Source organism: Rutidosis leptorrhynchoides, chromosome 10, assembly GCF_046630445.1.
Source record: "Rutidosis leptorrhynchoides isolate AG116_Rl617_1_P2 chromosome 10, CSIRO_AGI_Rlap_v1, whole genome shotgun sequence".
In the NCBI taxonomy this organism is placed as follows: domain Eukaryota; kingdom Viridiplantae; phylum Streptophyta; class Magnoliopsida; order Asterales; family Asteraceae; genus Rutidosis; species Rutidosis leptorrhynchoides.
In genome coordinates this window covers 353,713,553-353,785,641 of record NC_092342.1, presented here as the reverse complement: position 1 = coordinate 353,785,641, position 72,089 = coordinate 353,713,553, and the positions used below count along the sequence as shown (strand labels likewise).

General features: G+C 35.4%; 2 protein-coding genes and 1 pseudogene across 4 annotated transcripts; 1 reads left to right on the top strand and 2 right to left on the bottom strand.

Moving 5' to 3' along the window:
* Positions 1–23,826: 23,826 nt before the first annotated feature.
* On the top strand, positions 23,827–31,705 carry LOC139873257 (uncharacterized). 2 transcript variants are annotated; one of them, XM_071861193.1, is made up of 19 exons: positions 23,827–24,068; positions 24,604–24,708; positions 25,053–25,184; positions 25,299–25,928; positions 26,005–26,064; positions 26,199–26,279; positions 26,459–26,545; positions 27,055–27,138; positions 27,364–27,450; positions 27,548–27,607; positions 27,700–27,801; positions 27,910–28,248; positions 28,470–28,547; positions 28,625–28,690; positions 28,785–29,156; positions 29,300–29,584; positions 29,679–30,065; positions 30,408–30,651; positions 30,764–31,705. In XM_071861193.1, the coding sequence occupies exons 1-19, from the start codon at positions 23,987–23,989 to the stop codon at positions 31,425–31,427; spliced, it is 3,945 nt and encodes a 1,314-aa protein (XP_071717294.1). In that variant the 5' UTR covers positions 23,827–23,986; the 3' UTR covers positions 31,428–31,705. The 2 variants fall into 2 exon arrangements, with proteins under 2 accessions (XP_071717294.1, XP_071717292.1); XM_071861191.1 differs by having other exon boundaries at positions 23,828–24,068; positions 25,047–25,184.
* A 1,301-nt stretch (positions 31,706–33,006) lies between these two features.
* On the bottom strand, positions 33,007–41,104 carry LOC139873024 (protein transport protein SEC24 C-like). 2 transcript variants are annotated; one of them, XM_071860951.1, is made up of 23 exons: positions 41,016–41,104; positions 39,997–40,781; positions 39,204–39,437; positions 38,700–38,774; positions 38,490–38,588; positions 38,211–38,322; positions 37,755–38,002; positions 37,490–37,570; positions 37,317–37,394; positions 37,059–37,151; positions 36,649–36,703; positions 36,454–36,530; positions 36,241–36,312; positions 36,068–36,151; positions 35,854–35,973; positions 35,485–35,553; positions 35,170–35,386; positions 34,748–34,912; positions 34,503–34,648; positions 34,203–34,382; positions 33,702–33,790; positions 33,556–33,587; positions 33,007–33,253 (listed from the first exon to the last, which is right to left on the bottom strand). In XM_071860951.1, the coding sequence occupies exons 2-23, from the start codon at positions 40,768–40,770 to the stop codon at positions 33,147–33,149; spliced, it is 3,207 nt and encodes a 1,068-aa protein (XP_071717052.1). In that variant the 5' UTR covers positions 40,771–40,781; positions 41,016–41,104; the 3' UTR covers positions 33,007–33,146. The 2 variants fall into 2 exon arrangements, with proteins under 2 accessions (XP_071717052.1, XP_071717053.1); XM_071860952.1 differs by having other exon boundaries at positions 36,241–36,270.
* A 627-nt stretch (positions 41,105–41,731) lies between these two features.
* LOC139871502 (WAT1-related protein At1g68170-like) lies at positions 41,732–44,964 on the bottom strand (annotated as a pseudogene).
* Positions 44,965–72,089: the final 27,125 nt, after the last annotated feature.

Below are 72,089 nucleotides of genomic sequence, written 5' to 3'. Positions count from 1 at the left end.
CGCTGTGCAATAGCTCATATTAAGGACCTTACTTGGAGTCGATCATCGCAATGGGACCAACTGTTGAAGACGTCGTCCGGGAGGATTAGTTCGGGTTTCTACATCGGATACCCGACCCGACCCCGTCGACGTTGACTTTGACCAAGTTTGACTTTTATTCAAACTTAACCAAATACTTGTTTAAACCGTTCTAACCTTCTTGTATACTTGATTCTTGCATGGAACTTGCCAATTTGATTCACATGCTATATAATCGAGTCGTAACGAGCCATAGGACTAATTGAACACATTTCGCCCGACCTTGTGCCGTAACCGGTTAATTGATACAACTTACTTGTTTAGGTCAAGGCTAAGCAACTATCATGCACACGTTTACTTTGTGAAGTACCTTTATACTCGTGCACTCGAGGTGAGATCATAGTCCCACCTTTTCAACAACTTTTATACTTTTAAATCGTGGGCTGAGAAATATATACATTACATACTTATATACATTTCATATGTATATATACTTTTCATACTTTGATATTTGAACACGAATACAAAAGCAAAGATACATACGAGTTAGAACAAAAATCCTCAAGTCCAATTACCATTAGTTACACTTGTAGGATGTGAGCGAGAACTTATGTTGTGTGGCCATACGGGTTTGACGAACCCTCATCTGATGGATGAAACGTATTTTAGGGATATAGTGTAGGTTCTAACACTATTATGCAGAGGTAAGATTCAGTTAAGTTTTGGTAATTGGGTGCTCGTGATACATACAACATCCTTTGGGATGTATACGCTTGATATTCATTTTATACTAAATCTTGTGGTTCAAAAACAACATCTTTTGAGATGTATACGCTTGATACAAACACATCTTTTGAGATGTATATGCTTTGATACTAAACCTTGTGGTTCAAAAACATACTTTTACAAATACACTTATGATCTCACCAACGTTTTTCGTTGACAGTTTTCTATATGTTTCTCAGGTTCATACTTGGCTACTTGATACATGCTTCCGCACACTTTGATTACTTGCTTGGAGTCAAGCATACATGCATACGCTAGCGATAACACTTTTGGATTCAAACTTATAGCATACATACTTACGCTATTTATAGCAACCGTAATTTTCAACTTATTATGTCGCAAGTTATTTCATTTATACTTTATAACTTTTGTAAACTTAAACTTGTTGTCGATCCATTTTGTAAACTAAACTTTGCAAGTCTTACACGTTTCAAATAAATGCGACATAATTTTGGTCAAACGCGTCTCATATAGGGACTATGACCACGCAACGGGACCTAAGTTGTAACGACCCGTCAAATCGCTATTGACGCGGCACGTTAATCATTGATTCCACAGTGAGGTTTTGACCTCTATATGATACGTTTTGATAAAATATTGCATTCATTAAAATAAGTGACTTTCTAAACAAAGAAAGTTATAAATATGTGGGCGAGTGCTTAGGTATAAGCCAAACCCCAAAATACATAAGTCTTTAATTTACAGGTTGACATCACAGTCCAATTATTTATTACACAACGCAGTTTTATTTTGAATGCAATAAACTTTGTACAAAGCATGAGAGACTCCATGCAGGCAACAAGCACATCACAGCGGAAGCAGTCTAAGGACCTGAGAATAAAACATGCTAAAAAGTCAACACGAATGTTGGTGAGTTATAGGTTTAATTGCTCGAGTCATAAACATATATAAAGATAGACCACAAGATTTCATCAAAAGTTTATCAATAGATTCTACGTAACAGAGCACCATGGTAACTAAACTTAACGCTATAGTGATAATTACCCCATTCATTTTAATACAAGCAAACCAACGTATCTTAAACTCAAATAACATACGTCCGTTAAAAGGCTAGCGCTCTAGCTCGGACGGGGATGTCAAGCCCTATGGATCCATATAGTGTTTATTGTAGTAAATAGCGTGCTACTGTAGCAAATAGTGTTTACTGTAGCAAGTACGGTTTCACTGTAGCAAATAGTGTTTTACTGTAGCAAAGTCATTTTTACTGTAGTAAATAGTGTTTTACTGTAGGAAAGTCGTTTTTACTTGTACATATATATATATATATATATATATATATATATATATACATACATATAATTGTTCATGATTCGTCGAGAGTAGTCAAAGGTAATTGTATATATGAAACAGTTCTAAAATTTTGAGACTCAATCTAACAGACTTTGTTTAATGTGTCAAAATAATAAATCGTATAGAGAATTGGTTTAAATAAGTCAAAATTTTTCGGGTCATCACAGTACCTCCCCGTTAAAGAAAATTTCGTCCCGAAATTTTGAGTAGTACCTGTTTCATGAGCGGTATCAGTGAACAAATGTGGATACTTTTGCTTCATTTGATCTTCACGTTCCCAAGTAAACTCGGGTCCTCGTCTAGCGTTCCAACGAACCCTAACTATCGGTATTTTGCTTTGTTTTAATTGTTTGACCTCACGGTCCATGATTTCAATAGGTTCTTCGATAAAATGGAGTTTATCATTGATTCGTATTTCGTCAAGAGGAATTACGACATCCTCTTCAGCTAAACATTTCTTCAAATTTGACACGTGAAATGTGTCGTGAACACTACTAAGTTCTTGTGGTAGCTTTAATCGATAAGCAATTGCTCCAATTCTTTTGGTGATTTTAAAGGGTCCTACGTACCTAGGACTTAGCTTTCCTCGCTTACTGAATCGTACAACACCTTTCCAGGGTGACACTTTCAACATGACTTTGTCGCCCACTTGAAATTCTAGCGGTTTTCTTCTTACATCAGCATAACTCTTTTGGCGACTCATGGTCGTTTTCAATCGTTGTTGTTTTTGAATGATCTTGTCGGTGGTTTCATGAATAATTTCTGGTTCAGTAAGTTGTCTTTCTCCTACTTCACTCCAACAGATAGGAGATCTGCACTTTCTACCGTAAAATGCTTCAAATGGCGCTGCGTTGATGCTCGTATGATAGCTGTTATTGTATGAAAATTCTACCAACGGTAAGTGTCGATCCCAACTGGTTCCAAAGTCAATCACGCATGCCCGTAACATGTCTTCCAATTTTTGTATTGTTCTTTCACTTTGACCATATGTCTGTGGGTGATAAGCGGTGCTCATATCTAATCGAGTTCCTAATGCTTTTTGTAATGACTGCCAAAAACGTGATGTGAATCGGGTGTCGCGATCAGATATGATGGAGATGGGTACACCATGCCTGGAAACTACTTCCTTCAAATATAGGCGTGCTAATTTTTCCATACTGTCTGTCTCCTTTATTGGTAGGAAGTGAGCTGATTTAATTAGACGATCAACTATCACCCAAATAGTATCATGACTACTTGCAGTCCTTGGCAATTTCGTAATGAAATCCATGGTTATTCTTTCCCATTTCCACTGCGAAATTTCCGGTTGTTGCAGTAATCCTGACGGCTTTTGGTGCTCAGCTTTGACCTTTGCACACGTCAAACATTTGCTTACATAAGTAGCAATTTCTGTCTTCATATTAGGCCACCAATAGAACTTCTTGAGATCGTGGTACATTTTCTCGTTTCCTGGATGAATTGAGTACCTCGTTTTGTGTGCTTCATCCAGTACTAGTTGCCTTAGGTTACCATGTTTTGGTACCCATATCCTACCAGCAAAATACAGGGTTCCATCGGCTTTTACTTCAAGTTGTTTTTCTAATCCTTTGCTCATTTCACCTTTTTCATTTTCTTCTTTTAAAGCCTCTAACTGTGCTGCTTGAATTTGCTTTGTGAGATCAGTATGAATTGTAATATTCAAAGCTCGGACCCTAAGAGGTTTTACTCTTTCTTTCCGACTTAGGGCATCAGCTACAACATTAGCCTTTTCGGGGTGGTAACGGATTTCACAATCGTAATCGTTTAATGATAATGCTAAAAGCGAACATATATTTCATAGCATTATCCCTCAAGAAAGACAAGCTTTTAGTTGCAATTGTTCTATTTACAAGTGATATTCGTTTAAATAATAAAAGGTGAAGACAAAAGACAAATTCGACGAATTGAAGACGCAAACGACCAAAAAGCTCAAAAGTACAAATTACAATCAAAGTGGTTCCAATTATTGATAAGAAACGTCTAAAAATTACAAGAGTACAAGATTCAAAACGCAAAGTACAAGATATTAAATTGTACGCAAGGACGTTCGAAAAAATTCGGAACCGGGACCAGAGCCAACTCTCAACGCTCGACGCAACGGACTAAAAATTACAAGTTAAATATGTATATAAATATAATATAATATATAATTAATTATATAAATTATATATATATATTATATTTATATATTAAAACCGTCGGCAGACTAGGATCCAAACTTGTGTGAGCTGGATTTACGAACTCCGCGACTCGCGGAGTTTGTAGTGCAAAAAGGGCGCGACTCGCGGAGCAGCCAAATTCGAAAATGCCTATAAAAGGCAACGCATTTTGATCGTTTTAAATATCCTTTTATCAATCTCTCTATCAACGTATATATATATATATATATATATTTATATTTTAATTTTAATTTTAATTTTAATTTTAATTTCTAATTTCTAATAATAAGGGTATGTTAGCGAATGTTGTAAGGGTGTAAGTCGAAATTCTGTCCGTGTAACGCTACGCTATTTTTAATCATTGTAAGTTATGTTCAACCTTTTTACATTAATGTCTCGTAGCTAAATTATTATTATGCTTATTTAATCTGAAGTAATCATGATGTTGGGCTAAAAATATTAAAATTGGGTAATTGGGCTTTGTACCATAATTGGGGTTTGGACAAAAGAAAGACACTTGTGGAAATTAGACTATGGGCTATTAATGGGCTTTATATTTGTTTAATTAAATGATAGTTTGTTAATTTTAATATACAGATTTACAATTGGACGTCCCTATAAATAACCATATACACTCGATCGGACACGATGGGCGGGGTATTTATATGTACGAATAATCGTTCATTTAACCGGACACAGGAATGGATTAATAGTCTATGGAATTATTAAAACAGGGGTGAAATTATGTACAAGGACACTTGGCATAATTGATAACAAAATATTAAAACATTGGGTTACACGCAGTCGATAACCTGGTGTAATTATTAAACAAAGTATTAAAACCTTGTTACAGTTTAAGTCCCCAATTAGTTGGAATATTTGACTTCGGGTATAAGGATAATTTGACGAGGATACTCGCACTTTATATTTATGACTGATGGACTGTTATGGACAAAAATCAGACTGACATATTAAATAATCCAGGACAAAGGACAATTAACCCATGGGGATAAACTAAAAATCAACACGTCAAACATCATGATTACGGAAGTTTAAATAAGCATAATTCTTTTATTTCATATTTAATTTCCTTTATTTTATATTTAATTGCACTTTTAATTATCGCACTTTTATTTATTGTTATTGTATTTAATTGCACTTTTAATTATCGTACTTTTTAATTATTGCAATTTTATTTTATCGCACTTTTATTTATCGCAATTTCATTATCGTTATTTACTTTACGCTTTAAATTAAGTCTTTTATTTATTTAATATTTTACATTAGGTTTTAACTGCGACTAAAGTTTTAAAAATTGACAAACCGGTCATTAAACGGTAAAAACCCCCCTTTATAATAATAATATTACTTATATATTTTTGTATTTTTATAAATTAAAACTAATATAGCGTTAAGCTTTGCTTAAAAGATTTTCCCTGTGGAACGAACCGGACTTACTAAAAACTACACTACTTTACGATTAGGTACACTGCCTATAAGTGTTGTAGCAAGGTTTAAGTATATCCATTCTATAAATAAATAAATATCTTGTGTAAAATTTTATCGTATTTAATAGTTTTTCGTTGTAAAAATAAAGCTATTTCATATACACCTCGCATAACAATCATTTAACAACTCTACCCAGCGACGTTGCCTCATATTGAGTTGTTTTTGATCAAAAATATGCTGAAGACTCTTATGGTCAGTGTACACTGTACACTTGGTGCCATATAGATAGTGTCTCCATATTTTGAGTGCAAAAACTACTGCTCCAAGTTCCAAATCGTGCGTCGTATAGTTCTTTTCATGAATTTTTAGTTGTCGTGAGGCATATGCGATAACTTTTGTGCGTTGCATTAATACACATCCTAAACCTTGGCGCGAAGCATCACAATAGATCACGAAATCATCATTTCCTTCTGGTAATGACAAAATGGGTGCAGACGTTAAATTCTTCTTTAATAACTGGAATGAGGATTCCTGTTCCGTGGACCAATCATACTTCTTTCCCTTTTGAGTCAATGCAGTTAAGGGTTTAGAGATTCTAGAGAAATCTTGAATGAATCTTCGGTAGTAACCAGCAAGACCTAAGAATTGACGGATTTGTGTTGGAGTCTTCGGTGTTTCCCATTTACTAATGGCTTCGATCTTGGCAGGGTCAACTTTAATTCCATGTTTACTGACAACATGGCCCAAAAATTGTACTTCTTGTAACCAGAAATCACACTTCAAAAATTTTGCGTACAATTCTTCTTTCTTGAGTATCCCTAGTACCAGTCTTAAGTGTTGCTCATGTTCTTCCTTGTTCTTCGAGTAAATCAATATGTCGTCTATAAAAACAATGACAAATTTGTCTAAATACGGTTTACAGATGCGATTCATTAGATCCATGAATACTGCTGGAGCATTAGTTAATCCAAAAGGCATGACTAAAAATTCATAGTGACCGTAACGGGTTCTAAACGCGGTTTTAGGAACATCTTCTTCCTTCACTCTCAGCTGCTGATATCCGGAGCGTAGATCAATCTTGGAATAAACACTTGATCCTTGCAATTGATCAAACAAATCATCAATCCTCGGTAATGGGTACCGATTCTTGATCGTTAATTTGTTTAATTCTACGTAATCTATGCACATTCTCATAGATCCATCCTTCTTCTTGAAGAACAGAATAGGAGCACCCCAAGGTGAAAAACTGGGACGAATAAATCCACGGTCCGATAATTCTTGCAACTGGTTTTGTAATTCTTGCATTTCTGAAGGTGCAAGTCTATACGGAGATCGGGCTACAGGTGCAGCTCCTGGTATGAGATCAATCTGGAATTCTACACATCTGTGTGGAGGTAGCCCCGGTAATTCTTCTGGAAATACTCTGGGATATTCTCTTACAACCGACATGTCATCAATGCTTCTTTCTTCAGTATTGATCTTCTTTACGTGTGCCAGAATAGCATAACAACATTTTCTGATAAGTTTCTGAGCCTTCATACAACTGATAAGGTTTAGCTTCGAGTTGCTCTTCTCCCCATAAATCATTAATGACGTTTCATCCTTTCGAGGGATGTGGATCGCTTTCTCAGTGCAAACAACTTCTGCTCTTGTTTTGGACATCCAGTCCATGCCAACGATTACGTCAAAACTTCCTAATTCTACGGGTATCAAATCGATTTTGAAGGTTTCACCAGCGAGATTTATTTCGCAACCATGTCAAATTTTATCGGCTTTTATCAGTTTACCATTAGCTAATTCAATAGTATATTTATCATCTAGAGGTAATGATGCACATTTTAGTTTAGAACTAAAGTCTTTACACATATAACTTCTATCAGCACCCGTATCAAACATAATAGAAGCTAGTTGATTATTAACGGTAAACGTACCCTTGACAAGATTAGGATCCTCACGTGCTTTACTGGCACTAACATTAAATGCCCTCCCACGTGCGGGTTCTTTGTTCTTCTCCTTATCAGGGCATTGATTTATAAAGTGACCAGACTTCCCGCATCCAAAACATTTCTTGACATCGGTCGGTTTTGTCTTTACTTCAGAAACGGTGGCATAACAAAATTTCGCCACATGTCCTTTCTTGTTGCACTTATCACAGACCACTTAGCAATAACCTGCATGATGTGTGTAACATCTTTTGCAGAACGGATGGGGTCCCTTATAGTTTGGTCTTGCAGTTGCCCCATCTTGTTTACCTTTAAAAGTTTCTTGTTTCTTCAGGTGAGTACTTTTGCCCTTATAGTCTTCCTATTTCCTCTTTCCTTCAGTTGTCTTGACTTCGGTAATTGGTGCCTTAATCGAACTCTCTGTGATCTTGTCCATGAGTTGGTGTGCCATTTTCATGGCTTCCTGCATCGTATTCGATTTGGACGATGTAACATTTCCTTTGATATTGATCGATAAACCGTCAATATACATTTCTATCTTTCGTTTCTCGTTTGGCACCAATTCGATACACAACAAGGCTAGTTCCATGAAACGCTTTTCATAGTTATTGAGATTCGTGCCGAAAACCTTCAGATTACGTAACTCAGATTCCATTTTTCTGATCTCGTTTCGAGGACAGTACTCCTCGATTAGCATCTTTTTTAGTTCTTCCCAAGAGATATCATATGCCGTATCTACTCCTTCTGCTTTAGCATAATTGTTCCACCAAGTAAGTGCACCGTCTTGCAACGTGCACGAAGCATACTTTGACTTGTCTCTGTCCGCACAATTACTGATTTTGAAAACGGACTCCATCTTTTCAAACCATCGGGTTAGACCGACTGGTCCCTCGGTTCCACTAAACGTCTGTGGTTTGCATCTTTGAAAAGTTTTGTATGAGCATCCGTTTCGTGAGTTTGTGTTTACGGCTGCTGCTTTGGCTGCTGCTTCGGCTGTTACTTTTGCTGCCTCAGCTGCGGCAATTCTTTCATTCACACGTTTCTCGATTAGTTCCTCAAACTCAGCATCCGACATTTGAGACATGTTTCTTCAATAAACACAACAGAGATAATTTAATCATATAGAATATTATAGGTAAAATGAGTTGTCAATAGTTAATCGTAGCATATTAATAATATGAACCAATTATTATAAAAGCTTTTTCTTCTTATTAGCATTTTATAATTATTTCTAGGGTATTACCTACCCGTTAAGTTCATACATAATAGCTAGTACAAGGAATTAACTACTAAAATCCTAATAATATTCCACTATGAAAAATTATAGCGAGTTACTACGTTATCATGTAATAATAATAATAAGAAGTAGTAATAATACAAATAATCATTCCATGTATTTATTATTAATAAACCAAAATAATACAATACCATACAATACCGATATTTTACTGTAGCACTGTAGCAAAGTACGGGTTCACTGTAGCAAATAGTGTTTTACTGTAGGAAAGTCATTTTTACTGTAGAAAATAGTGTTTTACTGTAGGAAAGTCGTTTTTACTTGTATATATATATATATATATATATATATATATATATATATATATATGTATGTATGTATATGTATATATATGTATATGTATATATATATATATATATATATATATATATATATATATATATATATATAATTGTTCATGATTCGTCGAGAGTAGTCAAAGGTAATTGTATATATGAAACAGTTCTAAAATTTTGAGACTCAATCTAACAGACTTTGTTTAACGTGTCAAAATAATAAATCGTATAGAGAACTGGTATAAATAAGTCAAAATTTTTCGGGTCATCACATAAGTTAACGGCGCCGTCAATGACGATTTTTCCGGGTCGCTACAAAATGCGGGTCCGTGAGGAAGATATAGAGAAAACGGCTTTTCGAATGCTTTACGGGCATTTTGAATTCGTAGTTATGCCTTTTGGTCTTACGAATGCACCGGCGGTATTCATGGATCTTATGAACCGAGTGTGCCAACTTATGTTGGACAAGTCGGTAATTGTGTTCATTGACGACATACTTGTCTATTCCAGAAGTATGAAGGAGCATGAACATCATTTGTGTGGTGTGTTGAAGACGTTGCGGAAGGAGAAGTTGTATGCTAAATTCTCTAAATGTGAATTTTGGCTAAGGGAAGTTCAATTCCTTGGCCACATTGTGAACAAATATGGTATTCAAGTAGATCCGGGGAAGATAGAGACGGTGAAGAGTTGGGGACGACCGACTACGCCTACGGAAATCCGAAGTTTTCTCGGGTTGGCCGGTTATTATCGTCAGTTTATCCAAGACTTTTCCAAGATTTCTTCTCCATTGACGAAGTTGACGAGAAAGAACGCGAGATTTAATTGGGAGAACGAGCAAGAAATTGCTTTCCAATTGTTAAAAGAGAAATTGTGTCAAGCTCCGGTGTTAGTGTTGCCGGAAGGGGTAGAAGACATGACGGTTTATTGTGATGCTTCTTTAAATGGGCTCGGGTGTGTTCTAATGCAAAGGGGTAAAGTCATCGCTTATGCCTCTTGACAATTAAAGGAACACGAGACGAGATATCTGACTCATGATCTTGAGTTGGCGGCGGTGGTGCATGCATTGAAAATTTGGCGCCATTACTTGTATGGTGTCAAGTGTACGATTTATTCGGATCACAAGAGTTTGAAGCACCTTTTCGATCAACGAGATTTGAATTATCGTCAGCGTAGATGGATGGATGTGGTAAAAGATTATGATTGTGAAATACTTTACCATCCGGGTAAGGCGAATGTGGTCGCGGATGCGTTAAGTCGAAAGAGTCAACATCCGGCGTTACGATTGGGATTGTTACGTATGATTATTACTAACGATTTTCTTGAAAAACTTGGTGAGATTCAAATAGAAGCTTAAGTTCACAACAAACATGATGAACGGGTTGTGGGGCAAACGGAGTTCATTACTTCAGGCCCGCTTGGTTTGTTGTCCTTTCAAGGAAGAGTGTGGGTGCCTAAGATGGGGGATTATCGACGAGTGCTACTTGATGAAGCACATAAGTCAAAGTATTCCATTCATCCGGGCGCGACGAAAATGTATCTTGATTTAAGGAAGGAGTATTGGTGGCCGGGCATGAAACGTGATGTTGTTAAGTATGTTGAGCAATGCGTCACGTGTTTGTAAGTTAAAGCCGAGTACCAAAAGTCGTATGGTAAATTGCAACCGTTAGAAATCCCGAAATGGAAATGGGAGCACATTACTATGGAATTCTTCACGAAGTTACCAAAGACGGCGAAAACCCAATTTGATTCACTTTGGGTGATAGTTGATCGATTGACGAAGAGTGCTTTGTTCCTTCCCATTCGGGAAGCGATATCGTCGGAGATCTTGGCTAAGTTGTTTATCAAGGAAGTGATCTCAAGGCATGGGGTTCCCATATCTATTATTTCGGATCGAGATACTCGCTTCACATCTCGGTTTTGGGAAAAGTTTCATGAAGATATGGGTAGACAATTGAAATTGTACCATCCTCAAACGGACGGTCAAACCGAACTTACGAACCAAACATTGGAGGATATGTTATGGGCGTGTATTATTGATTTCGGTGGTAGTTGGGATGAGCACTTACCTTTGGTGGAATTCTCGTACAATAATAGTTATCATACTAGTATCGGGATGCCACCGTATGACATGCTTTATGGGCGAAGATGTCGAACTCAAATTTGTTGGGGTGAAGTGGGACAAAAGGAAATCGGGAGTACCGATTTGGTGTTAGAAACGAATAACAAAATTGATATGATTCAGGCTCACTTGAAAAAGGCTCAAGATTGACAAAAGTCATATGCCGACAAACGTAGGCGAACGATTGAGTTCCAAGAAGGTGACATGGTGATGCTTAAGGTTTCGCCATGGAAAGGTGTTATTCGATTTCAAAAACGGGGAAAGTTAGCTTCTCGATTTATTGGACCATTTAAAATTCTAGCTCGTGTTGGTGAAGTTGCGTATCATTTGGAGTTACCCGAAGAGCTTGCGGGGATCCATAATACATTTCATGTTTCTCATCTCCGTAAGTGTCTTGCGGACGATTCTTCATGGGTGCCTTTATACGAGATTAAACTAAACAATAAGTTAGAGTACATAGAGGAGCCGATTGTCATACTCGATGAGAAAGACAAAAGGTTGAGAAATAAAGAGGTGAGGACTTTTAAGGTCCAATGGCATCGTAGTAAAGGTTTTGAGTTTACGTGGGAACCCGAAGAATTTGTTTTGGTGTATCTTCCTGCTTGTCATGCAGCTTGGATTGCGAGGACGCAATTCGAATCAAGTGGGGGAGAGTTGTAAGACCCGAAACCGTTCCGTACATTATTTATATTTAAAAGCTGGCGACCAGGATTTTCTGTTTTGGGCCGCGCCGCATGCCTCCAGGCCGCGCCGCGGCTGGTATTTGATGGGCCAGCTTTTCATTTTTGAAGATATTTAAAAGGGGCTTTTTGGTAATTTCACTTGGGGACGAATTTAAAGCCCCAAGATCAGATCTAGATCCTCATTTACTCCATTTTCAACCACCACTTCATATCCACTTAAATTCTAGAGAGAGAGAGAGAGTGATTCTTGTGAGAGAAAGCTTGAATCAAGGAAGAAGAGTTGATTTCGGGCCAAAGTGCGTGTATCAAAGTTGTTCATCTCCTCACTAGCTACGTGTGGGTTGTAGTGGTATGTTCTAACCTTGTTTTTCCTTATTTTAATTTGTTTAAGTGTTAGGGTTTGGGTAAGTGAAGAACATAAAACCCATATTTGGTGATTTTGGGTGTTCTTGAGTAAGATTGAGTCATGAAGACTCAATAGCAACTAACCTAGGGTTTCAAAGTATTAATTGTTGTTATGAGCTTTAATTGGTTAGTTAATTACTAGCACACCTAGATATAAGTAAATGGGTATTATGTGGGTTAGTAGATGACCCGAAATGGGTGTGTTGACTTTTAAATGGTCAAATGGGAAATAATGGACCTAAGTTGGTTAATGTGTGTGAAAGATGCTTAACCTCGTGTTGAAAAGTGTTTTAAGACCCTATTTTGACTAGTGTTAGGGTTTTGGCGAAAGTTGACCCAATTTTAGGGTTAAGTGTGCAAATGAGTCGAAATTTGCACCATGGGTCAAAATGACCTAAGGATGGTGAGTGAGTTGGTTGACCAACTCGAATGAATGATTGATTATGTGTATAATGTAATAGGTACGTTACCTTGAAGTTGCGAGCTTGGTTTATCAATTCACCAAAGGCGTAAGGTGAGTGGAATAATTATGCGTGTACGTATATAATGTATTTATTTGTGTAGTATGAATGTGGTATTATCGCGGTGTTCAAGACACCACATTCTAAGTAACGAATAGTATTGTCGCGGTGTTCAAGACACTACTCATTGGTTGATAGGCATGTGGTATTGTCGCGGTGTTTAAGACACCACATTGTCATGGGAGTGGATGCCGCGGTGTTCAAGGCACTACTCATTGCGTGATTGACATGTGGAATCGTCGCGGTGTTCAAGACGCCACATTGTCATGGGGGTGAGTTAGTCGCGTTGTTCAAGACATCACCCGGGGGATTAGTGATTACACGGTGTTTAAGTAACACTAATGGATGTTATGAACTCCGACGGTCTTCTAAGTACCGTTCCCTTGATCGATTGGTTAACCATGGTTATTTTGTTGTAGTGTAAGCATATTATATTGTGCGAGTTATATATGCCTTTGTTGTGCTAGCTTGTGGTATTGGAGGTTAATGTCTTTGTAATTGAGATGATAAGCTATTCGTGTTGCTAGCGTGTATGCGGTATGTGTGTAAGTGGTTTGCAAGTAGGTATATTATATATGTATGTGTATAATTATTGCATTCACTAAGCGTTAGCTTACCCTCTCGTTGTTTACCTTTTTAGGCTCCGGCGCGGATAAGGGCAAGGGTATTCGGTTGGACTAGGGATACTCGGGAGATTTAGCTTTTGGAAGTTCGACCAAGTTATGGGTAGTTTAAACCCCAAACACCATGCTCTAAGTGTCGTTTGGAAGTTAAATGTGACGACCCGGAAATTTCTGACCAAATTTAAACTTTAATCTTTATATTATTCTGACACGATAAGCAAAGTTTGTTAAGTTAAATCTCAAGAATTTTAAACTGTGTTCATACATTCATTATAACCTCGACCAAATTCTGACGATTCACGAACCGTTATATATAAATAGATATGTATATGTATATATATATTATAACTTGAGAATATTAATAAAGTATTAAACGTATAATACTTTACACGAACGTATTTGTTTCAATATGATTTTCGACGAAATTAAAAATATATATTAAATGATTGAATTATCAGAAATATTGAATTATGATTACAAGTCTCTATTGAGAGGTCCACTATGATTTGAGAAAATCTATTCCTCTTAACGATATTCAGAATAATTTATAAATCTATTTATAAATAAAAACAAAAAGTGTCATTTATGAAAGTTAGACAAAAGTTAGTGGAGAATTGGTTTTCATAATATTCTATTAATTTATTTTCAAACGTACAAAGACGTTTTCAGTTTAAAAAGAACTTTATTATTAAAACGTATATAACTTTTATAAATATCTAGAATCACTTTTGACAACTCATTACTTAACCAGTATAATAAATATAACGATATTTATATTTTATTTCATTAAATATATATAACGATTTAAATTAATATTATATATATTTATATGCGTATTATACATACATAGTTTTTATACTTGTACTATACTTTAACTTTACCTTTACTTTACTTTAACTTTAATAATTCACTTTAATAATTCATACTTTAATAATTCATACTTTAATAATTCATACTTTAATAATTCACTTTAATAATTCATACTTTAATAATTCACTTTAATAATTCAAAAATCTATTATAAATAGAATTCAATAGGTTTCATTATTTCATAGAAACTTGAAAATATATTTCTCTAAACTCTCTCAATCGATTTATAAATATTTGTATTATTTCAAGATATTATTAGTATACATAAAATATTACGACGGAGTGCTGTCCGAGTGATTTCAAAATAGTTTTTTTGAATGAGTCGAAGCTAAGGAAATTATGGGTTATAGCTATGGAGGTGATGGGTATGTTCATGGGTATGCTCGTGAGGTCAATCTAGTGTTTATCATCTCCGTTGCGTCTACGTACTTTCCTGCAATATTGAATCTCAATATTGATACGTTCGTGAATCCGAGGCCAACCTTGCACTTGTTAAATGACGTTATATGTATTTTTACTACGAAATACAGTATTGTGAGTTTCATTTGCTCCCTTTTTAATTGCTTTTGAAATATAGATTTTTGGGCTGAGAATACATGCGCTGTTTTATAAATGTTTTACGAAATAGGCACAAGTACTAAAACTAATTCTACGTGGGTTTAAACCAGAAATATACCCTTAGCTTGGTAACATTAAACTACTTGTCTATGTACGGTAGGCGCGAATCCTAAAGATAGATCTATTGGGCCTGACAAACCCCATCCTGACTATGGGATGCTTTAGTACTTCGAGGTTATTTTAAACACACCTGATCTGGTGTACTTCAGAGGGTAAAACATGAACGTTAAGGCTTGTTACCGGGTGCCTACAACTTATAGAATACTTTTATACACTTGCGAGTGTACATATATTTATAAACGGAAATCTTGTGGTCTATTAATATATTGAAATTATTGTTATGATAAACCTATGAACTCACCAACCTTTTGGTTGACACTTTAAAGCATGTTTATTCTCAGGTATTAAAGAAATCTTCCGCTGTGCATTTGCTCATTTTAAGGATATTACTTGGAGTCATTCATGGCATATTTTGAAAGACGTTGCATTCGAGTCATTGAGTTCATCAAGATTATTATTAAGCCAATTATAGTTGGATGTATTATGAAATGGTGTGTATGCCGTCAACTTTCGTTGTAAAGAAAGTTTGTCTTTTAAAAACGAATGCAATGTTTGTAAAATGTATCATATAGAGGTCAAATACCTCGCGATGTAATCAACTATTGTGAATCGTTTATAATGTATATGAACGGGTCCTTTCAGTTGGTATCAGAGCGGTGGTCTTAGCGAACCAGGTCTGCATTAGTGTGTCTAACTGATAGTCTTTATGATGCATTAGTGAGTCTGGACTTCGACCGTGTCTGCATGTCAAAAGTTTTGCTCATCATTTTTGTCGGAAATTACCTGCTTATCATTCTTAGTCTAGACACATCTTATTGCATTGATTGCATGAATAGTGTATAGACAAAATTCATATCTTAGCGTATCTGCTAATTCATATCTTAGCGTATCTGTTACTGTAAACTTTGCCTGACATATTTCGTAAATTTCTCCGTAATCTATGAAACCTTTTGCTCTATATAATTAGAATACCACCCGATAGCTGGAAAATCATTTCATATAAAAAAAAATTCTTTATTCAATCGTACGAAATGGAATTCGTCATTAGTTCAAGTCCCTCGAATTCCGAAATGGAATCCCACTCAAGTTCCGAAAGCAGTGTGACTGGAATGGATCAACCAATTAGTCATCATCTATTCTGGATGAATTGGGGATGGGTTCGTAGCCTCCTAAATCATTGGAGACAAGAAGAAGGCGATCCCTTCCATCCACCACATTGCCCTCTTGGCGAAGAACCTGAAGCACTTACCGGCGAACCTATCCAAAACACCATTTTCTCTCTTATTTCTAGAGTATCTCGTCACGATTACATACTACACCAAATTCTAGATTTTATTTATCCGCTCGTCCGAACCGACAATCACCCCGGTGTAATAGAAGAAGTCAACGAGCTTCGCGCTTGGGTAGTGGCTTTGGAGAATATGGTGCAAAGGTTACAAACACCAGCAGCAGCACCAGCAGCATAAACAGTACCACCATCAGCAACACCAACAGTACCATCACCACCACCAACAACAACATCCACATCCCACACCGCAACATCACAATCTGTATCTCAAACATCAACGTCATACGCCCTGTAAATATCCAGGAATATCAACAACAACAAACGATGAAGTATTAATTCATAAACTTCATTGAAGAGATATCTCTGCGGCAGTAATGTAATCTCTAAAATCTTAGAGATTATTTAATTCTGACCGTAAATCGGATGAGTGAATGGAGATGGCAGAGTAGAAACTTTGATCGAAAATAGTGTACGATTTACAAGCTAGAATTGTTTTACCAACAGCATCAATAGGACCGTAGCATCATCAACACAGTCAGTGCCGTCAGTATCGTCAGAATCAACAGCACCTGTAACATCACAAACTCTGTCAGTTCAAGAATCATTGTGGACATCATTACGAATCAACAACAAATATATTATATCAACGAGTTATGAAGTATTAACTCATTTCCACTGAAGGATTTATATGTATATCTTATATATAAATTTTTAGAGCATAATAAATCTTTCCGTACTAAGCTATTATGTGTGAATCTTAACTACTCGGTTAATTCATGTTACTAATATGCGATAATGTACGTCCTTCGTCCACAACTTAACCATCATTAACTACAATCTCTGCCTCAATTCAATAAATCCCAATTCATAATAAATCAAATGAATTATTCAAATATAAGTTTGATTTTTCACTTTCATCGTCGATATACTCGAAACTTTTCAAATAACATCATTCGTACCTTGCGAAATTCACAAGAATTCCACAAACACCAACAAATAACGAAGTATTAATTCATAATTTCAATTTTATTGAATAAATACTCCGTAAAAGTTATGTAATTTCTAAAGTCTTTAGGGATTACTCAATTCTAGTTTCAACTGTAAATCAAATGAGTTTAATTTAATATTAACTCATTAAATCTATGTTACATCTGAAGAAAATATACATATATATATTTTCATAAAGACTGTAATAAAATTCTTTTGTACAAAATATTAATTGTGAATTTTTTATAACGGGTAGATAATACCCGAGAGATATATAAATTCACAATTAATATGTTACATTCTTCGAATCTGATTAAGCAAATTATCAACTATACTTCCTACTTTCACAATAATATACATTCATTCATAAAAATCAAAACAACCATACTCATTCAAATTCAATTACATATTCTGATTTTGAAATTGCAAAATTTAATTCAGGATATAAACAGTATCATCACTCTGAGATTCTTACATCTTTCAAAGCTATACTTTGACTTCAAAACTGTGTTAGAACATCATATGTATATTAACGATTACAAACTGTGTTCAAACTCTCCGAAGTTTCCGAAGACACTTCAAACAATGAACAATCGAGATGATGATCCAACCACATATTACCCACAGTTATGTACGTAAAAAGCTCTCGAAGCTAAAGTCATAGTTCGACGCGTATCCATGTCAGACCCTTTGGCATTTATTAGCAAAAATGACTTTTCAATTCCTTTTCAAAGTAACCAGTTTTATCACAGCTCCAACAAGTCAACTTCGACTTTTCAGTCGGACTAGTCTTATTATAACCTCGATAGATACGTTGCCCTTTCGTCATCGTTACTGGGGAACCTTTCATATCTCGTCACATTAGCAATAAACTTACCAACAACTTCAATTATCTTTGACTTTTCGAAAAATCATTATATTTTTTGAAATCACATCATTTACTCATTCGCATCTTGTAATGAGAATTGTCATACGAATCATCGGAAATCAGCAACCAGTATTTTGAAATCTCGCAGCATGTCTACGCCCACAGTTATATGTGTACGTAAAACGTCTATCTCCTGGACTTACATACTTTGAATATGAAGTTCTGAAAAATATTTTGAACTGCAAACTAGTTCTTAAAATGCTGACGAAGCATCAAAAACTGTAAACGATCTTAACAGTAAAAAGTTTGATGACAAAGAATAATAAGGTGGTAAAGCTGAGAAAAAGAGAAGGTTTGGAACTGGAAAACGGATTGAACAGACTATGAAGGAGGCTGTGGAAAAATTACAAAGACTAAATCTGCCTTCAAAGAATCCAAATGATTCAGTGCTGCTAAAGTCATTAACGAATACTTTAATCTTTATTCTAAACCTTTACAGACAAATCTTCATCATCATCCATCAATATTAGAAATTCTAAGATATTAACATATCTTTCATTATAAATATCTACGATATTTCTGAAGATATTTTCACAACTAATCTTATCTGAAGTCATTTATCTCTTTGCGCTATCAGTGTTACATCATATAAGAAACTATTAGTTTCTATATTCTATAAACTTTCGAGTATAAAATAGAAATATTTTTGAAGTAGTGTTGGGAACTGAAGCATGAATTAGTATAATATAATGACACTTGATCAACGTGATTATATTACGGTAAGTCATGTTGAGTTCTAAATGGAACGTGATGATTCACAGATCATAACGTCATCATGTGCCATGTTACACGACTCTTGTATTCTCTTCAACCTCTAAAATATCAAGAAAATATTTCTTGATGATTCGGTCTTTTCCAGAATATTCTGGTAATTTGACAAATCAAGATCGTGCCATTACAAATTTCCTTCTTAGAACGTTAACTATGTTCATTCTGAAATTCATATCTGCGAATACTGGACCATTATAAACGTTGCTTAATCGCAAGAAGAAGAAACGAAAGGACAAAGCTCCGAACTAGAAATGGGAGTATAAATCATAGCAAATAGAAGATAGCATTAACTGTGGATGACAATGATTATAGAAGAAGCAAGGACTTTGAAATATAAGGGAAGATATAAAACGCAATAACAACCCAGAAATCACAAACCGTATATATCAATGCATATAGCAATATAAAGACACGGGAGAACTAAAAACACTATAAAACCAAGAGTATAGTAGAAGTAAATAGATTCTTCTGGAGGTAGATGAAAAAGAAGAACGACATATATGAAAGTGAGGAGTATATCGAGAATTAGCACTGGATGAAGCATATTGACGAATAATTTTAAAGTAAGAATTGAGGGAGAAAGAATAGAAGGTGTGAATTAAAAGGAAACGAAGGAGGTGGATTTATAGTGAAATATCCGACAGAAAAATCGAGATGAATCATCGCATTAAATCGAAGAGGATCATAATTTCCTTAATCACCGAAGAATCAAATCCTATATAGATTACAAAGATTTTCTTTAATTCGGAGATCAACCGGGATGACGTCAAAAGAGAAGATGAATCCCTATTTTCTCATTTCATTCATTTACGATAACTTCACTCACACGCTTCGAGTAATCGAATTATTTTATCCATGCTTCTTGAACATGATAAAACTCTATAATCATTATAATAACATTCTTATTGTTATTCATGACGACCTCTATCAAATTTCGGGGACGAAATTTCTTTAACGGGTAGGTACTGTCACGACCCGGAAATTTCTGACCAAATTTAAACTTTAATCTTTATATTATTCTGACACGATAAGCAAAGTTTGTTAAGTTAAATCTCAAGAATTTTAAACTGTGTTCATACATTCATTATAACCTCGACCAAATTCTGACGATTCACGAACCGTTATATATAAATAGATATGTATATGTATATATATATATTATAACTTGAGAATATTAATAAAGTATTAAACGTATAATACTTTACACGAACGTATTTGTTTCAATATGATTTTCGACGAAATTAAAAAAAATATTAAATGATTGAATTATCAGAAATATTGAATTATGATTACAAGTCTTTGTTGAGAGGTCCACTATGATTTGAGAAAATCTATTCCTCTTAACGATATTCAGAATAATTTATAAATCTATTTATAAATAAAAACAAAAAGTGTCATTTATGAAAGTTAGACAAAAGTTAGTAGAGAATTGGTTTTCATAATATTCTATTAATCTATTTTCAAACGTACAAAGACGTTTTCAGTTTAAAAAGAACTTTATTATTAAAACGTATATAACTTTTATAAATATCTAGAATCACTTTTGACAACTCATTACTTAACCAGTTTAATAAATATAACGATATTTATATTTTATTTCATTAAATATATATAACGATTTAAATTAATATTATATATATTTATATGCGTATTATACATACATAGTTTTTATACTTGTACTATACTTTAACTTTACCTTTACTTTACTTTAACTTTAATAATTCACTTTAATAATTCATACTTTAATAATTCATACTTTAATAATTCATACTTTAATAATTCACTTTAATAATTCATACTTTAATAATTCACTTTAATAATTCAAAAATCTATTATAAATAGAATTCAATAGGTTTCATTATTTCATAGAAACTTGAAAATATATTTCTCTAAACTCTCTCAATCGATTTATAAATATTTGTATTATTTCAAGATATTATTAGTATACATAAAATATTACGACGGAGTGCTGTCCGAGTGATTTCAAAATAGTTTTTTTGAATGAGTCGAAGCTAAGGAAATTATGGGTTATAGCTATGGAGGTGATGGGTATGGTTCATGGGTATGCTCGTGAGGTCAATCTAGTGTTTATCATCTCCGTTGCGTCTACGTACTTTCCTGCAATATTGAATCTCAATATTGATACGTTCGTGAATCCGAGGCCAACCTTGCACTTGTTAAATGACGTTATATGTATTTTTACTACGAAATACAGTATTGTGAGTTTCATTTGCTCCCTTTTTAATTGCTTTTGCAATATATATTTTTGGGCTGAGAATACATGCGCTGTTTTATAAATGTTTTACGAAATAGGCACAAGTACTAAAACTAATTCTACGTGAGTTTAAACCAGAAATATACCCTTAGCTTGGTAACATTAAACTACTTGTCTATGTACGGTAGGCGCGAATCCTAAAGATAGATCTATTGGGCCTGACAAACCCCATCCTGACTATGGGATGCTTTAGTACTTCGAGGTTATTTTAAACACACCTGATCTGGTGTACTTCAGAGGGTAAAACATGAACGTTAAGGCTTGTTACCGGGTGCCTACAACTTATATAATACTTTTATACACTTGCGAGTGTACATATATTTATAAACGGAAATCTTGTGGTCTATTAATATATTGAAATGATTGTTATGATAAACCTATGAACTCACCAACCTTTTGGTTGACACTTTAAAGCATGTTTATTCTCAGGTATTAAAGAAATCTTCCGCTGTGCATTTGCTCATTTTAAGGATATTACTTGGAGTCATTCATGGCATATTTTGAAAGACGTTGCATTCGAGTCATTGAGTTCATCAAGATTATTATTAAGCCAATTATAGTTGGATGTATTATGAAATGGTGTGTATGCCGTCAACTTTCGTTGTAAAGAAAGTTTGTCTTTTAAAAACGAATGCAATGTTTGTAAAATGTATCATATAGAGGTCAAATACCTCGCGATGTAATCAACTATTGTGAATCGTTTATAATGTATATGAACGGGTCCTTTCATTAAACTTTTTGATGGTCGAAACTCATATTTTAATTGTAACGAGCAAATGATGCTCGGTGGTCAATTGTTTGAACGGATGTCTTAAAACATGTAAACTTTTGTTTAACGAAGTGGCGTGAAGCCCTTTTGAAACGTTGGATCTTATGTTCGCGAAAATTGGCACTTGTGTAGCTTTGTTAAGTTGGAATCTGCAACAGGGGCGAGCCGCGCCGCTGGCTAAAGCTGATTTTGAGGGTCGAGGGTCTTTATGATCATGAAACAGTGTTAAGCCGCGCCGCGGCTGGGCTGACCGCGCAGCGGGCTAAGCCTGGCAGGCCAGGTTGGCTCATATATAAAAAAAAATAAAAATATTTTCGTGTCGATTAAGAGTTGGGTTGTTACAAAAACCTTAACAAAATCCCAGACTCAAGCAATCAACAAACAGCAGCAAGCTTCCACCAGAAGCTGCCAACAGCCGCCAGCAACAACCGGGTATCGCCTGCGGCCTCAAACCACAACCAACATCGTTTTAGCCCAACGACAACCACCAGCTCCCATCAACAACATCATCAGCAACTAAGTTGCCATCAATGGTTGAGAGCCACAGGTAGCCACCAGACAATCACCAATGGCAGCAAACAACATTCGCTAACCCCTGTCCGCCGCTACCCGCATCCACCAAAAGTCGGCAACACCTGCTAGCAGCCACCGAGAGCCGCCAGCAGCCACCTAGAGCCGCCAGCAGCTGCCACCCACCATGATAGACGCTGGTAGCTATCAAACCACCGTAAACCGCATGATATCAACACAGATAACACACACAAAACCACAACAGGCATATCGAACCCCAAACCCTCACCAAAACCAAGATCCGCCAAAAGTGGGTTGTAGAGTTCCAGCGGAACTCGTCGCCTACAACCACAGAAGGGATGAAACCATCAGCCAGCGGCGGAGAAACGACTTAACAGGCCTCACCCAACCCAAACAAACAGAACAATCCCACCGCACACCTTAAAACACAAGGGGCTTCCAGATGCTGTGCCAAGAACACACAGATTCACCGTCTGGAAGTTGAAAATGATACCGGAGAAGCTAATCGGACCAATACCGTTGCCGGTAAAGGGAAGAGAAGAGTTTGTACCTTATTAAGACAAAAAGCACTAAATCCAAATCATCGACGAGATGTCGGTGGTCGGAGAGACTGACTACACAAGAGGCCGTAAGAATAATATAGTTTTTTTATTATTAAGTATGAAAAGAAAAGATAACGAGAGAGAAAGTCAAAAGAGGGTCAACTTTTTTTTTTTTCTTGTTCTTTTGAGAGTAATTAATAAAAAGTGTTTCATTAATAAAAAGTGTTTCATTAGTAAGATAATACCGTATTTAGTAGTATTATTGTAGTGTTTACTAATTAACTTAATTAATATTTAATATATACTCCAATATATTCTTGGAAACAAAAGAGTACAGTTGTTTGTAACTGTAACAGTAACGTGAGGCTGATAAGCTTTAAGAATCAGCTCTGCAAATTACAGAGCATTTTGTTATGCTTTGATGATTTAATTAATAATAAATAAATAAATAAATAAATAAATAAAAGAAAAATAGCAAAAAAATTTGAGAGTTTGAAGAAATTGCCTTTCTTTCTCTTCTTCATTGCTTGTCTCTCACTGTTTGTGGGTCTTCTTTCATCTACTGAACCCCTCTTTCTCTTTCTCTCTCTCTCTTCTTTTATTGTTGCTTCAAGTTTTTACATCTTCACTCCTGTATTTATTAATACAATTATCAATAATAAATAACATGAGTTATTGTTTTCAATATTTTGGTTTGATTTCTTTTGGGTCTGTTTAAGTTTTGAGTATCATCTTCATGGGATGAATTTAATGGTGAAATATGTTTTATTGGTGTTGCAACTTTATGCCATTGCTACTTCTGCTCTTCTTCAAGGATCTTCAGGTATTAGATTACCTTCTTACCCTTTCCTAAAGTTTTTTTTTCTTTTTTTTTTTTTTGGGTTACTACTAATCAAATCTATCCTTTTCCTTGACAACCTATCTGGGAAATATGTCAAGTTATTATGTGGGTATGATTATTTCAGGATTATTAATTCCTGTGCTTGTGTTTAAGCTACATTGATGCCAGAATAAGTTGTTGTTATTGAATTGTGATTACTAATTGTGGCAATATGCGGATAGAATGTTGATTGTAACAATTTATAAGCAGGTTTTGATGTAGTGAAGGATGATAATAATGATATGATTATTCCATTATTTTGCAATTTATATAGAAGAAACTATGCTTATATTTGATCATTAAATGTCCAGAAATCCATAAAATTGCGCACCTTTGAGAAATTTAAAACAGCAATTCTTGAATTCTTATTCAGATCCATCTAGATTACATTGTGCATATACACAGTGACATCCATTACAGTTTATTAGTATTTATTTAAAATTAAATGCACTACTTAAATTTACTAATTCTGTTTCAGCTTCTCCAAATTTTGAGCCTGCATCAGGACCTGAAGGGACTAAACATCTTGAACCTTCAATATCTCCAAAGACTCCTTTAAATGAACCACCATCAGATGCAGCAGGTATACTTTGACTTTTCAGGTCAAATGTGATATTCCTCAAAGTGAAAATATGTATGAGCTAGGTAGTAGTAGTAGTAGTAGTAGTAGTAGTAATAAACTTTTAAGATATGAGGCAAAAGCAGCACAAAGTTCCCCATCAGGGTGTGCCATAACAAATTTTATCAAGGCGATTCACTCGACTAGAGTTGCAACATTCGAACTTTTATACCATCTTTAAATTAAAAAACGTTGTAGAATTTTATAGGGTATTTTGGGTGCTATTTGATATGTTCATTGAGTCTTATGTTGAAAAGATAAAGAATTCATATCAAATTATATACTCCCTATTTTCTTTGAAGATGCAGCACCAATTATGTCAATTCCAGAAGGGTCACCACCAAGTCCACCAGTTACACAGCCAGTATTGGTGCCACCAATTCCTCAACCGGAAAAGGGACCCACTATAGCATCTCCTGTCAACTCGCCAACCGTATCAGGTAATTTACAAACTGATTCTTGTTTTTAATATAGGACCAGTTCCAAACAAGTTTAGTTTATGATTTTTAGTAACTTTCTTTATAACTCTGATAACACGACTACCTTCAATGCAGTACAAATAACACCACCGCCAAGTGATGCGCTTCAAAGTCCACCACCGGTGGTTCAAGCGGCACCACCAACTAACTCTCTAGTGCCACCATCCATGCCTCTGGCATCACCATCATCATCTACGTCCCAAGCACCGCCACCATCATCCATGTCCCAAGCACCACCACCATCATCTATGTCCCAAGCACCGCCCCCATCATCCATGTCCCAAGCACCACCACAACCCCCGTCCATGTCCCAAGCACCACCACCGTTGTCCATTTCCCAACCATCACCACCATCATCCATGTCCCAACCACCACCATCCATGCCCCAGGCATCATCACCATCCATGCCCCAAGCACCACCACCATCTATGTCCCAAGCACCACCATCCATGCCCAAAGCACCCCCACCATCTATGTCCCAACCACCACCATCCATGCCCCAAGCTCCACCACCATCCATGTCCCAAGTACCACCATCCATGCCTAAAGCACCCCCACCATCTATGACCCAAGTGCCACCCTCAATGCCACAAGCTCCCCCGCCATCTATGCCCCAAGTGCCACCATCAATGCCACAAACACCCCCGCCATCTATGCCCCAAGCGCCACCATTGATGCCACAAGCACCACCTTCCATTTTGCCAGGTGTGCTAATGTCTTCAATTGTGATTTTTTTTACAAAGAATTATACTTGTAACTAATATTCATATATAATTTGCAGAGCCTTCTGCATCGCCTCCAACTAAATTGCCGATGGCATCACCACCTCCTAACTTGCCAAGTAATTGAAAAATTAATTCTTTTATTTCTTCCTTATAAAATGTATATCATTGCTAATCACTATACCTCTCTGACCCAAATGATATTATATTTTTTAATATGATTTAAAACATAACATGTCGTTGGTTGATGCAGTTCCCGTTGAAGTACCGCCAAGCACATTACCAACTTCACCGCCTACACCCTCTTTAATTCCTGTACCTCCTAACTTGCCAGGTAATTATCACTTCATTATTGTGGGCATGTTAGATATTAAACTAATAATAAAAAACTTCAACTCTTCATTTTTCTTGGTACAAAATGTGTATAACGATAAGGTTTATATTTGATCTAACTAATCTAACTAATGATATATTTGATTTTAATTATTATTATTTTTTAAATATATTGAACAGCCCCTGTGGTGTCGCCTCCGAACACATTACCGATAAATTCACCTCCAAGTGCACCTACATCGACCGTACCGCCACCAAATTTGCCAGGTGGGTTCAAATTATTTGCTTATGCTAATGTTCTCTATATATTTGTATCACGTCTTATTCGAATCAAAAGGGTTTTTGGGAAAGTAATTATGTGATGTTTAATAACTAGGATAAATTAATAAACTGTAATCATAATTTGACGTAGGAGATACTTTTTAGTATCTACTTTACTGCTTTAAGTTGTAATAATCTCTTTTGATGGTGTTGAGTGTTTGATAGATTCTGATTATTTGAGAAAATGATAGATAAAATAATAAGGGTATACAAGTAGTTGCAGCTGGTGTGACACCGGCCATCTTCTAAATTATTTGATAATCGTAAGTGTATATATATTGCCTAAACACAAAAAAGGTTATAATTGAAGTTGCAATTGCATTAATCATATAATTACTTTGAAAACGTATCCAAGCACCCTATATGATATGTGTATTTCAGTAGATCTTTGATAACAAACTTTTTTTTTTTTAAATTAATTTTTCTAACTTGTTTCTATGAATTTTGCTAATCAGCACCTGTGGCATCACCTCCAAACACAGTTCCAAGAGATGCACCTCCAAGTCCTACATTGACCATGCCTCCACCAAATTCACCAGGTCAACAAAAATCATTTTTTCATACTATTCATTATTCATTCATTACATTAGTATTAGGGGTGACAATTTCCACCCATTTGAAAAAATGGGCTGGTTTAGGTTGTTGGTCAGATTTATAAAGTTCGCTAAAATAAAAACAGGGCTTCTAAATCACTTAAGTAAAGTCATCAGGTTAGAAAACGTTGATGTATGTTTAAATACTTGCAATAAATTTTGGTATCACAGTGCCTGTTGCATCATCACCGTCTGCACCCCAAAGAAATGCACCACCGCCTCGACCTACAGTTTCAAGACCGCCATCTAGTTTCCCAAGTAAACATAATATATGACTTTGACTTTATGCTCGTTATTCTCTAGCGAATGAATTAGTCATATAAAGTTAATGTTTTTCTTAATTTCATTAATGCAGATCCTGTTGCATTGCCTCCCAGTAACCATAACTTATCCATGCCACCTCCAATTTTACCAGGTCAGCTACTCATATAATATACAACTTGTTCTACTTTCGTTTGTCCTTAAGTAAGCATTATAAGATAATCACGGCATTGGTTTATTTTTCAGAACCTCACATATCTCCCGTATCAACTCCTAGTATTCCTTCATCTCCTAATCGAACAACCAATAACATCGCTCCAATTCAACGTTCTCCGCCTCCGGTGAAAGGTTTGCTTAAACTCCCATTATTTTCTTTCTGATTATTATGAAATATACTTGTACTTTATTATTATAAGGTACTAATAATCAAGAATTTGTTCATGCTTTCTCGTGTAGCTCCAACCTTGATAAAAGCTCCTCCTCCATATTCAAGTTCTAATAAGTCTCCACCTGCAAAATCCCATCCGCCACCATCTTTACCGCCGTTGTATCCCCCACCACCCCCAGGTCCCAAGAGTAGGCCCATTCATCACACCTATCCACCGCCTGACAATAATCCAAGCCACCCCGTTTCTCCACCACCTGACACTAATCCAAGCCACCCCGTTTCTCCACCGCCTGACACTAATCCAAGCCACCCCGTTTCTCCACCGCCTGACACTAATCCAAGCCACCCCGTTTCTCCACCGCCTGACACTAATCCAAGCCACCCCGTTTCTTCACCGCCAACTTCAGGTATGAATATGCACTACCGTTTTACAATGGCATCACACTTTCATTCCATTTTTAAATTGGCGACTGGCCCTTATAATTCATGACTATAAGAATCCAAGTTTCGAATGTCACTTAATCATGGTAGTGTTATTATCGTTCAAAGTCACCCATAGTAACTAAAGATGAAAAGTTTTGTAATTTTAGTCGCATCTGTTTATGCATATTGACTGGCTGAATGGCAGATTTGACAGTGCCTCCTGTTGAAAATTCAGTCCCGCCTTCAATACCACCTGTAAGGTCCCCATCAGTACAAACCAAAAGTAAGTGTTGATTGTTTCTTTATTACATAATCGTAACAAGTAACGCTTACCTATTTATCGTCTTTATATTTGTAAAGTGCCGGTTTTTCCACCACGGATTCCAAAGCCACTTCAAGCGTTACCACCCCCGCCTCCTAACGAAGGTATATAGTTGTTATATAAACCGGAGTAACTTATTTCTTACATTTCAGATTTCTAATTTGTAGATTAAGAACGTTGACTTGGTTTAATTTGTAGATTGTTCATCGGTTACATGCATGGAGCCATTGACCAACACTCCTCCTGGAACACCATGCAAGTGTGTTCTGCCGATGCAAGTTGAGCTCGGCGTTGGTATTGCACTCTACACCTTTTTCCCTTTGGTATCGGAGCTGGCTTTTGAAATGGCTTCAGGGCTTTTCATGAGCTCAAGTCAAGTTCGAATTATGGGAGCAAACGAAGACAACCAGGATTCAGAGAAGACCATGGTTATCATTAACTTGGTACCCCTTGGTGAAAAATTTGATAACTTTACTGCATATGTAACAGCTCAAAGATTATGGCTCAAACAAGTGCCTATCAAGTCCTCCCTTTTTGGCGATTATGAGGTTTTCTATGTCAAATATCCAGGTACCCGACACTTTTCGCCCGTTTCTTTTTAAAGTACAAAGATTTTGGTCAGCTTTCAACATCTTCCACTTTTTGCTAATGTTTTAATTTGACCCTTCTGTTATAAAATGCAACCCAAACTCACACATTTATGTTGTTGATAGGGCTCCCTCCATCACCACCTATGCCAACTACAAATGGTGTAAATGGTGAACCGTATGGTCATGGCAACAACGGTAGGGACATAAAGCCACTCGGGGTTGATGTAAGTAATCAGAGGCGGAGCAATAAGCTAAGTGGCAGTGTAATTTCTATAATATCTTTGTCAGCGGTTGTAGCCGCAATTCTAGTATGTGTCGCTGTTTGGGTTCTACTGGTGAAAAGTAGGGATGGAGCTCATTCGGGACCAAACACTGCATCTACTTTACCTTCTGTCACTAAATCATCAGGTAATCTCAAAAGTAGCACCTTTATGACTACAAAACAGTTTAAGCTCATTTTGATAATTTGACCATTTTTTTATCAAACCGTATTGTATTGTAGGTGTAGGTGCATCTATGAATGGAAGTGGGCCCGAGTCTGCATCACTATCATTTCGGTCTAGTATACATTACAAGGGATCTGCAAAGACGTTTAGTTTGAGTGATTTGGAGAAAGCAACCGATAACTTCAACGAGTTAGGAGTTCTTGGAGAAGGTGGATTTGGGCGTGTTTATAGTGGTGTGCTTGAAGATGGGACAAAAATTGCAGTCAAAGTACTCAAACGCGATGATCATCAAGGGGATCGAGAGTTCTTGGCTGAAGTTGAGATGCTTAGCCGCCTGCACCATAGAAATTTGGTCCGCTTGATTGGTATATGTACAGAAGATAGAAACCGGTCCTTGGTTTATGAGCTCATTCCTAATGGCAGCGTTGAATCTCATCTTCATGGTATCACCAAAACTTGCTTTATGATTATTCTTATTTGTTTATATGTAATATAATATAAATCTGAAAACGAAATACAAATATAACTTTTTTTGAATAGAAGGATTTAGGAGGTTGCACGCACAAAATTTCACTCTGTGAATTTCGACCCACTTGACTGTTTTAAGTTAATATATTCAGTTTGACCTATTCGAAACATTAGAGATGAAAGATACCCGAAGTTGATGCGTTAACTAGTAAATGGGTTAAAATGGCTATCTTAATCTAGAAATAGAGTACTTGACTATCAAATCATTTATTGATTATTGATTTTTTTAATATTTGGTTGAAAATGTGGTTGGGCAGGGGTTGATAAGGAAACTGCACCATTGGACTGGGGGGCTCGCTTGAAGATAGCTTTAGGTGCAGCACGAGGGCTTGCTTACTTGCATGAAGATTCGAGCCCAAGAGTCATTCATAGAGACTTCAAATCCAGCAACATTTTATTAGAACATGACTTCACTCCTAAAGTTTCTGATTTTGGTTTGGCTCGATCTGCTTTAGATGAAGAGAACCAACACATTTCGACACGTGTCATGGGCACCTTCGGGTACATTCTTTTTCCTACAAAATGAGCGTTTAAATGGACTAATTATCGTCATAAAAGATGTTTACTGATCTTGTTTTATTTTTTGTGGATTTGTTTTGCGATGTTAAACCAGATATGTGGCTCCTGAGTATGCAATGACAGGCCATCTTCTTGTAAAAAGCGATGTTTATAGCTACGGGGTGGTGCTACTTGAGCTCTTAACGGGAAGAAAGCCCGTTGACATGTCAATGCCATCGGGCCAAGAAAACCTAGTGGCGTGGGCCCGGCCTCTACTGCCCACACCCGAAGGACTAAACTTGCTTATTGATCCATCACTTCGTCCTGAAGTTCCATTTGACAGTATATCTAAAGTAGCAGCGATAGCATCAATGTGTGTGCAGCCGGAGGTGTCACACAGACCGTTTATGGGTGAGGTGGTTCAGGCACTGAAATTGGTGTGCAATGAGTGTGAGGAAACACGAGACCTGGGCTCTAGAACTTGCAGCCAAGAGGATCTAACATCCATGGACTTTGATCCTCGGAGTGGTACAAGCCCAAGGCCAGGCCCAGACCCAGGTCCATCCAGATCCATGTATCCAAGCTACGAGTCTCCACTAGATGTGGAGAGTGGGATTTCTGGTGTTGGGCTAGATGTAGGTTCATATAGAATAAGCTCGAGTTCAGGCCCGTTGAGGCCAAAAAGACGGTTGCAAGTTTGGGAGAAGATGAAGAGATTTTCGAGTGGTAGCATGACTGATTATGGAGACTTTTTGAGGTTATTATCACGGTCACGTTGACTTTTTTGAGTACGTTTTCTTCCATTGAGCGTCCCGCTCCTCCCTCGGTTAAGAAAGTGAAACATGTTTGGGTCAGCCAGAACCAGAAAATTGCTGCATGAAATGTACAGTAAAGATATAATTGTTGCATTTGTATTGGGAAATGAATTAATTTCCTTGGTATAGTTGTAACTTGTAAATATACAGAGCAGCAACCATTCATGAGGTTGAGTGTATATCCTTCCAAGTAACGTATATTATTATTATTTTTCCTATTATATATAAATAATAAATAAATAGTCTGCAATTACTACAATTTACAACTGAGATTCATACAAAGAATGGTTTAGATTTTGTACCAAAAGGGTGGCAGCAGAAATTTTTAGAAAGTTTCAAATAGGACAAAAAAGTTGGCGAAACATTTGAAATTTACTAAATAAAAATTACCAGAAGGTTCTGTTAGAAATTAGGTATGAAGTTTGGATCGTTCTTGTAACTTGTGGACACTTTCTTTACAAAGTATTTCGATTCAATTGATGTCTAGGTTAAATCAATACAGAGATAAAATAAGAACAAAGATTTGTGTTTTCGGCAACGAAATAACATAATTCTTTTCATCATACAGGTATGAGTAGAATACTGTTTGGGTCGGGTCTGGGTGTTGCCCCATACCCCGACAAGGGGTGGGACGCTACCCCTTGAACTCTGCAATTTCCGTGACATTATCAAGTTAACTCTTACAAGTATATACCCCACAATCTCCAAAACCGTTACCAAGTATAACTTGATAACTCTTGGTTTCTAAGTAAATCACAAAGCTACCAAACTACCTTAAATGACACTATGTTCATCCCTTGCTATCTACCGAAATTATTATCGAAATAGTAGTATATAATTTTGTTAGATTTTTACAAAGATCTACTGATTAAAACAATGAGCTACAAAAACCAAATGTAACAATGCACTATTTGCATTTTGCAACAACTGCAACGGTTTTATTTATATTTTTCCTAGAACCACACACACACACACACACACACACACTCTCTCTCTCTCTCTCTCTCTCTCTCTCTCTCTCTCTCTCTCTCTCTCTCTCTCTCATTAAATAGTTTACCTGGATGCATTTATAACTTATATTGACAACTTTCTTAGCACGTTATTGTAACCAATTAAACATGTAATACTATCTTGCTATCCTACAAAGTTACTGGTTTCTATATAACGTTAAAAACAGGTCAAGATTAAGAGTACAGGGGTACTTTACATATAAACTTGTACTGATGTCATTGATACAAAAAACCCTTAACTATAGCCTCATAGTAAAGAGGGGAGTGATATGTACACAACCATTTTTGTTATGTAGATAACCAAAAATGCTTTATATATTGTACAGTACAATACTGTAAAGCAGAATTGGTTGTGTAGATAACAAAAATAGTTGTGTACATCACCCCACAGGAAATAACCATGAACCATACCAAAAACAGTTTATTTTATAATTATATATGCTACCCTTGCACAATTTTTCAACAAAAATGTTACTAGTAAAAAACTTATATCAACTAATTTTCGCAAGATATATGGATAAAACCATGAAGAATAGCCCAAGTTGTTGAACTAGATTCTTACTTGGCTAGTTTTGGCTCAAACCCAATCGGTATCAACATGTAACGTAAGCAGTAACCAAAAACCATAATCAAAACTGAAGTAGGCTGCCAGCCTCTGTAAACAACGTCGTCGTCAAGTCATTTTACTTTGAATTTGTCTATGAACGTGTACCAGAAACTCGACATATGACAAACCATTTTGAGACTTATCTTCAACCATATACGAGAAGAAACTCATTCCTGATATACAAATTAACTAATATTACAACAAAAGATTGCAACACTAAAGTGGCTTATTATGTGCGTCATATTTTAGTCATAAAAGATCAGATTTTCATGGAAAGTTTGCACCTCAAGGCTCAAACTTGACTATTTTTTAATAATAATAATATTGATATTGATTTTGGGTTAAAAATATTTTCTTTATTTCATATCTTGATTCTTGAATCTGCTTTTAGATATTTAAAACATAGTCATATCAAATAAATTGAGATTGAGATTGAGATTGAGATTTTCGTATACAAGAAAGTAACGTAACTGACCTGACGGGTCTCCTTTCTTGCATAATTTTAACCTGCAAGAAGTAATTATGATTACACAATAGATCATTAGTCAATACTCAATAAGAGCAAAAATCTAGTGTAGCTACGAATGATAAGAACATAAAACACAAATATTGTACACGTACCCTAGATAGTTACATCTCTGGCTTCGTATCTCATTTAAAACTTCATTTAGCTTCTTTGACAAAGGGTTGTCATATTGCTCCAACACAAACTGAATTGTTAAAAAAATTAAATGTCATTCTCAGATTTGGATTATGTTTTATCTTTAACAGCGAATTTTTTAATCCACTTATGAAAAAGTCAATTACTCGATTTGGATTATGTTTTATCTTTAACGGAGGGAGAAACCTCTTTAGCTAAACAGCGAAGGGTGACATAAAATTGATTGAGCATGTTAAATGGACCAAAACTCGCCTGACATGTCTACATAATGCGTACAACTTCCCAACTATGTTATTCAAAGTTTCAGACTATAAATGTAATACAAAAGATTTGGTTATTATATTTAATGGAGAAATCTTATTCACCAAAAATCAACATGCGTCAACAGTAAGTAACCAGTTACCCAATAACCCTCCTGAACCGCCCGCCCATTTTGCCACCTCTGGTGTCTGGTGATGTACCTGGCTATGGATTTCACCAACAGAAGAGATGCCAAACAATTTTTGAGTTATATCAGGATCCACAGAGTCTCCAACATAAATCAAGCAATCCTCCCCGTTTTCGAGAAGATAAATCCCATCATCGCTCACATGTTCAATCGACAGTGGTATAGGAGGAGGAATAACTGATCCCTCTGTTTCCTGTTCCCGTACAAAAATAAAAATAAAAAGATCAAATCACATGTAAATAAGGTGGTACAGACATAGAAATATATTGATCGGTATATATATATATATATATATATATATATATATATATACCCTTGTGTGAAGGTCATGAAGACTAATCATCCTGGGATACACAAGTGGTATTGCTAATTGTACGGAGAGTGGGGTCACATAGTTGATCCAAAATGACCGATCGTCTACATGCCCATCGCTTCTTAGTCCAATACTTTTAGTTAAAGCTGAAACATGTTTGGGAACACAAATCAGGTAACTCCATATCATATCATCATCATATCATTATCATATAGTAGTAATAATTAGCGCTCTTAATCAAATACCAAGAGTGTATAAAGGCAACAATTTGAGTGCCTCTGGAAGAATAAGTTGTCCAGATGACGAAACGGTTGCACAATATTTCCTATAAGAATGAAGAATGCTAATGCAAAGTTCTGTCACCCGATCCCTCACTGCCAATAACGGCGTAAATGGAATTTCATTTGCCGCTGCAACAAAGTATAAGTAGGCGGTTACATCAATTACCTATTTACATTCTACATCTATACAATCCTATAAGCACTGGACCGAAACGGCTTGATCCCTTATTTTAAGCAATTTCAATTATCAACATTATAATAATAAGTAATACAATCCGAACCAAGGAATTTAAAGAATCTGTAACCGAATTTAATGAACATCTACAGATTCTTCAATTTAGGCAGCTTTAATAATGAAAATTATATATTGAGACCTAATAAAGTACCTTGCTTTAGAAAACAAGAAAATTGGGTATCTAAATCAGCAGACCGAAAAAGATTGCTAAGCGTAGGTGTGCATGGCAACGACAAAGTGGAGACACGTATTCTTCTTTGGCCATACACACTAGTATACAGAAGCGCACACTGGAAAGAACATTCTGTTCCATCTTGTAACTTATCGTCATGTTTTAAACTTACCATGATTGATTTGTCGCAATCAACCTGCATATAACTTTTATATTAATTTTTAACAAAGGCAAATAATAATAAAAGTCTAATAATAAGTTTAACAAGAAATTAGAGCCGAGTTTAGTATCAACCGCAGGTAGGTCAACATCGGTGGGAATGCGTTTACAAAAGTTTCCAGAGTATTCTTGTACTTGAAGACCCTACATATAGAATCCAAGGAAGAGCTTGACTAATGTTTACACTTTTGAAGACCATCAGTAGTGGCAATCTCAATTCAACAATGGATCGATTTGGGTTATATTTAGGCATACTTAAAATGCTAACTGTGTTTGAAAACTTGTATAACATACATGTTACTGGACAACCCGTATCAAAAAAGTACCCATTTTGATCCATTACCAAACCCATTTGATTGACCCATTTTGCCACGTTCACAGATTACAGCAAGAAAGTTGAGTCAAGTATATTTCTTTTTAAGAAACAATAGAAAAAACACTCACCTGACTACATCTAACACGCATCACTGCTTCAAATCCTTGTGGCCTTGTGACATTCCATCTGAGATCATTGTAGAGTTTTGCAGGATCCGAACGAGCAGAAAAAGGATGATAATAATATATCTGGTAACCATGCGAACTTATTACACAAAATTATTAAAATATGAGCAAGAAAGCTAACCTACGCGTTAAAGTATTGTCTCAATATGTAACTTACCTGCCCTCCAGTCATTTTGGGGATAACAGAGATTGATGCAATGTCAACATAACTTTGGGTAGTAATGAATACATCAACAGAGACCTGAATTATTCATGATTATATAAATTATCCAGAATAATAAGATTATAATAATTCAAGAGGTTTAAGAAATGAAATTGTAGAAGTTGCACCTGGTACTCTGCAAATTCAATAGCCATTGTCTTCATAGTTTTGTCTACTGGTTGAAGTAACTTATGAGGTTCCTTCAGTTCATATATATATATATATATATATATATATATATATATATATATATATATATATATATATATATATATATAAACATTATCAAATTAATCTCATTTTTTATCAGATATAAAAGTAATAATATTTATTGATAATACCTTGTCTCCTACATAGATATTAGTTCTTCCTTCAGCTTCTCGACCAGAAAGAGCCGCAATACCAACAGAAGGCAGGACTGATACACGATATATATATAATATATAATATAAATATACATATATAATACTAATAAAGTCAGATGATATGATATGATATAATAAAGATACCAAAAGTGGGATTATAAATACGCTTGCCTGATTGAAATACCAAAAGTTTGCCTCCGGTACTCTTCATTGCCAGAAAAGCAGCCTGATTGATTTGATACAAAGGTAACAATACTTACATAAACTGATTCACAAACTTTGTTTTGTAAAGTTTTAGATATTTTTTTAGAAATAAATAATGTGTTGTTTAGATTGAAAAATCAGTATGTTAGTTGTTATTATTATCTGAAAATTAAAACAAAAGGATTTAGGATGTTGGATGCTATTGAAATGCTTTTGGGCGACTTTCAACCCAATTGACCCACAGAACCAGTTCCACTTTTCGCAACATAATTTATCAACCCATTTAACAGGTTTGAGATATAATGCCACCCAAACAACCCATTCATAATCGATAGAAATCCCCACATCTAATATCAACCAAACATAAAACTTAATACCTTCACTCCTGCCCCAAAAGCTGAATCAGCCGTTTTATTATTCTGGAACATAGTTGGAATGCTTTCCAGCAACAAATCAAGATGTTGACGACACTGTAATCTCATGATGACAAGTTAATCACCTCCAAATTTACATAAAAGCAGATGCTTTTGAATATACATATTAATATATTAATAAATCAAACAAAGTAATAATCACACGCTAGCGAGAAGCGAAGTCCATAAAATTTTAGAATGTTGCATGATTCATATATTTACCTCAGAAAGTTGAACAATAACATCAGTTTGAAGAGGAGTGTAGACATCTTCAATGTCAGGAACTATAAGCATCAGTGGCTGCCACAACAAAGTACCACAAGCTTAACCACAAACACCTAAATTATCTTATCTTCAAGTTAAAATACAAATTAACATTGTGGTTAACTAATTACCTGTTGAAATGCACGTTTTAAATTGTAAAACTGGATGGTAGAGTCAAATGTTGCAATTCCCACCATTGTTCGTGGACCCTCCTGCACGACAGAATAAACTTACATTATTATTCATGTAACCATACTTTTTAACTAGATGTTTTTGCAAAGGATAGACAGTTTTTTCAAAACCAGACAGTTTCAACCCGAATAACATCCTTTGACTTGTAACTCAACCCACCCATTTTACCACATGTAGTAGCCACAATTAACAACATGAACTTACAGGAAGATCAGCAACAACTCGGCTGATAGCACTACAAGCTCCAGCGACTGCACCAGTTTGCAAGGCATTCATTGATACATCAATGAGGAAAAAGAATACAGCAGGCATTGGTTCACGAACCAGAAACTCCTTTGTTGCAACAAATTCAACTGTTCCTCTACATAGCTCAGGCCGCTCGTCTGCATCTCTACGCCTCCCATCTGGACCTAGATTGCACTGATACTCACGCGGGGTTTCATCTGTGAACCCTAAAAAAAGAGTGCCGGTTCGTTTAATTTATTTTCTAAGTGGCAAGCTACACTTTTTTTAAAGATATATCTTTTCATCAATCATACAACTCGAGCAACTTTAAGTGGCAATAGTTACTGTCTAAGGCAAGATTTGACCATGCTATATATTTCTTTGACATAAATGATGATAAGCAAAAGGTGGAAAACAGGAGATATCAGTACTCACCACAAAAGTTACAAATAAAACGTTTTCCTTGATCGACAAACTTCATAAATGGGTTGATGTAGCCTTTGCAGCGCGAACAACGAACAGGACCACCTTCACCAAAATCCACTATCTGAAAGTAATTCATTCATGTTTATCATATAATAGAAAAAGAAGTCCCTCAACAAACTTACATCCCATATATAACGATTATGACTAAATAAACTGATTACTCTTCAACTTTAAAACCATATATCAATCAATTAATATCTTAGAAACAACAACAAGTTGAAGGTTTACTTGGATAGGTTCTTCGGATGGATGAGGAAGTGCTAAGGGCTGGACCAACAGAGCCAATTGCATGCCAGACGTGTTTAAAAGATAAGCCGTGCAAGGAATCTGAAAAAGGAAACAAAAAACCAATCATACATTAACATTAACATTAACTAACAAACAAACATTTAACAAGAAAATTAAATTTATGAAATGAATGGAGATAGTGCTATCTACCTGATTAATGGTGCTCCTCATGTACCGAGGACTGCAATTTCCAGTATCCCTTACTATAAATTCGCTTGTAGCAGGCTTTAATATTAAACACCATATTAGAAGGCATAAAATCACAACATATAAACCATAATAGAAATCAAGAAAGATGAGCGAGTTGGGTAACAGGAAGAAATAGGTTCAGGTGAAAATGGGCAATTTAGTGTGGGTCATATCAACCCCACAACACAAACTTTATTATAATTTTTATAGATATACAGAAGGTCTATTCTTTCAATAAAAAATTTCACTATCTGAATCACAAGAACGCAGAAAGTTTTTGAATTACATATAATCTTTTTGTAATTTTCACCCTTATGAATCATGCAACCCACTTGAGCTGTTTTCACTAACGCTACTACTTTTACATACTTGACATTTAAAAGATATTAATGACCAGAGTAGACCATTCACGCACTGAAAAAGAAATAAATAGAAAAAAAAATTGAGAAAAGTTATGATAAGTACCGGTGGAGGATTAGCTTGGTTACCCTGGCGAGTTTCGTGCAGAAGGACTGAAGAACTTGGAACGGGACGGGGGATCTGGTTAGGATCAATCTTTGATGGTCCTGAAACTGCATTACCGCTAGGACCAGTTGCAGGTGATATTGTAGCCATAGATTGTTGGTTAGCAAGAGGTGGTGACATGCCATACATTCTCGGTGGTTGCCCAGAACAAGGAATTGAAGGAGGTGGTACATTCTGTAAAACATTTATTAAATTCAATAATATGGTGATATAAATCTTTTTAGGCTAATGTTTAACAATTCTTTCAATCACTATATCTTCATGCGAACTCAAAACAAATTTTCCATAAACAAGTCTTTTCATTGTGTAGCTTTGTAATTTGCAAAATAAATGTTTTATTGCGTCATCTCAATCACCGTTTTATTAACAACTCCGTATAAGATAAATAAACATGTGTCATATTCTATACACATTAAGTATAAAGATGAATGTTTTAATACGGGCTTTAAAAATGTTCATATCATGAGTATAATCAAAGAACAACATAATCCAGTTGTACAAGTTTAATTTATAATAATCACTTCTGAAGGTGTCTGAGTCTTTGGTAAATCTTAATTATTTGGGGAAATAGTAGATCAAATAAGAGTAAAATATAAGGGTATAAAGGTGGATGTAGTCTGCATATTTGGTATCAGTTGTATTGCATCAAGTATCAATCTGAACTATATATATGCTAAGTAATAATTATCATGACTTCCGATAATAATTTTTTCTGAACAAATTTAAATCTTACTTGTTGTGATTGCATTTGCCAGGGTTGAGCCCCAAATGGAGGACCTTGTGGTTGAGCCTGAGATGAAAATGTTGGGGGTCCTGAAGACGGTTGCATACCGGCTCGCAATGGTGCTGAAAAAGTGGGTGGTGCTACTTGTGGTGGCCCTCTTGGCTGATTATCAAACGAGCCTCCAAGAAACGACGACATGGTTTGAGGAGGTGGTGGTGGTGGTCTGGTTGGCGCGCTTGGTCTAACTCCACTTGAAGGATACTGAGGACCGCCTGGTGTGCCATGTGGTGGTCCAAACATCGGTGGCCCGTTATTCATCGCACCACTACCTACTGGCATTACAGGCGGAGGCGTTGGCGACGGGGTTGATGCAAATGGACCAGGACCCGATGTAGATGGTACGGGTACAGGCGGCATAGGCCTCGAAGCAAGAGATGCATTGCCGCCAGGAGGACCTCCAGCTCCAACGGGGCGGTTAGCCACCATGAAAGGTGGCAATGTACCATGTGGGGTAGGTCCACTAGATGGAGGTACTACACCTCTCGGAACGACACCTGGCGGTGGAGGCCCAGGTCGATTAGGTACTGAAAACGGAGAAGAAAATGGTTGTGACTGTGATTGAGGTTGTTGCCCAAGAGAGGGAGGTGGGCCTCTAGGTGCATTGGCAGGGTTGGGTGGCTGATTAGGGCGATTAATTTGTAGGTTCTTCATATTATCTGAGACTGAATTAGGGTTATAATTGGGTGGGATACTGCCTGGTCTAGGTCCACCTGGGGTTGCCATTTAAACAATCCCTGCAAGTATAATTAAAATCACATAAATTCATTCTATTCTATTCTATATTCTATATATAAGATAAAAAGATTCAAACTTTACGGATCAACAATCAATAAAAACAAATACCCATGACCATAAATTCATAAAAAAGGTAATTTGACAATAACTGAATGAAATATGAACATAAAATGAAACGATCATGTATAACTAGGTTGAATTAAGTGAAAAATTGAGCAAATTGGTAGACGTACCTGTCGTTGAATTGCAGTGATGTAAGAATTTTGAAAAACGCATGAATGAATTAAAACGATGATCGGAAAAGGAAAAAGAAAACCCCCCCAAATAAAACAAATGGCATATGATGTTGTTACCTACATGTCTGTGTTCTATTGGGTGAAAACAGTCATCTTGCTTTATTGTTTGTACAGCGTGCATCTTCTATTGTAATTAATGTTTATTAACACTAGTCCAAAACCGTTGCCAATTTTTTTGAAACAGCAACAAGCATTACCATTAGAAAAGAAATCAGAACAACAGAATCCATGCTCAATTATAAACTTGTCTTATTATTAGTTATAATATATAATATTCAGTATTCAGTATTATATTATGTGAGATTATGTATATGTATTACTGTATTATAGTTTCTGTATCATTTTATCATATTCACACTTTTAGTAATAAGATTTTTGTAAATTTTTGTTCTGGTCATTTTGTTTTCATATATCAATGTTTGCTTACTTGAAGAGATAATAAAGACATACAAGTATACAACAATATCTCCTTAGTTCTCATAAATTAATAAACAGATCCTTAGTTCTGAATAATCATTGATGTGTTCACACTTAATAATAAATGAATACATTATTATTAGTACTTAATTAAAATTAATCAAGAAATATGCATCTCCTGCACTCTCTTGGTCCCTTGCAGCATTAATCCTTGAACACCGTATCAACTTAATTTGTCATATATATGAAGCCACAACAACATCGATACCATGTGGAGATTCACCACCACTACCACTTTGTGCACTTGAGTGTTTTGAACCGCTATGATCAGCAACAACGTCATAACTTGAATGAACTGATTCTACATCACCATTTCCTATGTTTGATTCAATTATCGGACGTAATTGAACCGCCTTCTTTGCTTCTTTCCCCTTGCCCCATATAATACAATGTATAGTCCCGCGATTATCAATATCGCTCCCAATACACTGTTTAAAATATACATCATGATCAATTAACCGATTCTTAAAATATTAGTATGAAAATAAGCAAAAAATAAATAAATAAAGTACTTTCGTATTTATTGTGTTGCAAAACTATGAATACCTTCCCAAGTGTAAGGTTTCATTCAATAATAAAGATCCAAGTATAACTACAAGAATAAGCATAAGGGGATTGAAAGACGATACAAACAAGGGACCTCTCATTTGCACACACCATGTGATGATTGTAAAGGTTAATCCAGATCCCAACATGCCCTAACAAAACAAAACATAAATGCATTATTAATAAGTGGTAAACAAAGTTTTGACAACTTAATATTGTATGTTTTTTTAGTGTTAGCAACACGTACAAGTTAAGTACAATAAAAAACGTACGTACTTAGTAAGTTACAGTTGCAAGTCTAATATCCCAACCCAGCTTCCAATTACTCCAATTTCTTTCGGTACATAATACAAACATGAATGCTTGAATCGCACCCATTGTCAACGTAAGAGAAGTGACAGAATATGGGCATTGATATGTTTTGATCATTTTTGCCTGTTTACGAGACACAAAAAAATCTTAATTATTAACTCTACTATTTTTGTTTGTTAGGTTTTATACATTAAAAAATGTACTGCAGTACAGTATTAGTTGTAGCTAACCTGAAGTATTAACCAAGTTGAGTAACTGATGCTACTAAAGATAGCCAATACGGGACCCAGGAACCCTCCTTTGGTAGAATGTTGAACATTTGATGCATTATGTTGACTTTTCAAAAGGTCAACATTGACTTTCCATAAGTGAAGCTCAGCTCCTTTGTAGAAGAAACAACATGGCCCCACCAAGACCTAAAACTGTCCCTAGGATCTTTGCTGCACCTGGTTTTGTCTTCCACCTAGGGATGGCAATGGATCGGATATGGATCGGGTGAGGCCGTATCCATATCCATATCCATTTATTTATTTTTACTTTTCATCCATCCATATCCATATCCGTCGGGTGAAGCGGTTTAATGGATAATTATCCATATCCGTTTAAATTTATTTTATTTTTAACAATTATAAGCGGTGGTTCACTATATACGATCAAAAGTAATATTTTTAATAGTTTATGCGACCGAAAGTCACAATTTATTAATCTATATAACAAATATTCAATAGATAACCTATTAAACGTGTAAAGATATCGACATGTAAGTTGCTTACTTTTAGTTACATAGAATCACATTTGAACCATCAAAGTATGATAAATACATTTGATTATTTAAACAAAACAAAATATAAGAAGAAAGTTATATTTTTAGAGAAAATATAAAGAAAGACGAATATGAATATAATTAATGAAATATCACTACATAATTGATACTAATTTGAGTGATAAATTTATATATTTAGTTATTTCGGGTGAAAACGGGTTCATCCATGGATGAATTTTTTTCATCCACATCCATATCCATATCCATTTAGATCGTCCATATCCACGAATAATCGGGTGAATCGGATGGATATCCACTGGATCGGGTATCCATTGCCATCCCTACTTCCACCCCAACACTTCCATCCCGGAAATAAAATAAAATAGCATATATAGTCACCATTTTATATTTATATATATATATTTACGTTAAACTAAAATATTTATTATGACTAAATTTGCGCTAGTGCATATATATATGCACTAGCGCAAATTTAGTCATAATAAATATTTTAGTTTAACGTAAATACATATGGTACAATATTTAGTCATGCTTCATGTGAGATTTCATGGTAAATTATCTACCGGAGTATTATCTAGTTTAGTACAGAGTAATTAGTAAAAATCCGTAGTAAATAGTAATAGTAATAGTATTAATAGTAAAGAATATTAGTAATTATTACCTGAAGCAAACCGCTAGAAGAAAGGTGATGGCAGGAATGAGATTGAAGATAGCGGAAACGAATGTAGCCGAGGTCAGCGATAACGCCTTTAAGTACAGATTTTGGGCCAACGAACCTCTGCAATTTTTGAGATTTATTATTCATACCATTAATTATAATTAATGAATTAATTAATGTTTTCGCAATATAAAAGCTTAGCTATACAAAAGTTAAATTTATTCCACGAAATATAATATTTCCAATGAACATTTTAGGAATGAGCCTAAAATCCCTCTTGTTATATTTGTTCTTTCAAAACGTGTAGACCGGCAGGGACACGCAAACCCTGTGTTGTTTCATGTTTTATGAACTACCTATTGTTTCATGTTTTAAGAACTCGAATATTGTTAAAAGATACACTAATTAATGATTATATTATGTGGTATCTATCATATAATAATGCATACATTGTAACTTTGAAATTTGAAACGTGTTTTTTTTATGAAATTTTAGTTTTGATTGTTTTTTTATTTTAACCGAAATCATCCGAAAATCAAATATGGATTCGCTTCGATTTCGGTTCGATTTTGATATATAAACTCAGTTTTTGGTTTGATTTCGTCTTTGCTCCTAGAAGCTTAAACAAAACAACCGAACCGATTAAGTAAAAAACTCATAAACCAAACGGATAGACGAACCGCCCTATATAATTATCAAAACTTAGAACATACCCAAATAAGCCACAACCAAAAGCTTGAATAATAGTCATCCATGTCATCTTAGGCCTTTGTCCCCTGTGTAAAACAGCACAATATTAGTATATTACCAAGTAATCAATAATCATATTTTCTAAATATAACTACATGCTTATTTTCCTTCCATTATTATTTTCTTATATCAGCAGTAACTTTTAGTACATACCTTTCAACCAAAAATGCAAGCGGGACAATGAGTGCAGCAGAGAAGATAAGGCGATAGGCAATAAGAATCGAAAGAACCATACCATCATTAGCTGCCAGTTTATAAAATACATTAACTCCTGCAGTCGCAGTTTGAACCGCCACCATCAACAACGTCGGCTTCAAGCCATGAATCATATTGCATATCTTTGCAGCATTCATCTTCATGACTCCTACAGACTCGAATTCTTTATTCGATCCTACAAATTTGTCACAAGTTGTTTAGGTGGTTGTTTCTTCTTTATATATACAAATGTTGTTACGTGAGGAAAGAAATGAATGAATTACCTATTAATTGTGCTAGATGGCCACAGCTATTACAAATTAATACCCTTAATTAATTACCTTTGGTAGTAAGTATATGAAATAAAATCTAGTATTACTTGCATTGCAAACTTCTCCCTATGTATTTTGCTTCCCAACATTTACACAGCAGTGTTTTTAATAGTTTTCAAGAATTCAAATAAATTTTCATCAGAATTCAGAAGCTGATGTATTCTACACATGAGCTAATAACTACTAATAAATGCTTAAAAGAACTTTGACTTTATTTAACTTGTGAATATGTCAAACGAAGTGGAGCATAAGTGTTACGACAAGAGGTGTCAATGAACCGAATTCGAGCGGAGCAGTAGAAATTTTTTGAGTTAATTACTTGTTTTGAACATGCCTCAAAATCAATAAAAAAAATTCATAATTTGTTTAAGTTCGAACTCGAATATCTTTTTTATGTTCGAATTCAACTCAATGTGCATACGTTTGAGTCGCTTAATTACGAGCTCAAGTTTAATGTACTTGTATTTGAGCAAGAATTCAAGTTCGATTAAGGCTGTTCAAGATCATATACAATTCTACAGTACGTACATGTTAACTCTTAAAGTTTATGTTATACTCACACCTATATGTATGATTCACTCGATCGTTTCATGTCAGTTTATTCCTCTATAATGAGTGTTGGTGCATTATAGTCCTCAAGTTTATTACGATCAAGTTGGAATACTTAAACGTTTAATCTTCACCACTGGAATGCAACCGTACGGGTACAGAATGCAACCGTACGGATACACATTGCAACCGGACGGTTGCAGGGGTGCAACCGCACGGTTGCACACGTTGTGTATATATATATAGAGAACTTCGGTTTCAATGTTTAGGTTAACGATCCTAGCTGCACTAAAACGTCTAAACCGATTCTCTGGTCATCTAGCATTCATCTAGGTCGATCTTTAACACCCTAAAGTCGTTCTATATCTAAAGATCAAAGTATATTTGTGTGTTTTGAGTATAAAACCCTATATCGAGATTTTCCGCACTCGATATAGTTGATTAGGTCGTTTAATCCTGTTTACACGATCTTACAAGTGGTATCAGAGCGGTCTGAAAAGTATGTTATTCCTAGAAATTCTTTCAATCCATCAAATGAGACAAAGGTTGTTCAACATAATGTTTATTTCAAAAAACCTTTACATAAAAAAAAAATGGAAATCAAAGGAAGAATTAAAAGGGGAAAGCAGCTCAGGTGCTGTTAGTGACATGGATGAGGAGAAAATTACTATTGTTAACGGGAAACTCATTGCTGACGAAGCATGGGTATCCCCCTTAAACTAATTTTTTATCTACAATTGTGCAGGTCGCCTACAGTCCAAACAAAAATACATGGATTGTGGATAGTGGGGCTTCCAGGCACATGACGGGGAACATGTCCCTACTTCATGATGTTAAATCTATAAAAGGTGGACCTGTTTCTTTTGCGGGTAATCAAGGAGGGTTTATTACGGCTCAGGGAATGATCTCAAATTCCTCAGTCAGTTTTGATAAAGTGAGTTTTGTTAAGGAAATGTCGAATAACCTGCTGTCAGTTTCTCAAGTCTGTGATAAACGGCATAAAGTTCTTTTTGACGAGCAGCAGTGTTATATCATGAGAAAAGATTACAAAGTTCTAGAGAACATGATTCTTATGACGGCACCAAGATGTCAAGACCTATATATTCTAGATATGTCTAAGGCTTATGTTAAGGCAGCGACTGGGCAATAAGCTTTCGTGTCCAAAGCTACTGAGCAGGAGTCTATCTTATGGCATAAGAGGATGGGTCATTTGAGTTTCAGGAAAATGAATCACTTAGTTCTCAACAACTTAGTGGAAGGCATTAATGTCAAGGGGTTTAATGTTCCTGATGGGTGTGTGCCATGTAAGAAAGGGAAGCAAGCGAAGAAATCGCATACTGTTAAGAAACATCATTCCATTAATACTCCTCTAGAACTTCTGCATATGGATCTCTTTGGTCCAATCAACAAGAAGAGTATTACTGGACATTTGTATTGCTTAGTGGTTACCGATGAATATTCTTGTTTCTCATGGGTAGTGATATAAAGAGTAAAGCTGATACTTTTGAACAAATCAAGGTGTTGATCACGACACTGGAAACGTTATATAAATTGAGGGTGAGAAGGATCCGAACAGACAATGGGACCGAATTCAAAAATCAGAAGATGGAAGAAATTTGCAATGAAAGAGGAATTCAACAACAATTCAGCTCACCATACACACCGCAGATGAATGGGGTTGCTGAAAGAAAGAATAGAACTTTGATTGAGACTGCAAGAACCATGTTGGCAGACTCAAAACTACCTATTACTTTCCGGAGTGAAGCAGTTTCGAATGCGTGCTATACGATGAATAGAGTTCTTATCGTGAAACGTCATGGCAAGACAAGTTACGAGCTACTATTTAAAAGAAAGCCTAACATCAAACATCTTGAGCCGTTTGGGTCTTTATGTACCATTATGGTTCAGGATACTGGTGGGAAGTTTAATTCGAAAGCTGTTACAGGAAGATTCTTGGGGTATGGGAATGCGTGTAAAAGGGTATATAACTTGGATTCTCGGTGTGTTGAAGAACGTACTGAAATCGATGTACAAAGACATGCATCCATTCCAGCTGGTAAAGGGTTTACGTGGCAGCTTGATTACGTTGAGTTGTTTGAATCATTCCATCTTTCGGTAGATAACTCTGAGGATGAAGAGCTTGCAGCACAAATGATGTATAACATGCGTATATCCGCTAAACGCATGACCGATGTGAGTGTGCAAACTAATATACCTTTAGAAGCTGAGGAGAGTGCACCAGTGACAGGGACTAATATTGATTCAGATTCTGATAATTCGGTTCGTCAACCAGAGGAGGCTACATTTCAATCTGCAGGGGAGGATGAATATATCGATGAGGTATTTGATGATGTGATGGATGAGGTGCTTATTCAACCAACAGATTAGAAACCCATTCAGAACACAACAGATGAATCGACGGACACCGACGGACCACAATGGTCTAGTCGAACAGTATCTCTCCCTAAACATTTTGATAACTTTGTAGTTAACCCTGCAGGTGTTTCAGGTGCTCAGTTAGGTGGACCTTCTACTTCAAATGATCGAGCAACACCCTCTGCTAATGTTGTTACCACTTTTTATACTCAATTGAATCAGACCGGAAGAATCTTCAGGAATGCACACTGTTGCTTTGTGTTACAATCGAGCCTGAGGATGTCAAAGATGCATTTCAGTATGATGAGTGAGTTTCAGCTATGCAGGAAGAACTTCAACAATTTAATCATTTGGGTGTTTGGCGATTGGTAATTCCTCCTTCAGGCTATAAACCGTATGGTTTGAAGTGGGTTCTGAAAAACAAGAAAGATGATCAAGGTATCGTGATCCGGAACAAAGCAGGATTGGTTGTCAGAGGGTATCAGCAGTTTCTAGAAATAGACTACGATGAGGTGTATGCTACGGTTGCAAGACTGGAGGCAATTCGAATGTTTTTGTCTTTTGCTTCGTTCAAAGGATTCAAGGTCTATCAGATGGATGTGAAGAGTGCGTTCTTATACGGAAATATCCAGGAAACAGTGTATGTGGCTCAGCCATCGGGCTTTATTAATCCAAATCATTCGGAAAAGGTGTATCTCTTGGAGAAAGCGCTATATGGTCTTCATCAAGCCCCGAGAGCTTGGTATGCGACTCTATCAAACTATATGTTAGAAAATGATTTCAGAAGGGGAGTCATCAATCAGACTCTGTTTATCAAAGAAAGAGGCGACGATATCATGCTGGTACAGGTTTATATGGACGACATCATCTTTGGGTCAACCGATCAGAAGATGGTTGATGAGTTTGAAGATGTAATGCAGAAACGATTCAAGATGAGTTCACTGGGGGCCATTAACTTCTTTTTAGGGTTGCAGGTTGATCAAATGGAAAAAGGCATCTTTCTACATCAAACGAAGTATGTAACTGACATCTTGAGCCGATTCAAGATGGAAAATGAACGAGTTGCCAAGAATCCTCTATCGGTGAATCACGGGATTACACCAAAAAATAAAGGGGCAAAGGTCAATCCGACTCTTTACAGGGCTATTATTGGTTCCTTGATGTACCTTACAGCATCTCGACTAGATATCATGTTCGCAACATGCTTGTGTGCTAGATATCAAGCACAACCAAATGTGAACCATATGCTTGCTGCAAAGAAGATCATGCGGTATCTCAAGGGGACTCCGAGTTTGGGCTTATGGTATCCACGGAAGGATGGATTTGAGTTAACAGCATACAGTGACTCAGACTATGGGGGATGCAAAATATTTCAAATCTACCTCTGGAGGTTGTCAGTTTCTGGGGTAGCAGGCTTGTGAGTTGGCAGTGTAAGAAACAGACCGCTGTTGCACAATCTACGTGTGAAGCTGAATATATTGCTGCAACAAGCTGTACATATCAGGTTGTCTGGATCCAACAACAGCTGCAGGATTACGGTTTGCATATTTCTAACACTCCTATCTATGTTGATAATACTGCTACTATTGCTATAACTAAGAATCCTATTAATCATTCTAAGACCAAACACATAGGGATCAAGTACCATTTCATTAGGGACTGTTATGAAAAGCGATTAATAGATGTCCTTCAGATAGGTACACAGACCCAACGTGCTGATTTGTTCACTAAAGATTTTGATCGACCACGTTTCCTATTCTTGCTAAATATTTTGGGTGTGTGAGAGAGAGAGCAGAAGTTGTGTCCGATAAGGAGTTATTGAAGTAACCATCCAATCTGTTTCATTTGTATATATGCATTTGCATGTTGCATCATGATTGCATGTTACTTAGTTTTGCTTCTGCTTGCATGTTAATTTCTATATCATTTTATGTTCTGCATGTTTTATATGGAAAACCAAAAATATTTGTGTTTTATTTAGTTTCATAGAATAGTTGAGAAAATGGGAACACACGAAAAATTAAAAACAATATAAAGTTGGAAAACCCATGAAAATTTGTAAAATTCGAAAATGAGAAGGTGAAATGTGATAATGGGAGATGATTGTATTACTGAACTTGCATGTTTAGCGTTTTACGCACAACGTATGTAATACATGATTAGTTGATAAATGTTGATAAATTTTGATGATCAAATTTTGGAATGAGATGATCACACAAACATCAAGTAAATAATCTTGACAAGGAAATCATGGAAAGGTTTAAAGCGGTTGACGGTAGTCACCTAACTATCACTGAGAATGTACTGAGAAAAGATCGTTCAGGAACTCAACAGACGGTTGAGGTCTCCCCTGCTACGATTTATACTCTAATGAAGGATTGCCAAGTAAGTCAACAAGATGAGTTTACTCTGTTAGAATGTATACTTGTTTCTATTCACCTTTATTGCTTGGGCCGAAACGCTTCAGTAGGTCATTCAGGTATTCAAAGGGGGTTACTTTCAGTTTGAAGGATCGAAAAGTGCAATTCTGTATTACATAGATTTATCGGTTTGAGAATGTATTAGAGGAAGCTACTTCAACTCCAAGGATTAGATCTGCAGTATGTTTCATCTGTCGTAAAATTAATATGGTGCATCATCATCAATGTATATCCTATTTATGTCAGCTATAGTGAAAAAGCAACATCAGAAAATCCAAAAAAAAAAAAAAAAAAAAAATGATGATCATGTGTATATGTTGATCATGACTCAATAAAGATGATGTATCACAAATGAAAGATGAACACACTTTGTGCTAAGCAGAATTGATTTAAGTTATCTATATTCGAGGGGGATAAGTGTCATACATTCAGATCTAGAAAACTCAAATCATTGATTCTTAAAGTCATTATCTGGCAAGACGGTGCTTCTGTTGTCTGTGATATGGGTTGTGCTGATTGATCCAGATAGCTGGGGATATCTTCTGGAGGATAAGATGACTTAGAATTCCATCACTCTAAATATCATATCATTCCATCAGAATAAGCTTTCTGCTCAAGCATGGGGTTTATAGCGACCGGTATTTGAGTTCTTTCGGAGTACGCAATAAAATTGTGATAAGCAAAGCTCTCCGAAGCGAAAAGTCTGGGTTTAAGGTAGAAGCTCATGGCTACTAGGGTTGCTAGAAACATCGTGAGATGCTTCCTATTCGATTAAATCGAAACTACATCGAAGTTATAGCGGACAGTTTCAATAGATTTGTGCTCAATTGACTACCTAATAAATTTGTGCGATCTCAAGTGAGGACTAAGTCTAAGATTTAAGCAGACACAGAAATGTGTTCAAGTAATTAAACGCACGTGATCATCAAAAAGTTCGGAAGGAAAATCGAATAAGGTTATTGGTTTTCAGAGACTAAGAGTGTAGGTACTAGATCAGAACTAATCAGTTCAAAGGGACTAACGATGTCATAACTGCAAAAGATAGTTCAGTTCTGATCCCAAGAAAAATCTAACAAATTCATCTTCTCACAAAAATATGTGTCAATGCTTCTTTAGACGCTGTTTCAAATTCTTTGTTAAGTAGGTTAATTCATGCTTAGTTTAGTTATCATTTTTCATGCTTACATCATTTTCTATGTTGTACTGCCATGATGTTTTAGGTCTGCCTTTATTTCTGTTTTAATGCATGATAATATGAAAAAGCCAAAAGATTTTAGATTTCTGTATATTCTCTCCTGTATGCATGTTCGTACTGTACATAATTACATATCAGTTGGTGGTTATTTCATAATCTCCGTATGTGTGGACTAGGGGGAGTAAGCGTGTGAGATAGATCCGTTAAAACTTGAATTGGTCGAATATTAGGTTATTTGACTTAATTTGACTTGAAACGGGATCTTGGGTAATTGGACATTTAGAAAGTTCTAGCACGATTAGTTGACTTGAGTTTGACCCAATTGTTAAATATGATGTGAATCGAAGACTAGAACTAACGGGACTTAAATGTTAATTTTTTGTTTTAAGGTTTGCATCCGGACGGTTAATCTATATAACCGCATAGTTACAACATGTAACCGCCCGGATATGTGTTATTAAAGGGTTTTTGAGCTTGATGTACAACCGTACAGGTACAACATGCACCCGTACGGTTACATCTTTTGTTGGCCGGTTACAACCTTGCAATTGCACGGTTGCAAAATGGGTATAAATACCCAAAATCAGAATCGGATAACCCTTGTGCTCTCATATTTGTCTAAGTGCTTATTTCTTCAAAAATCACAAATTGCTAGAAGGAGTTTTTGATCTCGTTTTTCATATTCTTCTCGTATTTCTGATCAATTTCATCTATTACAGGTATCTTTTCATCTATTAAATCTCACGTTCTTGACTTGTTTTTAGTTCCTATGAACTATAGATCAATACAGGGATTTTGATGTATTTTTCTTGAAGTTATTGATTAGAATTTGTTTATCGGAGGTATTGGTGTTGTTGCAACGTTTTATTCGATGATCAACACTTGTTTTGATGGATTTGGGTTTTTGAAAACCCTAACAGTCCGTATGAATGCAACCGGACTGTTACACACTGCAACTGCACGGTTGTGAACACAAACGAGCACTCTTTCGTGCAACCACACGGTTGTGAAGAAATTTCATAATCTAAGTTTAAAAATGGTGCATCCGTGTGTAATAGGACTGCACCCGTACAGTTTTCTTGCAACCGGGTTTATCTTTAGTACAACCATATGGGTACACATCATAAACCCTAATTGTGATTTCTTGACTAATAATTTTGGTGTTTGCAATTTTGTACTCATTTGTTTCAGATTTAGCCATGTTCGGGACTCCAGTTTCAAATGTTCCTACTACTAAGGCTACTGGCTCTGGTTCCGGTCAGCCACGTGCTGAAAAGAGATCCAAATCTCGAAGGGTTACTAAGTCTCAATCTAAGAAAGCTGCTGAGCATAATAATGAATTGCAGGTGGGACCTAACAACAACATGATTGCAAATTTGAACAAGATTGAGTATCTAGCTAACTATCATGGGATCACGGAGTTCCTTGAGAGATCTCGTATCTCCACATCAATCTCTCTTAATGTGCCAGCTTATGTTTCTCATCAGCAAGAATTTTAGAAGAATGCTACTCTATCGAAGACGATGGATGGGGAACGTCGAGTTGATGTTCTAAATAGTACTGTTCCGGGTAAGGACATTGTCGTTATCGAAGGGCATATCAGAAGGTTGTTAAATTTCCGTGATGCAGCGGACATGAAAACAAGACTAAATTTAGGACTAGTCAAAGGAGGTTTTCAGAGATGCAAGTACTCTGGTGATTTGACAAAGTCTAAAGTCCTGAAGTTGGGTTTCTGTCCTACTTTTAAATACCTGGCTCATGTGATTGTTCATTGTTTAAGCTCAAGGAGAGAGGGCCATGATGAATTGAACTTCGTAATGCAGTCTATGATGGTAGCTTTAATTTTGAATCTTCCGTTTAACTTCTCTGGGGTTATATTCGATTACATGATCGAGAACAGAAAGTTCAAGTCTGATCCTTATTTGCTTTATCCACGATTCCTCCAGCTTGTTATCAATTCTCAGCATACTGAGCTAGTCAAGGAGGATAAAGATCTTATCAAGTTGAATGTGATGACAAATGAAATGGTAAGGCGAATGATTTATTACAAGGGTAAAGTGGCACCACCAAACCGTCCACTATTCGATCACTTGAAAAAGGCTGACTACGTAGCTCGAAATCCAAGGATGTGGAGGAATGAGGATAGTGATTCTGACAAGGAAGACATTGTTCCTGATCTTTCTGAGACGGATGATGAAGAAGAGGTTGTGGAAGTTGGTTCTCAATCTGGTCGTGCTACCGAGGACTTAGATAATTATAGTTTGGAAGACAAGGTGACAGAAGGTGGTGAATTGCTGATGTCCTTAAAGCGAAAGGAGGTTGCTGAAAATGAACATTTGAGAAAGCCAAAGAGGATAAGAGGTCATGTGAGAAGAGCTGTTGATCCTTCGGGTGGTGCTTCTGCCACTTCCACAGCAACTCAATAAGCTCAGGCTCCTCAAGTGCAACCTACTCAGTCAACCCAACAAGTTCCACCACCACCAGCTACTTCTACTCAGACAGGCAGTTCATTGATTCTTGCGACTACTGATCCTGCATTTATGAATCTTCAGACTACTGTGTTTGGTTTGATTAATAAAGTTAATTATTTGACTGCCAATAACAAGGGGAAGAAAAAGGAGGTAAATGATTTGAAGGAGAAAGTTAATTTCTTGACCTCGGAACTTGAGAAATCAAAGAAGGAGGCAGCTAAACTCAAACAGTTGTCAGAGAAACAAGCTAAAAGGATCAGACGGTTGGATCATCGTGATCTAAAGTTTAAAGAAAAGCTGGAAGCTGATCCCTAGGATGGGAACATTCGATTGAAAATGAAGCATCGTGATGATGACCTTATGTCTACCGAAAGCGAATTCTCGTCAGACTCTTCATCTGAGAAAACAGAGAACGTAAGTCAAATTCAGGAGGTACATTTTCCTAAACCTCTGTCTGTTGATATTCATAAGTTAACATATTTCTTGGACAATCAAGGTACAGTGATTAGCTCGCTGAACTATGATGTGGAGGAGGGAGAAATTGTACATACGATGACAGATGAAGAGGTAGCAAAGATGTTTGGGATAGAGGTTTACCAGTTGATTGCTACGGAGAAAGCTCCAAACACTGCTGGTACACGTGAAAATAAACATACTGGTGATGATAGTGCTGAAGAAGTCATTATTGAAGATGCTTCTGATGATGAGAGTGTAAGTGAAAATATTAATAAGGAGAACCTACCAGAGTTTGCTGATCTATTCAAATAACAAAGTGATGATATGTTGAATCATAAAGTGGAAGAGAAGCGAACTGCTGAAGAAGGTGAATCTTCAGGTGTTAACAAGGATGGTGAGAATATCGATAATGTTAACAAATAGAAAAACCAAGAATGGAGGGAGTATCAAAAGTCATGTACCAAGGCTTGGTTTACGAAAGCACCTTTGGAACCAAAGTACAAGTTTTTCTATGATCGAACAGGTAAGGTTACAGGTGGAAAGATTCTGAGCTGGGCGTATTTGAAAGATTTGAATTACTTTGCAATTAGAAGAGAAAGTGGAGTTGACTATTTCAAGCATGCTGCTGATATGAAAACTCTTCCATATTTTGAAATGATGGAACTTGCTAGACTGCCACTGCTATAGCATGAGTCTGATGGTTGGGGTCAGTGGATGCAGTACAAGATCAAGAAAGAATTCAAGTACGGCTGGTCTGTGTTAGAACCGCAGTTTCCAAAGGTTTCATATCGTACTGATCAATCTACGGGAAACAGAGTTAGAGTGGTTAAGTATAAGTGTGCCAGGACAATGAAGCATGCACCAGTTCGCAGGATGCCATAGAATTTTGGAGATCATTTTTGATGGTGGTATTATGACGGGCGAACTGAAGAAGCTGTTATTTTGCTGCATAATCTTAGTGGAAGCTTAGATAAGATAAGGATTAAGGTGGATCAGGAATTTGTGCAAGGAGGATATCAAGGTGTTGCAGAGACACCCAATTTTTCATGAGTTGTAGAATATGGAACAAGCCATTCAGTTTAACAAGGCTGTTCGCACATGCTACGTGTATGATATTCATGCTTAAATGTTTAATCCTTTGAATTTGGAACTTATGAACTGTGGATGTAAACGTTTTAATTTTATCTTTCATTCGATATGGTTGTAATGACTTAATTTTAACGTTTTTATCTATGTACTGTTATGTTTGCTAGATTGCATGTTTGTTCATTTATTTTGCAGGTGGAGTGAATTTGTTGATTTGTTTAATGAACTGGGTCCTAGGGGGAGTTTGTTGGTGCATTATAGTCCCCAAGTTCATTACGATCAAGTTAGAATACTTAAACGTTTAATCTTCACCACTGGAATGCAATCGTACGGGTGCAGAATGCAACCGTATGGATACACAGTGCAACCGGACGGTTGCAGGGGTGTAACCGCATGGTTGCACACGCTGTGCATATATATAGAGAACTTCGGTTTCAATGTTTAGGTTAACGTTCCTAGCCGCACTAAAACGTCTAAACCGATTCTCTGGTCATCTAACATTCATCTAGGTCGATCTTTAACACCCTAAAGTCGTTCTATATCTAAAGATCAAAGTATATTTGTGTGTTTTGAGTATAAAACCCTATATCGAGATTTTTCCTCACTCGATATAGTCGATTAGGTCATTTAATCCTGTTTACACGATCCTACAATTAGTTTTATTTATATCTCTTTAATTAGTTTAATATATGCATTAAAATATGCATAGTATTATGAAAGTTGAATTCCATTTATACTTGCATAGTTGCGTATATTGAAAACAACCAAAGTACAAGTGTACTACAGTAGAAACTCTATAAAATAATACACTTGGGATCACCAAAATTTATTAATTAAAAGAGTTATTAATTAATCGATAAATTAATAATTATTAATTTATATATTAATTAATATTTTATTAATTTATAGTAGAATACTTAGTTTACAAACACCTTTCAACCTTCCACTTAATTATTGTATACAATGCATGTATATCAAATGAGCAGTCCAATTTTGAAAGAAACCTCCAATTTCCCACCTTATTATGCTTCTTGTGTTCAATGTATCACTTTATAGACATTAAAAATATTTTCTATATAATACAAGATCAAAATAGGTTAACACAAATAAATCATACACACAACATGGCTTTCCATCTTAAAGGTGTGAAAAAAACAACAACAACAACAGGCGAGATTCGAAGAGCATTATGCAAGCACAACAAGGAATTATTAATTTATATTTTATATGGGGTCTAAAGAAATTATCAAATTTGTATTATCTTATAATTTTAACGAATTATTAATTTATCACCCTATCCCCGAGTCGGAACCGGCAAAAAATATTATCTTAGAGAGTTTATTAAATAATCGAGTATTAATTTACGAGTTTCTACTGTACTACAACATAGTCATAACTTTTTAATATGTATATTTAGATTTATAAAGAAGCTTTTCTTTATAATAAATATTATTGCTTATGTTGGTGCATAATCCCTAGTTCTACGTATCATTTGTTTACATTCGGTCACGTAATAATATTTAATATTGTGACTATTGAATTGTTATGTGTGTGCGTTAATGTTTTATATCAATAGTTAATCTGCCAACACAGTTGACCGAGTGAGTCAACTCACTCGACCAACTGAATATACACAGTCGATCGAGTGTCTTAGACAGTCGACCGACTGTGTCTAGTGACAGTATATATATATGGGTTTAGGCCTTCTTTGTGAGGATACTCATTCCCTTAACCCTAGACTGTGCCTTATTCGTACCAGTCGTTCCCTACGTCCAAACCAACCGAATAACCAAGTTAGGAGTCGTTCTAATCTAGATAAACACCCTAAGTTTGATTCATCCGATCCCGATACGATCCGTTATTCGATTGATCCTTGTTTTAGAGTTTTTCGCCCCTAGATCGAGTTACAAATGATACGACTACAACGGACGGTTTTACTCGTGCGGTGTCGTTAGGTCGCAGGACGTCCGGTTCGGTGTAGCACACAGAGGTTTCTCGTTTAATTTATATTGTGCGGGGCCTAAATTTACTTTTTAACTTTCTAATGTAGAAGGTGTAAGTTAACCTAGGGTCGTGTTTTTGAATGGTTTAACGAATTGAAGATCCAGTGGATAATTGTCTATTATTTAAATTACCTGGATAGTAGTTTGTTTTAAGTTAAAAGTCCTAATTGCGGAAAGGTAAATAAAGTGGGAGGATGTCCGGAGTGTGAAGATCAGGGAAATGTTGACCAAGATATCAGTTTGGGCTAGGGAAAAGTAACTCTATTGATATTCAAGCTTATGATTGAAGTGGTGTAGATCTGGTTGGATGAGCCAATTACATAGACCTACTTATCTCTAGACTCTCAGAGTTCTCGTTGAGTAGCGAAAACTATATCACGTGGTTGTATAATTGAAATGTGACTATACCTCGGAGGTTATCCTTAGTAAAGCACTAGGTCTATTAGTGAGTTGAGTTCTAATCGTAACCCTCGTTATCAGTTTGGTTAACTGAATAACTGTAGTGACCCGAACTTTTCCATGTTTATATATATTAAATGAAATTGATATTTACATGATTAAGTGTTTCCAACATGTTAATCAATCAAACTTATTAAGACTTGATTAATTGGAATAGGTTTCATATAGACAAATGACCACCCAAGTTGACCGGTGATTCACGAACGTTAAAACTTGTAAAAACTATACGACGACATATATATGGTTATATATATAGTTAACATGACTTTATTATAAGTATGTATCTCATTAGGTATTTTAACAATGAGTTATATACATAAAAATGAGACTATTAAATTAAGAAACTCGAAAACGATATATATAACGATTATCGTTATAACGTCTTACTAGGTACATATGAATCATATTAAGATATTGATACACTTGGTTAATTATGTTAAATGATAAGTAAATATATCATTAAGTGTATTAACAATGAACTACATATGTAAAAATAAGACTACTAACTTAATGATTTTGAAACGAGACATATATGTAACGATTATCGTTGTAACGACATTTAATGTATATAGATCATATTAAGAGATATGCGTACATCATAATATCATGATAATATAATAATTTAAAATCTCATTTGATATTATAAACATTGGGTTAACAACATTTAACAAGATCGTTAACCTAAAGGTTTCAAAACAACATTTACATGTAACGACTAACGATGACTTAACGACTCAGTTAAAATATATATACATGTAGTGTTTTAATATGTATTCATACACTTTTGAAAGACTTCAAGACACTTATCAAAATACTTCTACTTAACAAAAATGATTACAATTACATCCTCGTTCAGTTTCATCAACAAATCTACTCATATGCACCCGTATTCGTACTCGTACAATACATAGCTTTTAGATGTATGTACTATTGGTATATACACTCCAATGATCAGCTCTTAGTAGCCCATGTGAGTCACCTAACACATGTGGGAACCATCATTTGTGTGATGACCCGTCCTTATCCACCTGGACGAAGTCATCAACATCTGGTCCCATTGCGAGGTACTGACCTAAATATGCCATGTACGACTCCAAGTAATATCTTTTAAAATGAGCATATGCACAGCAGAAGATTCCTTTCATACCTGAGAATAAACATGCTTAAAAATGTCAACCAAAAGGTTGGTGAGTTCATAGGTTTATCATAATAATCACTTCAATATATTAATAGACCACAAGATTTCCGTTTATAAATATATGTACACTCGCAAGTGTATAAAAGTATTCTATAAGTTGTAGGCACCCGGTAACAAGCCTTAACGTTCATGTTTTACCCTCTGAAGTACACCATATCAGATGTGTTTAAAATAACCTCGAAGTACTAAAGCATCCAATAGTCAGGATGGGGTTTGTCAGGCCCAATAGATCTATCTTTAGGATTCGCGCCTACCGTACATAGACAAGTAGTTTAATGTTACCAAGCTAAGGGTATATTTCTGGTTTAAACCCACATAGAATTAGTTTTAGTACTTGTGCCTATTTCGTAAAACATTTATAAAACAACGCATGTATTCTCAGCCCAAAAATATATATAAAAAGGGAGTAATGAAACTCACCATACTGTATTTTTGTAGTAAAAATACATATGACGTCATTTAACAAGTGCAGGGTTGATCTCGGATTCACGAACCTCAATGAATTGGCTTTTTAAAAAAAATAAATAATACTCATGGCCAGACTCAAACCCGCGATCTCTCGGTTAAACCAAACACCCCTAACCATTTGATCTATCTCATTTTTCTGAATCTATTATCACTCTAAATATATTTATCCCGTTATTCTGTTATCTTCTAATTACTACATCAAACCACCATCATTTCTTTTTCTTCAAAGTCACCATTGTATATTCGTCAACATGATCTTGTATTATCATCATGATCATAATTATCATTATTATAATACCATCATCATCTTCTCGTATTTACCATAACATCTTATCATTCATTCATTATCCTAACTTAATCATCTATCATCACCATATCTTATCATCATCGAACATATTATGATCATCACTCCATGATATCATATAGATACCATCATTATCGATCTCATTATCATTATCACATAATCATAATCAATTATCATAATCATATTATTAATGTTATCACCATCATCGTTATCGAACATAAAATCATATTTATCATTATCATCTCACTTATGATCATTAATATTTCATTACCACCACAATCGTAATCGTTACACCATCCTCTCGCTAGCTTCTTCACAGCCTTCATTGTAGAACTGAATTAGAATGGAAACAGAAGTCAGATAGCAGCAACAACAATCGAGTGGGGTTTCAGGTGGCCCAATAACAGATCACGGCCCAACAGAATTTAGGATCATCTCAGCCCAACAGAAAACCGTTATTTGACCTAGATGAAGCCCGATTCTAAAACAGATAAATTTGATTAATTCGCTGGCATAAAATCGTGGAATCCAGCAAGGCACTCTATTAAGTTGGCGGCCATTCATAAAGTTATACAATAGCAGATAACTTAATTCAATAAAAAAAATAGGAATAAAGGCTGCTGCAGTATTTGTCATCGTGGATTAAGAATATAGTAGGTGTGCAAACAGAAGGAATAAAACTCAAGGATTTCAGACTGCAGAAAGAAGGAAAAAGAAAAAAAATAACGATGGTGGTTTGAGATGAGGCTGTTTGGTTTGCACGAAGAAACAGTAATATGGGTTTGTTGGTGTTTGATTAGCAAACAGAAAAACAGAAGCATTAATAGATGTTGCTGCAGTGAATGGTGACGGATTGTAGGGGTTCGTGGTGGTTGTATTGGTGACGGAATGATGGTGGTGGAAGTGAGTGATGGTGGAGCTCGAAGGAGAGGTGATAGTAGATTAGAAGCTTGCATGTGGTTTTCATGAAGGAGAAGATGGCAAGGTAACACAAGATAGTTTAGATATTAAAGTGGGTTTTGGTTGTAATTGAAATTGAAATAGATATATAGATAGTTTGAGTGTTGGTGGGTTTTTGTTGTTCGATTCGAATCAAAACAGAAACATAATTTAACCATTATAGTTTAGATGATGTAAAAGATGGTGTGAATGATTTTGATCGATGATGGTGTTAGGTCTTCCTTATAATTATAACAGGAATAAGATCATAACAGAAAGTGATTGTCTTTGTGGTGGATTGTGGTGATCTAGGGGTATGGGTGGCATCTGTGGTGGTTGTATTCTTTGATCGAACCCGAAACAAAATAGCAATGTAGCAGTGTTAGCTAATCATGGTTGCAGGTGGCGGTTTTATGGTTGTGCGATGGTTTTGCAGCTGAACGGAAATAGTAGAAACAGATGCAACAGAAGCTGTAATAAAACTGCAGGTTTGGTGGTTTCTCTTGATCAGAAACAGAGAAAAAAATATATATTAGGTGATGGTGATTTAGCGAGGAAGAAAGGGAGAGAGAGAGAGGAAGAGAGAGAGGTGAAAGGTGAAAGGTGGTGAAGGTGGTGGTAGCCGGTGGTTCTTGGAGAAGATGGAGATTGATCGAGTATGTATGTGTTAATATATATGTGTCTTCTATTCTAAGTATGTATATATATAAATATAATATATATATATATAACTCAAGTTTATGAAGAAACATAAAGTAGACATAGTAATCCTCAATTATTTTTCAATTATCACGGGTAAGTTATTGTTTGACAAGTGGGTCGTTGATTGATTGAGTGTACATATATATATCTATATCATAGTTAATATTTATATATATATATTATTAGATAGTGAAAGTAATTTAAAACAAACACAGTCAATTACAGTTAAGCAGCCGAGTTTGATGGAATGTGGGTGACATAGTGGTATGTGAGTCATCCTTCAGTTTTAGTGGGAGTTAAAATGAAATGTGGTGGATATCAATTTGTTATCCTCTCTAATAATTAAGAGACATGGTGAATTTGTTTTAAACAATAGAAGTGAAGAAGCAATGTAGTCCAACGAAGATTTTAGCTTCAAGTGTTCTTTATTTTCTTATGTAAACTTTATTTAGTTAATGAGTGTTTGTTGTGAGGTCTCTATTAGACACAGAAAATGAATTCATAATATGCAAGTGGGTGTTATTGAAATCAATTATACATAAATATAAGGATATAAATCCAACAATTAACTCATTTATTATTTCAAATAATATTTCAAATTATTATATATATGTATCTATTTACAAATAGTTGTTCGTGAATCGTCGGGAATGGTCGAAAGTCAAATGAATATATGAAACAGTTCAAAAATTTTTTAGATCCACCCTAACAGACTTTGCTTATTGTGTTGAAAATACAATATCGTATCGAGAGTTTGATTTAAAACTAGTCGAAATTTTCCGGGTCATGACAGTACCTACCCGTTAAAGAAATTTCGTCCCGAAATTTGAGTGAGGTCGTCATGGCTAACAATAAAAATGTTTTCATGATGAATATTAGTTGATGTATAGAGTTTTATCGTTATTGAGTGATATCGATAAAACGATTCGATTATGTGAAGCGTACAAGTGAAGCTGTCACAAAAGATTGAGATATAGATTTAACTTTTTGACGTAGTCACGGTGGATTTCCGGAATTCAAGGAATTTAAAGAAATCTTCTAATCAGGAAGAAAATGAAATAGCACGATTTATTAGCAAACTATTGGAATTACGGAAAAACATAATTATCAAGGAAATATTTCCGTGATATGCTTAGAGATTAAGTAGAATGAAAGAGTCATGTAACATGGCACATGATGAGGGCAAGGTCTGTGAACCATCATCACATTTCATTAGAAATTTAGCATAACTTACTGTGATATAATCACGTTGGCCGGGCGTCATTATATTATATTAACCCATGCTTCAATTCCCAACACTTCTCCACAATTCATTCATAATTTATACGGAAGTTTTTAATATAATGGAATACAGAAAACACGGAGAGATAGATAATTTCGGACAAGAATATTTATAAAAATATCCTCAGAAACATCAAAGATATTTACGATGATATTTTGGAATTTCTAAGTTCAAAGGTTGATGAAGAAAAATTTTTCGCAAGATTTTAACATGACCTCGGAGCAAGATATTCTCTAAAGATTTCCATCGAATTCAGAATTACCTGGATCCTTTGAATATAGGGTTTGGTCCTTGTATTTGTCCTTGGTCTTCTTCATGGTTTGCTCAATCTATTTCTCAATACTAAATTTTTCTATCAAGTGCTCCTAACACTTCCTTCTTTATCATCAACTTTTGGCTATTAAGACCATCTACAACATGCTGCTTCGTCAGCATTCTCAATGTTAACGAATCTTGATCATTAGTTATCAAATCGAGGTGTTTTCAGGAGAATTGCGTTTTGATATTATTAAACGCTGATAGTAGTTTGGTGGAATATAAAAGGTTCCTCGATAACAATAGAAGAGCACGCATATATATATCAAAATTATAATAAAGTTGTTTATAACGAAAAGTCGAAGTTGACTTGTTGAAGCTATGACAAAATTGACTAATTTGAAAAGAATTGATATGTTATTTTCGGTAATAACTAGGCCAAAGGAGCTAGCACTGATATATGTTAAACGTTTACTTAGTTTCCGAGGGTTTTTTTTTTCCAGGTGCATAACTATATGCATCAATCTTTTCTTCCGTACGTGAAATGCGGTTGGTTCATTCTCCCAATCGAGGTGTTTTCAAGAATCATGAAATATTTGAACATGGATTGGAATCGTCAAGATTCAGATGAGGTTTAAGATGAAATCAAGTGGCAAACTTGAAGAATTATTTAGTTTCATATATTATAATCAATATTTTAATTCATTTTAATTGTCCAAAGTTAGTAGTCCAATAGTCCAATAGTTCATATATAGTTTAATATATAACATTCGAATTAATTAATACGTATCGTGACCCGTGTACTGGTCTCAGTATTGATCACAACTCAAACTATATATATATTTTGGAATCAACCTCAACCCTGTATAGCTAACTCCGTCATTTGCATATAGAGTGTCTATGGTTGTTCCAAGATAAATATATAGATGGGTCAATATGATATGTCGAAACCTTGTATACGTGTCCCGTTATTTAAAGTGCGTAAAATAAATACAGAAATTAAATGACGATAAATAAAATTGCGAGAATGTAAATTGCGAGAATGTAAATTGCGAGAATTAAATTGCGATAAATAAAATGTAACCAGTTAGCTAGGAACAGTTAGCTAGGAACAGTTAGCGTGGATTCTTAACAATATTTCAATTAGTTAGTTCGTTTGTTTCTAACAAATTTTACTTTGTTCGATGTTTTCTTCATTATGCCACTTGTTGGATTCTGATAGGTCAAAATCCAAATATGAAATTGAACGAAAATGGATTCTGTGGTGAACGGATACGTATATCTATGGATACAAGCAGAATAGTGACTGACTGTTGAATCAGAGTCGAAGAATGTACAGTGCAACTTATTAATGTGAAATCTAAATATACCTCGGGTGTTACCTACCCGTTAAAATATTTTCACCATTAACAGTTTGTACAAAATAATTTTTAATTACAATCTTTATGAAAATATACTTGCATATATATTTCCTTCAGATGTAATCATGGATTTAATGAGTCAATAAGATATTAAACTCATTTGATTTATCGTTAGTACTAGATTACATAATCTCTAAAACATTAAAGATTACATAATCGCCATGTAGAACAAAGATAAATGATGTAGAACGATATGCAGAACGATGATTATGCTCGAGGTACAGAATGAGATGTTGAGGCATGTGATGTTGATGGTACTGGTGCTGTTATTGATGGTACTGTTGGTGCCTGTGATGTTGCTGAAGCTGGTAAATTTTGCACCATATTCTCCAAATTGATTTCTAGAGCGCGAAGTTCGTTAACTTCTTCCATTACTCCGGGATGATTGTCGGTCGAAACGAGCGGATGAATGAGATTCAAAATTTTAGATAGAATATAATCTTGGCGAGATATTCAGAAAATGAGAGAGAAAATAGTATTACGAACAGGTTTGCCGGTAAGTGCCTCAGATTCTTCGCAAAGAGGGGAATGTGGTGGATGGAAAGGATCGCCTTCTTCTCGTTTCCATTGATTAAGTCAACTACGAACCCATCAGATGAATTGGGGATGACTGATTGGTTGATTCATTCTGGTGACGCTGATAGGTGAAACTCCATATCGGAATAGCTGTTGGAATCTGAGAAATTTGAACTGGTTGAGGGATTCATTCGTACAATCAGATGAAAGACTTTTCGATAAGAAATAGATTATAGGATGTAGATTAGTACCCTGCAATACATAATTTACATATGCATATATAATACTAAAATCCCATAAGTTACGGAGAAATCTACGGAAGCTGTCAGGCAAGCCTACAGTAATAGATACGCTAAGATATGAATTTTTGTCTGTACACTATTCATGTAATCCAGGCAGTAAGATATGTCTAGATTAAGAATGATAAGCAAGTGATTTCCTAAGAATGATAAGCAGGTAATTTTCGACACGAAATGATAAGCAAAACTTTTGACATGCCGACGCGGTCGAAGTCCAGACTCACTAATGCATCCTAACGACTATCAGTTAGACACACTAATGCAAGACCTGGTTCGCTAAGACCACCGCTCTGATACCACCTGTGATGACCCGTCCTTATCCACCTGGACGAAGTCATCAACATCTGGTCCCATTGCGAGGTACTGACCTAAATATGCCATGTACGACTCCAAGTAATATCTTTTAAAATGAGTATATGCACAGCGGAAGATTCCTTTCATACCTGAGAATAAACATGCTTAAAAATGTCAACCAAAAGGTTGGTGAGTTCATAGGTTTATCATAATAATCACTTCAATATATTAATAGACCACAAGATTTCTGTTTATAAATATATGTACACTTGCAAGTGTATAAAAGTATTCTATAAGTTGTAGGCACCCGGTAACAAGCCTTAACGTTCATGTTTTACTCTCTGAAGTACACCAGATCAGATGTGTTTAAAATAACCTCGAAGTACTAAAGCATCCAATAGTCAGGATGGGGTTTGTCAGGCCCAATAGATATATCTTTAGGATTCGCGCCTACCGTACATAGACAAGTAGTTTAATGTTACCAAGCTAAGGGTATATTTCTGGTTTAAACCCACATAGAATTAGTTTTAGTACTTGTGCCTATTTCGTAAAACATTTATAAAACAGCGCATGTATTCTCAGCCCAAAAATATATATAAAAAGGGAGTAATGAACTCACCATACTGTATTTTTGTAGTAAAAATACATATGACGTCATTTAACAAGTGCAGGGTTGATCTCGGATTCACGAACCTCAATGAATTGGCTTTTAAAAAAAAATTAATAATACTCATGGCCAGACTTAAACCCGCGATCTCTCGGTTAAACCAAACACCCCTAACCATTTGATCTATCTCATTTTTCTGAATCTATTATCACTCTAAATATATTTATCCCGTTATTCTGTTATCTTCTAATTACTGCATCAAACCACCATCATTTCTTTTTCGTTCAAAGTCACCATTGTATTTTCGTCAACATGATCTTGTATTATCATCATGATCATAATTATCATTATTATAATACCATCATCATCTTCTCGTATTTACCATAACATCTTATCATTCATTCATTATCCTAACTTAATCATCTATCATCACCATATCTTATCATCATCGAACATATTATGATCATCACTCCATGATATCATATAGATACCATCATTATCGATCTCATTATCATTATCACATAATCATAATCAATTATCATAATCATATTATTAATGTTATCACCATCATCGTTATCGAACATAAAATCATATTTATCATTATCATCTCACTTATGATCATTAATATTTCATTACCACCACAATCGTAATCGTTACACCATCCTCTCGCTAGCTTCTTCACAGCCTTCATTGTAGAACTGAATTAGAATGGAAACAGAAGTCAGATAGCAGCAACAATAATCGGGTGGGGTTTCAGGTGGCCCAATAACAGATCACGGCCCAACAAAATTTAGGATCATCTCAGCCCAACAGAAAACCGTTATTTGACCTAGATGAAGCCCGATTCTAAAACAGATAAATTTGATTAATTCGCTGGCATAAAATCGTGGAATCCAGCAAGGCACTCTATTAAGTTGTCGGCCATTCATAAAGTTATACAATAGCAGATAACTTAATTCAATAAAAAAAATAGGAATAAAGGCTGCTGCAGTATTTGTCATCGTGGATTAAGAATATAGTAGGTGTGCAAATAGAAGGAATAAAACTCAAGGATTTCGGACTGCAGAAAGAAGGAAAAAGAAAAAAAATAACGATGGTGGTTTGAGATGAGGCTGTTTGGTTTGCACGAAGAAACAGTAATATGGGTTTGTTGGTGTTTGATTAGCAAATAGAAAAACAGAAGCATTAATAGATGTTGCTGCAGTGAATGGTGACGGATTGTAGGGGTTCGTGGTGGTTGTATTGGTGACGGAATGATGGTGGTGGAAGTGAGTGATGGTGGAGCTCGAAGGAGAGGTGATAGTAGATTAGAAGCTTGCATGTGGTTTTCATGAAGGAGAAGATGGCAAGGTAACACAAGATAGTTTAGATATTGAAGTGGGTTTTGGTTGTAATTGAAATTGAAATAGATATATAGATTGTTTGAGTGTTGGTGGGTTTTGTTGTTCGATTCGAATCAAAACAGAAACATAATTTAACCGTTATAGTTTAGATGATGTAAAAGATGGTGTGAGTGATTTTGATCGATGATGGTGTTAGGTCTTCCTTATAATTATAACAGGAATAAGATCATAACAGAAAGTGATTGTCTTTGTGGTAGATTGTGGTGATCTAGGGGTATGGGTGGCGTCTGTGGTGGTTGTATTCTTTGATCGAACCCGAAACAAAATAGCAATGTAGCAGTGTTAGCTAATCATGGTTGCAGGTGGCGGTTTTATGGTTGTGCGATGGTTTTGCAGCTGAACGGAAACAGTAGAAACAGATGCAACAGAAGCTGTAACAAAACTGCAGGTTTGGTGGTTTCTCTTGATCAGAAACAGAGAAAAAAATATATATTAGGTGATGGTGATTTAGCGAGGAAGAAAGGGAGAGAGAGAGAGGAAGAGAGAGAGGTGAAAGGTGAAAGGTGGCGAAGGTGGTGGTAGCCGGTGGTTCTTGGAGAAGATGGAGATTGATCGAGTATGTATGTGTTAATATATATGTGTCTTCTATGCTAAGTATGTATATATATAAATATAATATATATATATAACTCAAGTTTATGAAGAAACATAAAGTAGACATAGTAATCCTCAATTATTTTTCAATTATCACGGGTAAGTTATTGTTTGACAAGTGGGTCGTTGATTGATTGAGTGTACATATATATATCTATATCATAGTTAATATTTATATATATATATTATTAGATAGTGAAAGTAATTTAAAACAAACACAGTCAATTACAGTTAAGCAGCCGAGTTTGATGGAATGTGGGTGACATAGTGGTATGTGAGTCATCCTTCAGTTTTAGTGGGAGTTAAAATGAAATGTGGTGGATATCAATTTGTTATCCTCTCTAATAATTAAGAGACATGGTGAATTTGTTTTGAACAATAGAAGTGAAGAAGCAATGTAGTCCAACGAAGATTTTAGCTTCAAGTGTTCTTTATTTTCTTATGTAAACTTTATTTAGTTAATGAGTGTTTGTTGTGAGGTCTCTATTAGACACAGAAAATGAATTCATAATATGCAAGTGGGTGTTATTGAAATCAATTATACATAAATATAAGGATATAAATCCAACAATTAACTCATTTATTATTTCAAATAATATTTCAAATTATTATATATATGTATCTATTTACAAATATTTGTTCGTGAATCATCGAGAATGGTCGAAAGTCAAATGAATATATGAAACAGTTCAAAAATTTTTTAGATCCACCCTAACAGACTTTGCTTATTGTGTTAAAAATACAATATCGTATCGAGAGTTTGATTTAAAACTAGTCGAAATTTTCCGGGTCATGACAATTTGGCAACTAGCATGAAATATCTCATAAAATTACAAAAATATGAGTAATCATTCATGACTTATTTACATGAAAACAAAATTACATATCCTTTATATCTAATCCATACACCAACGACCAAAAACACCTACAAACACTTTCATTCTTCAATTTTCTTCATATAATTGATCTCTCTCAAGTTCTATCTTCAAGTTCTAAGTGTTCTTCATAAATTCCAAAAGTTCTAGTTTCATAAAATCAAGAATACTTCCAAGATTACAAGTTTACTTCCAAGTTTTCTAAATCCATTCCAAGTAATCATCCAAGATCAAGAAACCTTTATTACTTACAGTAGGTTATCTTTCTAATACAAGATAATAATCATATTCAAACTTTAATTCAATTTCTATAACTATAACAATCTTATTTCGAGTGGAAATCTTACTTGAAATTGTTTTCGTGTCATGATTCTGCTTCAAGAACTTTCAAGCCATCCAAGGATCCTTTGAAGCTAGATCCAATTTTCTCATTTCCAGTAGGTTTATCCAAGGAACTTGAGTTAGTAATGATGTTCATAACATCATTCGATTCATACATAAAAAGCTGTCTTATTCAACGTTATAAACTTGTAATCACTAGAACATAGTTTAGTTAATTCTAAACTTGTTCGCAAATAAAGTTAATCCTTCTGACTAGACTTTTAAAATCAACTAAACACATATTCTATATCTATATGATATACTAACTTAATGATTTAAAACCCAGAAACACGATAAACACCATAAAACTGGATATACGCCGTCGTAGTAAAACCGGGGGCTGTTTTGGTTGGGATAATTAAAAGCTAAGAAGAACTTTGATTTAAAAGCTATACTTCTGTAAAAATTATTTTTCTTATGAACATGAAACTATATCCAAAAATCAGGGTTAAACTCAAAGTGAAAGTATGTTTTTCAAAATGGTCATCAAGATGTCGTTCTTTCGACGGAAATGACTACCTCTTTCAAAAACAACTTGTAACTTGTATTTCCGACTATAAACTTATACTTTTTCTATTTAGATTCATAAAGTTAAGTTCAATACGAAACCTTGGCCACTGGAATCACTCAAAACGGATTAGAAACGAAGAAATGGTGAGTAAACCAAGATTGATAAAAACTACTCATTTTACCTACGTGAAAGTTAGTAATAAATCTATTCCAACCATAACCTAATCAACTTATATTGTATATTATGTAATCTTGAGATACCATAGACACGTATACAATGTTTCGACCTATCATGTCGACCCATCTATATATATATTGCGGAACAACCATAGACACTCTATATGTGAATGTTGGAGTTAGCTATACAGGGTTGAGGTTGATTCCAAAATATATATATAGTTTGAGTTGTGATCAATACTGAGATACGTATACACTGGGTTGTGGATTGATTCAAGATAATATTTATCGATTTATTTCTGTACATCTAACTGTGGACAACTAGTTGTAGGTTACTAACGAGGACAGCTGACTTAATAAACTTAAAACATCAAAATGTATTAAAAGTATTGTAAATATATTTTGAACATACTTTGATATATATGTATATATTGTTATAGGTTCGTGAATCAACCAGTGGCCAAGTCTTACTTCCCGACGAAGTAAAAATATGTGAAAGTGAGTTATAGTCCCACTTTTAAAATCTAATATTTTTGGGATGAGAATACATGCAGGTTTTATAAATGATTTACAAAATAGACACAAGTACGTGAAACTACATTCTATGGTTGAATTATCGAAATCGAATATGCCCCTTTTTATTAAGTCTGGTAATCTAAGAATTAGGGAACAGACACCCTAATTGACGCGAATCCTAAAGATAGATCTATTGGGCCTAACAAACCCCATCCAAAGTACCGGATGCTTTAGTACTTCGAAATTTATATCATATCCGAAGGGTGTCCCGGAATGATGGGGATATTCTTATATATGCATCTTGTTAATGTCGGTTACCAGGTGTTCACCATATGAATGATTTTTATCTCTATGTATGGGATGTGTATTGAAATATGAAATCTTGTGGTCTATTGTTACGATTTGATATATATAGGTTAAACCTATAACTCACCAACATTTTTATTGACGTTTAAAGCATGTTTATTCTCAGGTGAATACTAAGAGCTTCCGCTGTTGCATACTAAAATAAGGACAAGACTTGGAGTCCATGTTTGTATGATATTGTGTAAAAACTGCATTCAAGAAACTGATTTCGATGTAACATATTTGTATTGTAAACCATTATGTAATGGTCGTGTGTAAACAGGATATTTTAGATTATCATTATTTGATAATCTACGTAAAGCTTTTTAAACCTTTATTTATGAAATAAAGGTTATGGTTTGTTTTAAAAATGAATGCAGTCTTTGAAAAAACGTCTCATATAGAGGTCAAAACCTCGCAACGAAATCAATTAATATGGAACGTTTTTAATCAATAAGAACGGGACATTTCAATAACAACGTGCCGTGTTGATTGAACACTGATCACAAACGGAAGGATTCTGTCGAGTTAAGTTGACAAAACCTTAAATGGAAACTAACAACCATTTCATCATACTAATGAGATCAAACCAAAACAAACATTATACAGCATTAAAGTTGATATACTGAAAGTAAAGCAGACAGAAACCTAACAGATACCTAAACAGTTGATATGACTTAATCCTAGGGCAACAATCAAACAAGAACATGCAATAGGTGAGACGACCCGTCCCAATCCATAAGGACGAATACAATAACATATGGATACATTGCAAGGTATTTGACCTCTATATGATACATTTTACAAACATTGCATTCGTTTTTAAAAGAAAATTTTCATTACATCGAAAGATGAT

Coding starts and splice junctions, on each gene's coding strand:
- LOC139873257 (XM_071861191.1), top strand. CDS start 23,987: ATGAATTTAATGGTGAAATATGTTTTATTGGTGTTGCAACTTTATGCC. Junction 26,546..27,054: donor ACCGCCACCAAATTTGCCAG/GTGGGTTCAAAT, acceptor TTTGCTAATCAG/CACCTGTGGCATCACCTCCA. Junction 27,608..27,699: donor GCCACCTCCAATTTTACCAG/GTCAGCTACTCA, acceptor TTTATTTTTCAG/AACCTCACATATCTCCCGTA.
- LOC139873024 (XM_071860951.1), bottom strand. CDS start 40,770: ATGGCAACCCCAGGTGGACCTAGACCAGGCAGTATCCCACCCAATTAT. Junction 35,974..36,067: donor CCAAAATGACTGGAGGGCAG/GTAAGTTACATA, acceptor CATGGTTACCAG/ATATATTATTATCATCCTTT. Junction 35,387..35,484: donor CCGATGTTGACCTACCTGCG/GTTGATACTAAA, acceptor AGTTATATGCAG/GTTGATTGCGACAAATCAAT.